Raw genomic sequence first — 70,599 nt, 5'->3', positions numbered from 1 at the left:
AAAATTACCATATATTATTTCAAACCATTAAAAGTTATCAAGTTTCATCATAAGTTAAGGTGATATGAAGAGTTTAGCTCATGATAATAATGAAATATACATCAAAGTCAAAGAACATAACATTCATAATTAACTTTATGATAATCTAACCCAAGAACCAAGCTAGATGATTATGTGAATGCTAAAACTCCTTCTTGATGTTGTATGGATCTTCAAGAGCTTCTTCTTGCCTTCAATCTTCTGGAATTATGGTGATAAGGGAGTGTATTTGTGTATGTAATTCGGTGTTTCTTGAAGAGAACACAAAAGGCCAATTTATAGGCAAACTGCTGCAGGAGGCACAGGGTATGCCAAATTCGGCACAGCCCATGCTGGTCCCCAAATCTCTGACAGAATATCTCTTGTACTTGAATCATGTGCACACATTTGACCATAGGGTGTGCCAATTCAAGCAAGGGCTGTGTGAACCCTCATTGGCCGACAACTGTCCTTTTTTGCTTCCATCATGTTAGGCATCGGGTTGTGCCAAAGTGGGCGCATGGCTGTGCTTGACCTTGCTAGATGACAAATTGTATTTTTCTATTTGTTATAGTAGACATCAGGTTGTGCTTGAATAAGCTCATGGTTGTGCCTGACTATGCATTGGGTCGTGTCTTCCTGGGCATGGGGCATGCTTAGCGCTGGAAGTGCATTTCATCGCCATTTCTTCTAGATAATTGCTCGTTTTTCTTTTATTAGCTCGTTTATCCATGGAAATTCAAATTAAACAAGTTAAGTGTCATTTCGTAACTAAAATTCCCAAGAAATACCATAGATTGGAGCGTATTTGATGTATAAAAGATGTATAATTTTATGTACATCAGGTGGCCACCTTAGCTTACGGTGGGCGCGACGCAGAAATTGTAACCGCCATTATAACTTATAATTTTGGACGGCTTTTGGGATGATTATCATTATCTTTCATCTAGAGACGAACCAACGGCGATTTTGGAGATTATTGATTAATTGTGAGTGTGGTAATCATTAGAAACTTGTTTTTAATTCGTACGACAATTATAATTAAAGGAATGACGAACCGAATCATGCTCGGCTAAACTCTTTCGTGTTTTCCCTCGGATTGTAAGGTTTACCATGTTTGTTTGGTTGAATGTTTAGACAATTTCTGAGATAATATTTGATCTTATTGATTTCGTTATTATGGTGTTTGTGTATTGGTTGATAGATTGTTAGTTTACCGATTTTGTGTTCTAAACCGTTAGTTCTTGGAGCTTTAGTAATCGAGATTAATCGGGAGGGAATTATGGTTGGATAAACTAATTCGTTTTTGAGTGATTACCTTGTGTTATATAATCCAAGTACTTGATCTTCAATTATCGCAATCGTTTACATAAACACGAACTCAGTTTAAACATTAAATGTAACATTCATTGAAACTTGAAACCGAGAGAAGACATATTTTCTCATATTGTTTAAAACTTGTTTATTTGCTTTAGTTTGTTATTGTTAATCAAATCAACCAACAAAATATTTGAGTTTATTTTCTGCATTTAGTTTAAATTTAGATAAATTTTATAGCTACTCAATAACGCATTTTCCACAAACTCCCTGTGTTCGATACCCGCTTACCGCTATCTAACTAGTTGTATTCGGTTTATTTTTGAGTGAGTCTTCGACCTCACGTCAAATTTTGGCGCCATTGTCGGGGAGTAGTGCGCAACGTGTGTTAGCTATAGTAGTTTTTGTTCGTTATTTTCAGGTTTACGCTAGTTGTGCTAGTGTGCAGGTACCTACAGGTGTATGCATACTAGAAGATCTAACAGGTCATCACCACTAGTAATCGATCCCGAGATTGACATAACGCTTCGAAGAAACCGAGTCTTACTCATGGAGAACAAGCTCCTTGGTTCTCCAACTACATCAAACAGCAACATGAATTCACCAGTTCCCACTTCGGGTCAAACAATCCCAACCACACCTCCACCAAATCCACCTCTACCAATCACTACTAATATACCCACAGCATCAAGTGAATTGCAATCACCACCCATAACCGAACCCATCCCTGCTCAATACACATACGCAACATCATCCATATTGCCATCTATTTCCAACCTTTTCCATACCTTTGGTGCATCATCATCTCAACAAAACCAACCACCAACCTTTCAACAATCACAATCAAGCTACCAATATCAATCCCAACCATTCATGCAACATTCAAGATCACAAGGTGATGGATACGGGTATGGGTTTGATAATGAATTTGAAGGGTATGAAGTGGAATGTTACTACATGGGAGGTGACGGAAGCAAAAGGGTAAATCCCGGAAATTTTGGTTATGGTCAATGGTAACAACCGGAACCGTTGCAAGAGTTTAATCGACAACAACCACCACCAGTTGTCCAACAAAACGTTCAATTACCACCGGTTCAACAACAAGCTCAACAACAACCACCGGTTGTTGTTCATCAACAAGTTCAACCGCCACCGATTGTTCAACAACCACAAGGGCAACCTCAAGATCAACAATTCCAACCACAAATGCCCCAACCACAGTTTCAACAACAATTCGCGCAGGCAAGGCCCGTTTATAGGAAAATGGGTCAACCAAGAGTACCAATGGGGGTACCAAGAAGGCATACAAGAGAGATGGTAAGGGGGATTGAAGCACATTTTTGACCGATAATTACCAATAACCCGTCTCCAGTGGTTATTCCTCACAATCAAGAAGGGAGGACATTTGAAGTGAGAACCAATGCACTACAAAGTATACCAAAGTATAAGGAGTTAGCAACAGAGGAACCGTATTTTCATTTGGAGGCATATGATTCTATGTGCAACACAATTGGGGGTCAAGGATTTTCGGCGGATGAGGTGAAATTGGTTCTTTTTCAATTTTCGTTGGAAGATAAAGCAAAGAGATGGTTCTACACATTGCCTTCCGCATCAATTTACACTTGGGCCGAGATGCAACAACGATTTTTGGAAGAACTTTAAACGGCTCAAAAGACTAATGATGCAAGAAGGAGTCTAAGATCTTTTCAACAACAATCGGGTGAAATGTTTCATGTAGCGTTTGAGCGGTTTAATATGATGATTAAGAATTGTCCTCATCATGGTATTGCTCTTTGGGAGTTATTGAATGTGTTTCATGAAGGGTTGAGTGCGGAAGATGAACAAAATTTAATGTCGATTACAAATGGTTCATTTGGTACCAACTATTAACAAGATGATTGGGCATATTTGGAACAAATGGCGGTCACTTCAAATAGAAAAGCCCAAACCGGACGAAGAGCAAGACCGGCGATTGGTAGACTACAAGTGCAAGCCGTGGAAGAAGGAAATGTACAAACCACTAATCAGGTAATTGATGTTTGTACAAACTGTAACGAGTTGGGTCATGCTTCGGAAGTATGTGGGGTAGGTCAAGCACCGATGGAAGAGGTGAGTGCACTTCAAGGGGGGAGGTGGTAGGAATTACAACATGAACTCCAATACTTACCACCCCGGGTTGAGAAATCATCCGAATTTTCGTTTTGGAAATCCGGCTACCCAATCTAACCCGAATTTTCAAGGAAATCAAGGCAATTATGTTCCTCGCCAACAATATAATAACCAAGGTAATTTTCATGGCGGGAATAATCAAGGGTTTCAAGGTCAAGCAGGTGGCGGTCAAAGCGGGTCAACGGGTCAAAGTTCATCGAGTGGAAATGAGGTTATGGACATGTTGAAGTTGATGCAACAAGACATGCAACGAAGAAATCAACTTGATGAGGTTAAAATGCAAAAGGATGATGTTAGAGATAAGGCCATACAATCTTTGACCACACAAATGGGTCAACTCGCAACTGAAGTGTCCGAGTTGAAGAAGAATAAAGGTCAATTGCCAAGCGACACAAAGGTAAATCCTTCTCATAACTCTTCTCGTAATGTTCCTATTAACCACGTTAGTGTATTAAGAAACGGTAAAGAATACAAAAAGGATTTATCACCGGTGTGGTTGATGGGGAAGTTGAGGATATTACGGGTACTGAAAGTGATGATGAAATTGTAACAAATAAACCCACTAAACATGTCACTTTTGAAAAACCGTTACAAAATCTGAGTAAAACTTTAAATTTAAACGCTAAAAATAAGGAAGTGGAACCAAATGCGGTTCCATTTCCCTCGGCTTTACTCAACCCGGGAAAGAAAAACATCATTTCAAGAAGGGGTCCTCAAAAAGAAGAGACATGGGAAGTTTTTAAACAATTAATAAATTTACATTTACTTGAGGCAATTAAACAAGTGCCCGGGTATGCTAAGTTTTTAAAAGAATAATGCACTCAAAAGAGGCAACAAAAAGTGCCTCTATGAGTGGATTTAACCGATCGGTAAGTGTGGTTTTAAAAGGAGATCTTCCTCATAAGCTTCAAGATCCGGGAACGCCCTTAATTAACAAGTAGGCGATTTTCAAATGTCTAAGGCATTATTAGATCTTGGGGCCGGAGTAAGTATTCTTCCGGGGGGTTTATACGACTGATATGATTTTAGTCCTTTAAAACGAGTTGAGACAACGATTGTGTTAGCCGATTTGTCCCATAAACTCCCCCGAGGAATTGTGCGGGATGTGATAGTAAAGGTTGAAGAATTTTACTATCCAGTGGACTTTTTGGTTTTAGACTACTCATCGGTTGATTCGACCCAACAACAAAATGTTATATTGGATCGGCCGTTTTTTTACACTGCTGATGCAATTATTGACTGTCGATTGGGCACGGTTGATATGGCGTTTAGAAATAGGAAAATGAGATTAAATGTGTTCATTAACGGATCTAATTCTTTATGTGGTGATGAGTGTTTCATGGCAGATACTGTTGACATGTGTGAACCGAATGATTATGAGGAAGATGCTTTGGAAGCATGTGTTTGTGATTTTTCTGAACAGGTACATCTTTGTGCATTGAGGATGGAAGAGAAAAATCAAGATGTGTTGGCAGTAAAAGAGGGAAGACCACCATGGACTCATCAAATTGAAAGTCTGCCAGCTGTGATCGATTCGGGTACAAAACCTTCATTGGAAAGCCCACCGAAATTGGAATTGAAGGATTTGCCTAGTCACTTGAAGTATGCGTTTTTGGGGGATAATGACACATTACCGGTTATTATTGCATTTAATTTGGAGGAGTCTCAAGAGCAAGAATTGTTGAAGGTGCTGAAGACGAACAAGGCGGCCATAGGTTGGACAATTGCCGACTTAAAAGGCATTAGTCCATCTATAGTTATGCACAAAATCATCACCAACGAGGATGCAAAACCAACCCGAGAGACTCAAAGAAGGTTAAATCCAAATTTGAGAGAAGTTGTGAAGAAAGAGGTAATCAAGTGGTTAGATGTGGGGATTATCTATCCCATCTCGGATAGCGCATGGGTAAGTCCTACACAGGTGGTACCGAAAAAAGCAGGTATACAGGTAATTAAAGATGAAAGTGGTTAACAAATCGCCACCCGATCGGTCACCGGGTGGCGAGTTTGCATTGATTATCGTAAATTAAATGCTGCTACATCTAAAGACTATTTTTCATTACCTTTTATTGACCAAATTATTGAAAAATTATCGGGTCAAAAGTATTACTGTTTTTTGGATGGGTACTCGGGTTATAACCAAATTGCTATCCACCCGGATGACCAACACAAGACCACCTTCACTTGTCCGTATGGCACTTTTGCTTTTCGATGAATGCCATTCGGATTGTGTAATGCCCCGACCACATTCCAACGTTGTATGATGAGTATTTTTCGGATATGGTTGGGATTCACTTGAGGTATTTATGGATGTATTTTCCATTTTTGGTCCAACTTATGCAACTTGTATCAATGAATTAGAAAAAGTTTTAAAAAGATGTGTTGAGACAAATTTAGTTTTAAGTTGGGAGAAAAGTCACTTCATGGTGCAAGAGGGTATCGTGTTGGGTCACGTTATTTCAGAAAGGGGAATAGAAGTGGATAAGGAAAAAGTCCGGGTAATATCATATTTACCTCCACCTAAAAACATTAAAGGGGTAAGGTCATTTTTGGGGCATGCGGGTTTTTATAGAAGATTTATTGAAGATTTTAGTGTGATCACAAAACCTTTATGTAATTTGTTGTTAAAAGATGCTCCTTTTGATTTTACTAATGAGTGTTTGCAAGCATTTAATGTTTTGAAGGAAAAATTGGTGAAAGCTCCCATTCTACAACCACCGGATTGGTCAAAGCCGTTTGAGATCATGTGTGATGCTAGTGATACTACTACCGGAGCGGTGTTGGGTCAACGAGTTGATAAAAAACCGGTGGTCATTTATTATGCGAGTAAAACATTATCCGAAGTGCAACTTAATTATACAACCACCGAAAAATAATTGCTTGCGGTGGTGTATGCTTTGGATAAGTTTCTCTTGTATATTTGGGGGAGTAAGGTGATCGTTTATTCGGACCATAGTGTGGTTCAATATTTGATGGATAAGAAGGATGCAAAAGCGCGGTTAATTGATGGGTATTGCTTTTGCAAGAGTTTGATTTAGAGGTTCGGCATAAAAAGGGGTGTGAAAATGTAGTGGCGGATCACTTATCCCGAATCCCATTGGAGGGTGTTGATGACCCGATGGAGATAAACGAACGGTTTCCCGATGAACAATTGTTAGCCGTGTCAACTACACCATGGTATACCCACTTTGTAAATTATTTAGCAACGGGGTCTATTCCAAGTCATTGGGTGAAGAAAAGAAGACAACGGTTCATGGCCCAAGTGAAACAATATATTTGGGATGAACTGGACTTGTTCAATATTGGTTCAGATAAGGTGATAAGGAGGTGTATTTCCGATTCTAAGGTATTAGAGGTTTTAACTCATGCACATGCATCAGCGTGCGGAGGTCATTTTAGCGGTCAAAAGACGGGCTACCGGGTGCTTCAATGTGGGTTTTATTGGCCCACCATTTTTAAAGATGCAAGTGAGTATGCTCGACATTGCTTGAATTGTCAAAAGTTGGGTAGTATATCGAAACAGGATGAAATGCCATTGCAACCGATTTTGGTGTTAGAGATTTTTGATGTATGGAGAATTGACTTTATGGGCCCGTTTCCAAACTCAAATGGATTTTTATATGTCTTGCTTGCGATCGATTATGTGTCCAAGTGGGTAGAAGCGGTAGCAACAAGAACCAATGACCATTCGGTAGTTTGCAAATTCGTTCAATCCAATATCTTTGCTCGATTTGGCATTCCGCGAGTTATTATTAGTGATGGTGGGTCGCATTTCAAAATTTTCAACTTTGGAAAGCTTTAAAAGAGATATAATGTGAATCACCGAATCGCTATTCCTTATCATTCGCAAACGAGTTGACAAGTTGTAGTGTCCAATCGCCAAATTAAAGAAATCTTGATGAAAACGGTGCGGGTCGATAGAAAGGATTGGTCTTCTAAGTTGAATGATGCATTGTGGGCGTATCAGACCGCCTACAAAACTCCTATTGGCACAACCCCTTATCGGTTAGTTTATGGTAAAGTGTGTCATTTACCAATGGAGTTGGCACATAGGGCGTTTTAGGCGATCAAGAACGTTAACGCGGATTATAAGGAAGCGGGTGAATTGAGAAAGTTGAAGTTGAATGAGATTGAGGAAATTCGGGACGAAGCGTATGAATGTGCTTCCGCATATAAAGACAAACTAAAAAAGGTTCATGATGCAAAGTTGAGAAAAAGGACTTTTGAAGTGGGTCAAAAGGTGTGGTTGTACAATTCAAGGTTGAAGTTGTTCCCGGGTAAGTTAAAGAGCAAGTGGATGGGCCCATATATCATCACAAAAGTGGGACGGTTTGGTGATGTGGAGATAGAATATGTTCAAGAGCAAACAAAATAAGTGGTGAACGGTCAAAGACTTAAACCTTACTTGGAAGGAAAGGACATCAATATGGTCGATGTGGACCGGGTGAGTTACTTGTTACGCTCACCGGATGAGAAAACAAATTAAGAGGCCAAGGTATGTTGTATATTTTAGTTTAGGTTAATTTAGTTTTTCTTAAGTTTGGTTTTAAAAATTACCTTTCTCGTCTTAAGTAAGTTCGACTCAAGTGCGGGAAATTTTAACGATTTTCTTTACCGTGTTAGGGACAAATCGGATTTTTCAAGGGGGGTGGGTAGTTTTTGAATTTTTGGTTTTTTTAGGTTTTCATTTTGTATTTCTATTTCGAAAAAAAAATTTGAGAACCTACAGGGGCCACCGTAACCTACGGTACCCACCGTAGGCTACGGTGGAGATTTAAAACCTTACGCTGGCCAGGAACTGTTGTACGATAGGATTTTGTGAACCGGTGTCCACCGTAGCTTACGATGGACCTGGAGCTGGGAGACGGAATTCGTAAAAATAAAAGAAAAGAAAATTTTTAATTTTTACAATTAATCCACACCACATACGGGATTCTTACCTCTTTCACCACATATTTCACCAACATCTTCCTCATCTTCTCCAAACATTAAAACCCTAACTCCGTACATCATACCATCATAACTTCATATTTCCTAACCAAATCGATCGATTTTTGTGTCTAAATTGGCTAGAATTTCACAAGGGTTTCAATTATACCATTGTATTTGAGAGAATCTTTTGTTTTGCTGGTCGATTATGGACAAATAGGTCCGAAAATTTTTGGGTTTTGGTTTATTTGAAGCTTTGTTCATCTTCATCTTCTACAACACCAAGGTATGTAATTTATTTTCATTCTTGATGATGTATTACAATGGAATTGTAAGTTGTTCATAATTGTTTCTAGATCCACACTTGCTTAAATTGTTGAAAAATATGAATAGTGAGTTTGAATGGGTTATGGTTGAAGATGATTAACATGATTTGAAACATAATTAGGCATATTGTTGGTCATATAGTGGACATAATGTTAACTTTTATTTTTTTGAAATTGTTTGAAAAATTGAATAATATGTCTAAGTAGCATCTTTAATCATAATGTTAAGCAAGTGTGGGGATGTTTAAGGTTGAAAAGTGAATAACTTGCTCTTTTGTTGTTGTTCGTGTGTTCCGAATGGGTCGAAAAGGGAAAGAACCGGTTGGGTCCTCAAGCAACCCTGCTGATCAACCAAAAAGAAGAAGGTTAGTTCTTCAAGCAGATATGGATGAAGAGGAAGAAGATCAAATTGGTGAAATGCCAATTTGGAAGTCAGGGTCTTTGGCAGATCAGCCTCAGGAATGGCAAGCAACGCTATTTAACGAGCAAATGAACTCGTTGAGGCAGCGAACTGATGCTTTTATTTACGAAAAAGAAGTTAGAGAAGAGGATTTTGGGCCATTTGGGGTTATCGATAAATTCAGAGCATTGGGTTCGATAAATTCAGAGCATTGGGTTGGGGAGCAGCCTTAAAGTGTTAGGACAAAGAATCAACTAACTTATTTGATGTAGAGATTCAAGAATGGATGGCTACCTTACGACGGGTTACAGATAACCATCCATCAAAGGACATGTTAATTGGTACTATGAATGGGGTTTAAGTGGAAATGTCGTTTGATAGTTTGAGACGGGTAGCAAAATTTGATAGTAAACCGCAGAACCAGTATATGTTTCCAAGTTTGGATGATTTGTATTTGGCCCCCGAGAAGCACCCGATGTGGAATACCATGTTAGATGATCTGTTTTTTCCCGGGACATACGCTGGGAAGTTGTACCGAAAAAATCTGAGAATGGAAGCAAAATTGATGTAAACGATAAGCATCAATAACATCATCCCGCGTCGGGGTGATAGGGTCGAGGTACGATATCCCGAAGTTCCAATATTATACACAATGTTACATGGATCACCGCTTATTTCATACCGTTTCTTAGTAATGAGTAACATATGGATAAGCCGAAACAGTGTGGATAGAAAAATCATACCTCACTGTCAATTGATCACTGCATTGTTAAAGAAGTACGGGGCAATTGGTGTAGGTGATAAAGGTTCTTACAAAAAGTTCAAACCTTTCGATATTGCACATTTGGGGTCCGGTTGGGTATATTCACAATCCGAACGGTACCATAAATTGAAGAGTGATGGGAAAAGATGGAGAGTTTTGAAGGAAGATGCAAGACCATTGAATGCGGGTGAAGCGGATGACCTGGAAAGTGAAGATGAGGTAAGTGGTGATGAGGCGTATCAAGATGATCCAAATGTAGCTCACATGGAAACGGATCAAGCGGGACCGAGATGGGATGGAAGGCAACCGGGTATGCAGTCGGGTTATGTGGGAAGTGCATTTGATTATGCACAAAGGCCATATGATTCGAATTGGGCTTATCAGGGAACGATGCAAGATGTGGTAGAAAGGCAAAGACCACCTACGTTTGGGAATTGGTCCGAATCTTCCCAAACCATTTTTGATCAACAAACTTTCATGGGGGCGAGTATGGAAAGGGCATTAAAGCAAAATTATGATCGACAAGAGCAGTGGAACCGAACCCATGCATATGCCTTTGAGAATGACATGAACAACCGATACCTTGATGATCGTCAGCGATGGATGCATGACGCGTGGCATGCGGGACAACCAGTTGTGGCCTACCCTCCAATTGTGGACTACACCACGTTGCCACCGTATGATGGTAGTGTGTCATACCCTACACCACCATTGCATCACTCTATGTGGGTGGATCCCAATCAAGGCTCAAGTCAAAGTGCCCCGCAACAACAACGAGGAGAGCAAGGTGGTGATGATCAAGGCACGTTTGGATTCGGTGAGTTCTCGGATGTGATGACATCCATCTTTGGGCCTGCCCGACCGCCCTACTTCTGATGGAATTTCATGTTATCAGGTGAACATCATTCTGTATATTATTGTATAAGTTGTAATCTTTTGTGTTCTATTTGTTTGGGTGGATGGGTGGTGGACAAAATACTTTTGATTAAGTATTATGAGTTGTGTTGAAAAGAATGTGGTGTTTATGAAGTAGTTTGTTTCATTTTTCTCAAAACCGTACACTAGGGACAATGTATCCCAAGTGTGGGGATGAGGAAATTTTCGTTTGTTTTGAAAAATTTCGTTTAAAAAAAATCAAAGAAAAAAATTTAAAAAATCAGAAAAACTTAAAAAAATTATAAAAAATTGTGTATTTAGTGAAACCGGAAAGTGGTAAGATGGCGGGGTAAAGTTTTGGTCCCTTTTAATGGTCACAATTCCCTAAATAACAAGTGCCTAGTTGTTTTTAAAAAGAGATTATGTAGTTTTCTAGTCAAGGTTAGCATGTTTTCGGTGTAATAACTTGCATAACACGTTCGTTACACTTGAAAATTGAGAAAGCAAGGAGTTGGTGAAATGGTTGATATTCTCGGATAGAACTTGTATAATTAGTGCATTTCGAGATCTTAGCGTGGCATGAGTGCAAAAGTGATAGAGGCACTTAGGTTAAGCCTCGTCTGGATGAGCGAGAGTGTGGGTTTTGGGGGGTTGGGGCTCAAACATTACATATTATGAGTGTGGATATGAGAGGGGCGGGGGGTTGGTTCCTTTAGAAAACTTTGTTGGGCCTATTCTTTTATTCGATAAAACCCGGTGTTATATTGCGAAACGATCTTACTTAATAGGTTTCTATGTAATTGTTTTAGTATTTGTCAATTAGTATAAGCATTATGTTTATTATGCTTACAAAAAAAAAGTTTGTATTAGAGTTGCAATGTTTATGTGTGCACTGTTCAAAGTATTATGTATTGAGTGAAAAAAAAAAGAGAAGTTAGTGATGTTTATAGTTGTTTACTTAGTTTGTTTGTAATAAGTCGGATTAGGTCGCTTGAGCTACTTTCAATATTCCCTTTCATACCCTTACACTTGGCCCCATTACAACCCGTTTTAAGACCTCTTGATTTGTATTCTTGTCAAATGCATTTACATAGGTGGAGATTTGATGATTGTACAAGCGTATGCGAGGAGAATTGATTAATATGAAATGTATGGATGATCACCAAGAAAAGGTTAATATGTAAATGTGTTATGTATAGGTAAAAACCAAAAGCATGTTAGGTTTGGTTAGAAATCTATGGTTTAAATGGAAAGTCAAGTGAACTAGTGCAAACGATAAAAACAGGGGAATAGGGTATGACTTGGGACCTTAACTGAAACGGATTTGTGGTAAGATTGGTGGATACAAGTTGAATGTAATAGAAAGTTGGTGTTGAGATGGTGCTTTGGGGCAAGCAACGAGTAAGTGTAGGAATGTGACGGGTGATCCATGGGACAACCCTTAAGTGGTTTAAGTTCGTTAATATTGATGCGTTTAATCGGTTGATCTTGTTGAATTAGATAACTACGTTTACTTGTATAATGACAGGTATGAGAAGATAGAATATGGAATTACGAGAACGTGGGCGAAAACGGTGAAGAAAACGGACTTGGAATGAAGAAGTTATGACGAAAAGAAGGAGGACATGTTAAAGGCCACCGTAGCTTACAGTAGCCACCGTAAGCTACGGTGGTATCTGAAGAAAAACTCCACCGTATGGCGGTTTAAACCTACCGTAGAACATTTGGAAACCACTGTAGCTTATGGTGGGCGTGACGCAGAAATTGTAACTGCCATTATAACTTATAATTTTGGGCGGCTTTTGGGATGATTATCATTATCTTTCATCTAGAGACGACCCAAGGGCGATTTTTGAAGATTATTGATCAATTGTGAGTGTGGTAATCATTAGACACTTGTTTTTAATTCGTACGACAATTATAATTGAAGGAATGACGAACCGAATCATGCTCGGCAAAACTCTTTCGTGTTTTCCCTCGGATTGTAAGGTTTACCATGTTTGTGGTTGAATGTTTAGACAATTTCTGAGATAATATTTGATCTTATTGATTTCGGTATTATGGTGTTTGTGTATTGGTTGATAGATTGTTAGTTTACCGATTTTGTGTTCTAAACCGTCAGTTCTTGGACATTTAGATAGTGGATTTCACTATTCGAATCCGAAATTTGGGATATCCGAAGGATAGTAAATCAAGTATCTGAAAACATAGAAAAAAATAATAATTGAAAAAAATTTAAAAAACTACTTTTAAAAATATTTCGTATAACTAAAATATTATCCGAAATATAAAAAAAATTATCCAAAGTATCCGAAAATAACCCAATTTTCTTATTGGCTCCTTTTATATGTCATAGAAACATATCCGAAAATTAGATGAAATATCCTTGAAACTATCCGAAATACCCGAAAGTTACCCAAAAATATCCAAAAACCATCCGAAATTTATAATATAATTCAACAATTAAAGAAAAATTTCGGATAGTTTGGATATCCAAAATATCCAAAAATTTTCATAACTACAATCCGAATCCGAAAATTCGGATATCCGAGATTTGTTATCAGAATTTTTGGATAACTCATATTCGAATTTCGGATATTTAGAATATGTTTTCGAATTCGAGTTTTTATAAACACCACTAACCCCTACGTGATACTACAGCTTATTAAGTTACTGTATTATGAGTTTGTGACTTTGTTGATACTTTTCATTTTCCAGGTCATGGGCCTGAAGCCCAGTTAGAAAAAAAAGCCTGGTATCTTTGAATATTAGGGTTTTATTACTACTATACATATGCATTCGCTCATTCCAGAAAACATAAGAGATTTGCACCGCTGTCTATATAAGGTCTCTTTAACCATAACCTTCTTCATCAACAACAGGTTACCTTCCAAACAATTCATAAGATCAAATGATCTTTTTACCTAAAATCATGCATTTTGATGTAAGCAGGTTTTTCTTTATTTACGTTTATTTTTTTTATATTGATTTGCCTGTGATGGTTATTAAATATACTTTGAGCTTTCATGCCATGAAACAAACATAAACTGAGGCACCAAAATCCTTAAAAGTCAGTTTTTATCTTGTTTCTGTTTTTCGAATTTATAAGTTGATTGCAAGTGACGATAAAAAGACAGGGACATCAGAACTCGATTTATCGAGCAGTGATTGACCAAGTCTATAATGGGAATCTCTCTGATGCATTTCTTAGATGTTAATTGTTTTTTAAATTTGGTTTTGCTTGGTGTTAGCATTGATGGTTATTAGATATACTTTTGAGTTGCCAATGATGCATTATTATTTGCACGTATTATCAGATAAAATCATGATGATACACAAATATTGTCACTACCTCTGAGGCAAAAGGGATTTAAAGAATTTCCTGTTCTAGTTTATTTACTTTTAGTTGCATAATTGTTTTTTTATTAAGCTTGATGATTGATTTAAGAACGGAGATTTGAATGATAAACTTTGTAGAAGCTAAACATTTTTTATTGTTGGGCTCCAAAGTGTTCAAAAGGTAAAAACAATTTGACATATTATTATGAAGGCTTTATGAAGACTTTATCTGTTACTCAAAACTATTTGTTGGCAATAGAACAACTCAACCGCAAATTGTCTTGTGTTCGTAGTTTCTCTTTTGTTCGGGTTTTTTTGAATATTTAATTGTATAAAACATACAATAAAACATTTGGATGTCTATTAACTCTTTTGTGCCAGTGCAATGTAGCGTCACTGTTTTTAAACAAACATCGTTTCCGACGTTATCTGAACCATCACCTTTTTGAACCGCAAATTTTACTAAACCAAACTGCCTACTAAGACTACTTCTAATGGCAATCTCATAATGAGATTGGTGTGTCTAAAGTTAAAAAAGAAATTGAAAAAAGAAAAAAATGCAAAACAAATCTAGATAAATCCAAACTAACCCCCGATAACTTAGTTATTTAATTAACTTTTAATATTTTAAGTAAAAATAATAATTAAATACACGATATTTTTTTTAAAAAAAACTTTATAAACATTCAGATATAAATTTTATTAAAAACGGACTTTGTTAAAAAACATTTTTTTAAAGTTGGGATGGGTTGTGAATGTGTATAAAAGATTGGGATGAGTTAAATTATGTAAATTAGAGAGAAGGAAATTAATTTTATAATATAAGATTGAGATTGTGAGATTGTCACGTGAGTAGTCAAAGCTATTTGACATTTTGACCTGTATTTAATCCAAATGAATGCCAAAAATTTTGTTTCACCAATTAATTTTTGGGAAATTTATTTCACCAATTAATTTTTTCTGACCTTATTGCTATACCAGCCAACCAGAATATTTGGTCGTACTAATTCTTTTTTTATGAAGGACGTTGGATGTGTTTATGGACATTAAACATGCTGTCTATAGTACATGCATAAAAGAGAAGATCTCTGCACTGTGCAGAACAGCAAAAACAAGTGTTAGGGCTATTAATAATCTTGTGTTTATGTTCTCTAAAAAAACGTGTTTTGTTTTGTTCATGTACACCCTAAAAAATCTGATCTACTTCAAAAAAATTCCCAATATTTGGTATGTCGGTAGCAAACTTATTTGTTAGTCATGATTAAGTATTTTCTTATATCTAAATATTAATTTATTTTATCGGTTGGCCAGATAAGTAGTGTAAGTGATTGTGGTATGGTGTAGTTGTAAAAGTAGGTCTATAAAGCCTCTCTACAATCACATTTAGTTATTCATTTAAGCTGATTTTGACTTTGAAATATAAAAACACAATTTTGTATGTCTGTAATAGAAAAATATCAGTTATAACTAATTAGCAACTCTTAGAAAAATCTATTATTTAATGTGGCGGTGTCGTCGATGGTTTGTCTAATTTGTGGGGAAATTGAAGAATCGACAGAGCAGTATTTAATATGTCGTTATCGTCGATAGCCGTATTTAATATGGCGCTACCGTTGAAAATTTTTTTGTTGTTTTTTCACACAAGCAACGTGGCAAGTAATCTATTAATGGTGCGTAGTCCTTTTTTTCTCTTTTAGCATTTAAGTTGTCTTGGATATGTAAGGCTGAGGGGTGTGGGGGGCTCCAACGGGGGCGCGAGTGGGGGCTCCAGCCAATAATATTGTGACGTGTGGCAGAGAGAGAAACTGGATAAGGTGGGTGTTGGAGCCCCCGCTGGAGCCCCTGGCCCTGGTGTGGAGGGGCTCCAGCGGATTTTTTTTTTTATTTTTTTATAAATATATTCAAAAAACGTATTCTTAAAAAAACTCATAAATTATTAAAAAAAACACACATTTTTTTTAAAATTCAAATTACAAAAAAAAACATACTAAAAATTAAACAAACAATAATACTTAATAATAACACTAATCTAATACAAGATCATCGGGTCGCCCCGCCCACAAATGTTCAACCAACTCATGTCGAAGATCCCCGTGTATCTCACGGCTCTTGATAAATATATTTATATGAAATTGGTTATATATAGGAAGAAAAAACTTTTTTTTTTATTAAATTATGAGCCCAACGGCTCAATTAAATGGTCCAACGGCTCTTTCACGTCTCCCAAAGACCCTTTACGCCATATGCCTCCCGCTAGCAGGCTTGCGCCCGCCTTGTTTTTCGCGCTCGCGCCCCTCTCGCGTCCCTCTCGCGCCTCGGTGGTGTGGTGCTCGCACCTGGGGGCGCGAGCGGAGGGGCTCTCGCGCCCCCGCTGAAGCCCCACACCCCTCAGCCTAATATGAGGCTCTGGAAGAATAAAGCAAAACGTTGTGGTTTATTTGGATAGCTTGGAATGAATGTTGTGGTGTTCAACTGAAATCTAAGTCAAACCTAGTAATGTGGTGGGATCTATTAAGCATTGTGTTGCTTGTGGGTGATGTCGAGATTGAACATGTTGGCGATAACATGGGATAAATGGTGTTTTCCCCAACTGCAGTTTTATTCGTGTTTTCCCCAACTGGGGTTCTACACGCATTAGCTGCTCAGCGTTTATTACGCCACGAGGTGCGTGAGCGTCTCTCCAACTGGGCATCGGGGAATCCCAGTGATAGATTGTTTACTGCACTTGCCCCGGCTTGGGTAACCGGGGTAGTGTTCGTAAAATTTGTGTAACCGGCTTGTCCCGGATTGTTTACTGCACTTGCCCCGGCTTGGGTAACCGGGGTAGTGTTCGTAAAATTTGTGTAACCGGCTTGTCCCGGATTGTTTACTGCACTTGCCCCGGCTTGGGTAACCGGGGTAGTGTTCGTAAAAATTGTATACTCGCCGGTGTTCCCCCCAGTAGCTGGGGTTGTGGTTATCGGAGTTTCTTGGTCACTCACTGACATTGGGACCGGAGTAACTTTAACCATCTTTCCAGAAGTTTTGAAAAAACTGAAAATTAGATCTAGCTTTTATGCACGGATGGCGCCAATGAAGAAACACTAAGTGACCCCGGGCAGATTACTGATAATCTGGGGGTTAAATAGATGTTTCCCATGAGGGTTAGGTCCGGCAAGATGGTTATTCTTCTGATGACCTGCAAAACAGACACCGTGAGCTCGTCACTGAGAAGGGGGGGTACCTCCTTGTGACCACCCTCCGGCGTGAGAATCAGACTAGATTGCTCTTGAATATAAGTGTATATTAAGAGAAATAGCTAGAGAGAAGATTATAAGATGATCATACCGTTCCAAGGTGTTGGAGTATTTATAGCCGAAGGTAGGTGTCCAAGAAGGTACAGCCGGCTGTATAATATTCCTGTTCTACCAACTGTGGGCTACGCACGTGCCGTGCTAGTGGTTGGTGGGTAGGCAGCGGCTGATAGTGACATGGCCGGCTGTGTACTGTTCCCTTTTCCACCAACTGCAGGCTACGCACGTGCCACGATGAGGGTTGGTGAGTAGGCAGCGGCTGATAGTGACTTTAAGTACTAGAGCGTGCTGCTCGTCGTACTGTTGTCAGTGAGCTGTCGCCGCTTTGGTCAGATCTTTTGTCCATACCTTGGCAGGTACAGTACAAAAGATCCTCCAGTTGCGTACGGACTGGCTCATTTGGGCGGGAGTATTCCCAGCTTTGGGCGGGAGTATTCCCGGCTTTGTGCGGGAGTATTCCCGGCTTGCTCATTCCTTCTTCAGGTGACTACTGAATTATTTGAGTTAGTGCCTTGTGCGTGTAGCCTTGCTGTGCGGGTAGCCTTCCCTGATGGCTAGTATCCGTAGCTGCGGGAACAGGCGGAGTACGTCACCATTGGGAGGCTTTTCCTGCGGGAACAGCTTGCGTACTGCGCGTAAGGACGTCACGTCTCTGAGCATGGTTGGTCCTGCGGATCCAGTTGGTCTTTGCGCAGACGTCCCTCAGGAGTCTTGCGACTTCAACTGCGCAGACGTCTCTGTTTAAGGTGAGTCTTGCGGGTCCAACCGCGCAGACGTCCCTGTTCAAGGTGAGTCTTGCGGGTCCAACCGCGCAGACGTCCCTGTTCAAGGTGAATCTTGCGGGTCCAACTGGGCTCTGCTGGGACCTACCTCTTCAAGGGCACTTTGGTAATTCTACTATTTTCTTTTCACCACCGTCATACCACCACCACCACCACCATGTCAACACGCACACTAAACCTTTTCTGGCGTACGAAATCCAAACGCATCATGAACGCACCTCTCTCTCACCCAATCCGACGTTGTTTCCACCCAGTTCTTGGCGTTATCCGTGGTCTTCCTCCACCTCTCTCTCACCCAATCCGACGTCATTTCCACCCAGTTCCTCATAACCCACCATCTGACGTCTTTTCCAGCAACACTTACCAACACTCAGTATACCCGGCTTCTACAGCACCTACAGCACCTACAGCACCTTCCACGGCATCTACAGTAGACCCGTCAAGTTCTTTCCAGCCCTCAAATCCTTGTTTTACTCGTTTTTAGCGCTTAATCGCGGCGATGCTTATTTTGTTTTTGGTTTGAATGTTGGATGGGATGATTATCGATTTTGAGGAATTAAGGTTTGCTGGGATTTTGGGGAATTAGGGAATTAGGGTTTATATGATTATTATTTGGGGGGAAGGGTTAATAAACGGTGAGAGAAAAGAAGAAAAGAAAAAGAAAAAGAATTATATAATACTAAAATTACCCAAATACCCCTCATTTAAATAATAAAATTACGCAAATACCCTGAACTTAACGGATGAAAGTTAACGGGGTTAACAAAGGTACTAAAAATGCAATATTTTTGAAACTGAGGTAGCCATTTACACAAAATAAAGAATAAGTACTAAAGTTGCGTAGTCGGACAAACCACAGGTACTAAAATGACACTTAACTCAATATTTACGTAGAAATTTTTGGATAGAGTAAAAGTTAACTATTTTATTATCAGTCTTATAGGGTAGTATAAAATTGCTTAGAATGAGATTTCCATATCTCATTATAGATTCACAGAATGTCGTAACATTTAAGATTGAAAAATATATTATATGAGAAAATTCTGACATTAAGTATTAGAAAATTTTGAGTAGACAAATTTTCATTCGTCACACTGAGATATGCTCTTAAAGTAGAATCATCTATAAAAGAGTAAAGGTTTTAAATGATTTTATATCCATATGTTCAACAAAATATAGATAAACTATATAAGTAGTTTGTTTCTACTCTTTTTCTTGAAGTGAATGTGATAATAAATTAATCATTGTGATCTTGGGCAATTATTATGACGATATCGTGTTAATAATAAGATCGACCACCATAAGTGGTGAGTTGCAATAAGAATGATCGCAGGATACGAAAATATGAAAGTGATACGACATTATCGTTTGGAACGATAATACATTATTCTGTATCATGTATTAAATATGCATAATACATATACGATCCAGAAGTTTATGGATCATAATTATCTAATGCCATGACCGGTTGGACAATACCAAGTCATTAATGATGTGAAATATATTGAATAACTAAAAGATTTTTCATGATAATTAAACATGCAATGCTTGCTCTCATAAAAAGTTAATTATTTACCAACTAAAGTAGTGTGCGAGTCCCGAAAAATTCTGGAAGTAACAAAGAATATATATCCTAAAATGATATTGTTTAGTGTATTAAAATCGATGCATCATCTAAACGCTTATCAAATTCACAACTTCAAGTTTGTGAGAATTTTGGCTTAGCTAATGAGATAGCAAGCACATTACTCTAGATTAGCGTATTTGATTTGGTGATAACGGCTAATTTAATTCATTAATCATCAAACTTATTATAGCTTATGTCTACACACAAATTGCTTTTGTTGAGATAAGTGATCATAAGAACAATAATTCATGTTCGTATTTGGTTACATGTATTTGCATCTAGTAATATTAATTCACATCAAGCCAAGAAGTTATAATACTTGCACCCTGTACATTTGGTTTCGGTCAGAACCAAGTAGTTCTTGTCAAGGATTTTTATTGTGCGGTATATATAGAAATTGATCCATCACAACGCACAAAGATTGGACCTCAAAAGAGGCTGGGAATGTATATATTCGATATGGATGTGTAATTAAGTACTTAGAATCATTAATGTGAGATAAATATACATCTTATTGGTTTTCACTTTCGTGAATCAACATTCCCAATATTAAAGGGGGATATAAAGCAGTTGGAATGAATTATCATTGATCATCAAACTAAATTATATGAAGCGAAAGTTTAAAGGACAATTCATTTACTAAAATTATTGAATTAGTTACCAGAAATGTTCACTGACCTAAATAGAGTGACTAATTAAGTCACATATACCAACTGCTAATGCTCTAGTTAATATTATTGTCCAAGATGGATAGTCACATATGGTGATGAGTCTATGGCACGCCTAAAGCGTGATAGACCAATTGATTCCAAAGGTAAAATTTCCTCAAAAAGGGGAGCAAGTAATGAAGATGGTCAAGTCGAGGTACAATAAAAAGGTCTATTAAAAGACATTATACATGATGGTACTCGAACAACCTCATGTACCTGAAAATAAAGAGCTCTTAGTAAACAATTTTGTATCATGTCTACAAAGATATATGGAATAGAAATAAAGTCGACATCGTTATACTCTTATATATATAATAGCGCTTGAAATGATGATGATGAGATCATGATTTAAGATATGCCTATGAATGAAAACATATAAATGATTGGAAGACACAAGTATGACAGAGTTAAAATTCTAAAAGAAATAGAAGTTGACCAGCAATCCATAAAATTAAAGTTGTAAAATTTGATGGATACAAGTGGGTCTTTTATGTGAATCATGTAAAAACAAATTAAATGATATAAGGCAAATTGGTGGCACAATGATTTTGCAAAGACCCATAATTGATTATAAGGATACACATTCTCCAATGGTGGAATCAATGACTTTCCGCTACCTAAATAGTCTGGTAATATAAAGAGAGAATTGATATGCATTTATCAAATATTGTTATTTAGTATCAACTGAAAGTTTACAAGAAAGTCTATGAAGGATTTGAATTATCAAATCATGTAAAGCAAGTTCTCAAGAACACAATGATTGTCGTGAATAGAGTCATATTTGAATACGTTACGATGATTGAATATGTTGAACATAAATGAAACTTCTAAAGAGTTTCCTAAATTAGTTGAATACTTGAAAGGTTAATTGATACATCTTAATGACGTAATTCATGTGCACCAATAAGTATACGAGAAAGGAATTGTACCTTATTAATATCATATCATAGTAAACAAATAATGGTACAATATGGATTTTCGATATATGATATAGTTATTGATGTGTTAAATGAGCAAGTTCATCTAGTTAAACTCATAAAAGAGTAAATGCACATCAATAATTGGTCAAGATGGAAAGAAATTTTTGATGAATTGTAAATGTTTAAGCATTAATATGAAAACATCAATAAATGTTCTATGAAGTTATCAAAATACGTATGAACTAATATATACGGTCAAACACAAATCAGAAGAGATTCTGATAATGAGGCATATGAGTTTGATAAAAGTTTGCCATATTTTTATCAAAATTTTACTCTTAAAAGTTCATATAATCACAGTTTACATTGATGACGTACACATCATTGAGAGAAACTGCCGAGCTTTTAGAGGGATAATTTTTGAAAGACCTTGACATGATATGATTATTGCTCGACATGTTGTTCAGGTGTACATGTAATTATATGTTTATCAATCCATCAAAGTAAAACTAAAAGATGTTGAGACATTTTTACCAAAGACACGATTCATTCTTTGAATACGTTAAAGGATGTCCAACAATCACTCTATATAATTTCCTTTCACAATATGATACATTATTGGTTCAGAAGTACCATAATTAAATAATTAAATGTATATACGCATTAATATGTCTTGCTAACTACACATGAGTTTTATCTCTTTTATTTATATTTATTATCATACTAGCTTTTGAACCCGTTTATTACACGTAATTTGTAAAATAATAAAGATAAAAAGATCCATTATCTAAAATAATGAACAAAATTATAGATAAAAAGAAGATAAAATATATAGTACAAACAATAAGAAGTATAGAATCTCAATTTACAAATTCGATTTTTTTATATACAACATTTGCAAAATTGTTTTGACCAGTTACCCGTGGAAAACTATGATAATGAGATGAGAGATTAAAGAATTAGAAGAGAAATTATAACTCATTTCTCAAAATTGTTTTGTCCCATGACCCATGGATAGGTAAGATAAATAAGATGAGAAATTAGAGAATTAGAATTAAATTATAACCCATTAGTCAAAATTATTTTAACCCATGACCAATGGATAGTTAGGATGAATGAGATGAAAGATTAGAGAATTAGAAAGGAAATTATAACCCATATGCCAATATGGTTTTGCTCCATAACCCATGGATCACGTAGGATGAATGAGAAGAGAGATTAGACCAACAATGAATATGAGATTGCCACATCATCCTCATTATTTTCTTTTATTAGTATAGTTAGATTAGATGTACAACTAGGAGACATCAGAATGAGTTAACACATATATTTTTCACATAACTCCTATCTTGGCTTCGAGGTCCAGTGTACTCTTTCTTTGGTTTGTCACACTCGTTAGAAAAGTGTCCAAACTCTTGACAGTTATAACATTTGACTTTTAGCTTATCAAGCCCAACTCTCTTGTTCAACGATGGTAGATCTTTCCCAGTTCTTTGCATGAACTTCTTCATTTTCCTCACTATCATTTCCATGTTCCACTTAAGGTTCATAATTTTCAATATATAAGGGTCGATTTGGTCATAATCTTCATCAGTTAACTCGCTCGTGGCAATTTTTCTACCAACCAAGTTCTCATATGAAGTCATGAAAGCACACAGAAAGGCAAAATTTTGTTCAGCCTCTTTCATGTTTACGTTAGGTGGTGCAGCAAATTGACTTGCTGTAGCAGAAGTTCCAGAACCACCATAGTTATCAGTGAATCCTGATGCCATAAAGCATACATTTAGATCACTATAAGTTGTTGATCCTTCATTTGCATTCTGGGTGGGAAATGCAGTGATTGGAGATGTTGTGATGCTTAAAGGCATACAACCACCATAAAAAGATGGATCTTGAACTTCTTTTGATGACTTTTGACATTTCAAATCATATTCCCTAGCTTCAATATTTTGCATAAACTCTGAAGCAGTCAAATCTTCGTTTTTGAAATAATTATTCTCCTTCAACACCATCAGGAATGTTGTGTAAGAACTTGGTAAAGCATTTTTAACCATATCCATCTTGTCAGATTCAGAAGGTTCCATTTTAACTTATTCATTTCAGTTATCAAGTGATTGAAACGAGTAAGCATTTCCTCAACAGTTTCTCCTTTTAGTAAGTTATAGTTTCGGAAATGGAACTTTAACATTACTTTCTTACTCTCTTCAGTATTACCCATGCTTCTAATTTTAATGTGCTGAAACAATGAGACACAGATCTTGATACTCCCAACTTGACGGAATATGTTGTCAGGTAAAGCCATAGTAAGAGTTGAATATGCTTGAGTCTCGATCTCTAAAGCTTTATTCTATTCTTTAGAATACTGTGAAAAAGCTTTAGGAGTAACGGATCAAGAAAGAATAAGTAACGAATCAAATACAAGAATCAAAGACACATCACTAACGAAGTACTGACGAATCAGTATAGCGACTTAATAACGAATGGTTGACGAATTGAGATGACGAATCAAGAACGAATCACCGAACGAATCAATAAGCGAATTGATAACGAATCAGTGATTAATTGTAACGAATCAGTGAGTACGAGCTTAGAACAGTAACCACGAATCAACTACAGTTGATAACAAATCAGCTACAGTTGATAACGAACAAGGTTGTTAGATGGTTGTAACAATCTCGCCACGTGGCACGAATCTGTTAAGAAATTATAACGAATTAAGACACGTGGGTGACGAATTAACTATAACGAATTATAGCCATTAACGAATTTTCAAGCAAATCAAGCAAATCTTCAAAGTAAATTCCAGAAATCTGGAAATTCCCAGATTCAAAATCAACCAAAAACCCAACTAAATATATGTAATACTACCTCAATACAACACCAAATCAGCCAAATCGTAGCTCAGTTTACTCGTAAACCACTCACGAACCCAAATATTTCAATCCCGTATACTTTAATCGAACAACCAAAACCAAATTCACGTATAATCAGTCCTTTGTTCCGTACAGAATCATATCCAAACCAAAACCAGTCCAATCAACCACCAATTCACAATTCAATCCACATACACTTACCTTAATCCTTACCAAACACAAACCGAATCAAATCAATTCATAATCGGTTAATTTAAATCAATATTCAAGCAGAATTTCAATAAAACTTAAACGAACCAAAACTCGATCAATAAGTTTCAAACACAAACAAATAACACATAATCAAGAGCATTGTAACACCTAAATGCTCTGATACCACTTGAGAATACTTTAGATCTGATCAATAAAGATGATCGAATTAGATCTAATACCTTATATGGATCTAGTTTATGATATGTTATTAATTAATTAATCATATATATGTATATTAGTGATTATATTATGTGTATTATTAATAGATTAACGAAGAATTGAGTTGGAGAGATTTGGGCAGAGGTTCGATACTATTAAACTCAAAACTTAAATTATCAGGGTATGAACACCCTATATATAGACGATGGATACCAATTCGTTACACATCCCGTCACGAATTGGATCTAGTTCACTAACTTACAAGACTAAAAAGGAAAGCATAACGAATCTTTGATTCGTTACAAAGACTCGAGACGACAAAACCGTGCACTAACAACTAGTACTTAGCTTAGTCCTTTATTCAGACAACAATCTTTCGAGTTTCATGTTTATTTCTAACATGCATTCAGATGTGAACATATTCAACATGCTTATCTTATTTAAACACTTAAACTAATTAAGACAAGATACCATTTCTTATCAACATCATTAGCACTTAATAAAACTCAAAAATTTCCCTTTGTCATACAATAAAGTTTCTATTATTAGCAAGTTCTTCACATATTAACTCATTTTAATTTTTAAGACCATCCGTAAGGGCTCGTTATCGCCGGCGTTTTGGAGCATAACGCCGGGGGCACACCGCCCCCCCCCCCCCGGCGTTTTGGGGTTTTTATTTTTTTGAGCGTTTTGTATATAACGCAAGGATATGGCTCAAAAATCAAAAAAAGTATCCGTTGGGAGGGAGGTTTACCGTTGGGAGCCGTTGACACCGGCGGTGAGTAACTCCGGCGGCGGCTGCGGCGGAGGTGGAAGGAGACCTTGTTTTCTGATTTGGCTTCGAGCTTGCGGCGGTGGAAGGAGACCTTGTTTTATGGTTTGGCTCGAGCTTGCGGTGGAAGGAGACCTTGTTTTCTGATTTGGCTTCGGGCTTGCGGCGGAGGAGGAGCGGCTGTGGCAGTAGAATTTTGGTGGGTGTTGGGTTGGTGTGTGTGTTCCCAGGAGGAGGATGCTTCATATAGTTAATATTTGGTGGGATGGGTGTTGGGTTGGTGTCTTGGTGGTTAACGAAAACCCGATTGAATGTCAATTTTGTTTTTGTTTCGATATCGTAACAAACGTGTCAGAGACCAATCAATGCCAATTTTGCTTCTGTTTTGTTTGTTTTAGTTTCGGTACCGCAATGAAACCGATTGAGTTGAATAGACTCACCGTCTTGACGCTCAGTTGAAACCGACTGTTTTTATTTGTGAGTTTAAAGTATTTTTTTTAATTTTATATTTAATTATGTAAATGAATTATTATTTAAAAAACAAATAAAATTAATAGTGACTGGGCGCCACATGGTGCATAATGCCTGGGGGTGGGGCTTTATGACTACACTCTGTTTTTGTAAAAAGCTATAACTCTGATTGGGCGCCACATGACGCATTATGCATGGTGCACGGGCTTTATGACTACTCATGGTCTAACATAACTATCATCCTTATAAACATGATTAATTAATCTAACATGAACCTATTCACATCAAACATCAAGTTTCAAGTTAAGCACAACAACACTTTGAAATCATCAGCAAGCAAACTATACCCATTTTAATATCACATAATAATCAATCAAGAATGCTCCCATAAACCTTTAAACATCTATATTTAACATCATATGAGTATGTGTATGTATGGATATGTATAATGTGATTTTATACACATGCATACATACTCACGGTTTTGATCACACACATACACATATTTATCAAACATCCCATTTTAATCATTTTGTGTGAGCTATTTTAATGTTGAATATCAAGCGTTTGACAAAAAGATAAGCATTCCTACTACTTGATTACCTTAGGTTTTAGTGGGTTTTGGGAAGATGATGTTCTTAAGGGTGGGTGCTTGTATGGTGCTCTTAATCTTTCTCTAGCTTAGCTTTAAAACTCCATGGATCCTAGATGGTTTGACAATAATGTAGTGTAGGTGAGAATGGTAGGTGGTGTTGGCCGTGGGCTATAAAGGAGGAGGGTAGGGTGGTGAGGTGGGTGGTAGGCTTGATGTGTAATACCCTAGGTGATGTGGTGGCATAGTATGGCTTCACCAACAAACAAGATATGTAATGATGGGGCTAGAATGGTTTTGGTAAACCATGGGATGGGGTGGTTGGTTTTGGGGTGAGGGGCATGTGATGGGTTGGTTAATTTGTGTGTTATCATGTGCACTCTCGTTCCGTTTATTTTACGTTTCGTGAATTCTAACTAATCAAACGACGTAATTATTTTATGGTACTTATATTTTAGGATCCGATATCAAATTCCTGACGACATGAGCAATAGAAACTAATTTTTGGAATTGGTTTGCGTCGGGTACTTACGGTGGTCCGCTACTGACTCTAATTCGTTTATTTTTCTAGTTTCGTGATTCGAACCTTCTAAAATTAAGTTTATATATTATCTCTAATATTCTAATATAAATTTTAATTTTTGAGGCCATTTAGACTCATTTAGGATTTTATCCGTTTCTAAGTCATCACCCGAGGTCATTTTGCGCAGTGTTCGCTACGCGACAAAATTAGAATTTTTCATACTTAATTAAATATAATATTCTATTTGTTATGATATTCTATTCACATTTTTTTTTATTTTTAAGTAAAAATAACTCTTTAAATTGGTATTGATTTGGACTAAAATAACAATATTTTATTTGTTATAATATTCTATTCACACAAACATAATTGTATTAGTCACGGTTTAGGCTAATTTTTAGCCGGGCGTCACATAAATCATAGTCATTGGATCATGTTAATTAATTGTTAAGATTTAAAATTACCAATAACCGACATAGTTTCCCAGAATTAATCTTTCATCATTATAACCGACATAGTTTCCTATAATTGTTCTTTCATCATAATTTGTAATGTCAGATGTCAAAACTTTGTGGGTTCTTACCATTTCTAGAAAACTCCTTATTCTTATTTGAACCATTTTGCTATATATATATATATATATATAGGATTGATTTCTTTTGAGAACCGCTTTGAGTTTTAAGAACTCGAAAGAACTCAACGTAATAATTTTTTTTTATTTTTTTACACATGTGTAATACGTAAGTGTAAGTAATTTACAAAAAATTACCGTAATTTTTTACATACCGAATCGACTTTTTACACATGTGTAACTAAAGTTTAAACTTGAGTAATTAACAAAAATACTTATTCTCTCTCCTGATTCATTTTTTAATCAAATTTGATCTCAGCCACATATTCTAACTCATTTAATTAAATGTGTGTTCCAAAATTGAGTTCTTAAAGTTCTTACAACTCATCAAGTTCTCAAAATATCCCTCCCCTATATATCTAATACTATATATAATAGATATAGGAGAGAGAAAAGTAAATGTTGAAATTTAAGAGTTGTACAAGTGTTTGTGTAACAATACAGAATTTTCAAAATTTATAAACCCAACCCATTTAGATGTTCGGGAAATTTGTCCGCATTTATCGAGTAAACTAACTATTATTAAAGTATTACTTAATTAATTATATATTACATAACTTTCACATTTTGACAATTTTGACCCAAACTTAAATTATTATCTTATTATGCTTCCATCCTCAAACCGTAGGGACCAAACGGCAATATGAATATTATTATATTATTATACCTTACCAGATCCAAATACCCGTTTACCCATCAATTGAATCCATATCCGTAACCCATTTAGCGAACCCGAATACCCAATCGTTAGCTTGCACCGCAATTCACGTCGTATACATGGAAATCAGATCAAAGGATTTGTTATTCTTGCCATATGTGACCTGCCGACAATCATAATCGTGCTCAATCAACCAATCTTGATTCGTATTTCCTAATATCCCAAGCCGAAACCCTAATTTAGGATTTCTATATAAACGAGCATGTTATATGCAATTGATGCATCCACTAGCACCCCCCAGCCGTCGCCAACCTTTACCCCACAATTAATTTGATTAACTCGATCTTTAAACTGCTCGTTCCCAACCTATTACGCCGACCCTAACCCAAACTCGTTATACATATAAACGTTCATATAAATTCAATTAAACCCGCAGTTAGCATGCTCACATCAGCGCCTAACATAGCCCCATGTTTGATTTGATTATCGAAAACTCGATATAGTTGTTCGTGTTCTTATTTTGGCCGTCGGGTTTGGTGCATTTTAAAACCTCAATTAATCAACGTTAAGGATTTGACCTTGCTTCATCTCGAGCGCGACGTTTATTCTCTTACCAATCTTACCGTATTTATTTAGCTTATCTGCTAAGGTGAGTAATCACTCCCCCTTTTTACTTATTTTAAATCTTTTGGGGACATATGTGTATCGTATCATATTTACGTATTATCTAGTACTCAAAACAGCAGCTGTTTAATCCTTGTGTGTATATCAGTTATTGCCTAACTTGCTATTTGCTTACTTGCTTTATTTGAATCGCATTCGGAGAGGTCCAACATATTCTCAGTCTAGTATGATCATACGACCGTCGTAGTGGCCGACATCCGACACATTTACATTGGTTTCACTGACACCTCACTTTTGGTAACCAATGCCCATTCGTATGGCAACGGTTTAGCCCTCTCTTTATGTTTTAATTGTTTGTGTATGTGCTATGGTTTAACTGTTTATCCCACGTCTTTCTTTAAACCCGGCACCTATTCGCGTCCTCTAAAAAATCACAGCCTATTTCTCCTTCTCTCTCTATTTTCCTCAGTTAACTCCTTTGATTCATTTCATCTAGGTTTGAAATCTCATAGCTAAAATCCCACTGTTACTTCTAACAACTCGATTTTAGGCTGAGTTCCCTGCTCCCAGATCATCACTCACAACTCTTTCATCCCAAATCTCGAAATCTTCTAATCTGAAATCCGTGGTACAATCGAACGTACAAGAGGCTGAGAGGTCTCGGTTTTCTAATCATTGAAACAAGGATGAATAGGTTCCGATTGGAGTTTCAAGGGTAAGTTTTTTAAGCGTATCTAGGTATACATCTCTAACGTATTCAATTAAATGTTACTTCTACTACTACTCTTGATTTATGTTAGTTTTGGGAACTAATATTGTGTCTAATAATGAATCAGCAATATATTGCACCACTAGAACGATGGTCATGCCGAAAGTGACGAATCTTGGCATCCGGTGAGTCTCTCACTTTTAATCTTGATTGTCATAACATTTATTTTAATATGCTTTTTAGTAGAAATATGTATATGAGAAGAGTTATTTACATAAGTTTAGATAAGGCTACAAGACCTTTAGGCGCCGATAGTAATTTGTGGTTGCAATTTCTTTTGTACATACTCATGGGTTGCAGCTATTGGTTCAGATAGAAATACTGCTTATCAAATTGGGTAGTGTTTTGAGTTTCTACTTGTTTGATATACTTATTGTTCTGTAACAATATAGAACTAGAAGTTCCTGATGTCTTTTAAACTCAAATTTGCACCAACCTGATACGTTTACCAGTTTGATGGATATTTTGTTTTTATTTGTAGATGGAGAGTAAGCTGGGTCGTAGTGCTGGCAGTCACGTTAAGTATTTTTTTACAGTATGTTTTGAGCTTCTAAGTTCATAGTCTGTTCTTCATTTACCTTTGAATCCCTAACAGGAAGGGCAACATAGTAATGCATATAGAAGTAATAACTTTTTATTTCAATAAATGTTTTCAGTTTTGCTTGTGAGGTTTATGATTGTTATTTGTTTGTGCAGAGTGAGTACCCTTTTGTTGAGGCTGAGTGAGATTACAAAGTTAAGTTGAGTCAGCAAAGCTTTACGAATCATATCAAGGTACAAAACTGTGAGGTTTACGATTGTTGTTTGTTTTTGTTCATATTCGACTAATAATTACTTTATATAACTCATGATAGATATAACTAAATGATAAACGAGCCGAATTCTAGATTTTGTAAGATAAACGAGCTTGTGCTCAACTCGAGCTTAAAATAAGCTTGTATAATAAACAAGTCAAAGATATTGACCTCCAGTAGGTTTGTGAGCCCAAGTGATCCAATATTTATGTAATTAATGTTAAATAATTTAAGTACATGTTTAGAGAATAATGATAATTATATATAAATTATGATAAATATTACCAAATGATAACAAGTTGAATAGGCTTTTGTAAGTTACACATCACTTACACGAGCTTGGGCTCAACTTGAGCCTAAAAATTAGCTTGTTCAGTAAATGAGTGAGCTTGAGTAAGCTCGTGTGCCTAAATGAATATGAGCTGGTACATTACATTGGTTCGTTTTGCAAACAAGTTAGAATCTGAGTTGGTACAGGACATTGGTTTCATAAATCATTTTTTATAATGATTCAGTATACAAACAAAGAGAGAAAGTTCATTGCATTGAGATTTTTTTTTTGATTTTCAAAACAATTAATATATGATGGGGAGGTATAAAATTAACCTCTTATTTTCTTTTCTTTAATTTCATAAATCATTTTTTATAATTTATCATTTACCATTATTATGACAACTCAGATTGTATAACATTATTATAACATATGAACGATGTAGATATAAACAAGTTATTGAAACCAAAGGACTTTTATATGGTCATTTTTATTAATATTATTTTTTGATTTTTATTGTAGTTTGAAAATGTGGTGTAGCTTTTACTGGAGCTGGAATCTAAGTCGGATTCAAAATTCATTATCTAAAGGTATCGGTGATAAACAAATACAAAAACTATTGTCTGAAATCAAACAATCATACGTTCATATACATCATAAACACATATACATATATATGCATGCACATATATGTAGTGCAGGTTAAAATGTCCGTGGCTCGCTTGAAGTTGGCTCATTTACAAACGAGCCGAGCCGGCTCAAGTTTTAAACACGCCGAGCTGGCTCAGGTTGTAAACGAGCTGAGCCTGTGCTAAGGAGAACAGCTTGGTTGGGACTCAAAATCCATTTACATGGTGTTGGTTTTATTTAAATATCTGGCTGAATCAGTTTTTGACGTTCATCTATTTTTTGTTATGTTTACTCCTTTACGTTCATGAACCGTTTGTTTATACTATACACATACGATCATAAACAAACGAACAAGTACATGTGTCGTTCGTGTTTATTCGCTTTGTTTTTTTATTGTTTGTTTTATTTTGTATATGTTGGTTTTAAAATACCCAAAAGGGTCAACGCATTTTGTTAAAAAAATGTCAAAATATTTTGGTGATAAATTATCAAACCACATTGGCCAACATTTTATTGAATAAGTATTGAAAAAATGTATGTATGTTTGTTTGACTTACATGACCTGGAAATGTTTGGCATGTTGCGCATTTTATCTTTAGTCCTTGTGTATTATGGTAAACAGACAACCATTTCACAAGGAGACCACAATTTCCGAATTGATTGACCTGCGACTTAACAATTACTTGGAGCGAGTGGTTATTAGTTTATAAGATCTTATTGATTACAGTCAATCACATTCATTGTAAGCATTACATAACTTGATCTTATATACATTATCTTTTGACTTATTTTAAAAAGTCATGCATTCTTAAATGAAACGTTATGATACTTTGGAGTCAGGCGTTCGTGATTTAGAGTAACTTTATGTGGAGATGAAGCCTGTTTCCTAACAGATGGATACTGAAGGAAACACAAGGAAGAAGGGGTTAGTTTGGTTTTTAAAAGTTCTAATATGCAGAGTTATTGTTATTTTCAAATTCAACTTTCTGATCCTTGAAGGTCATGTGGAAAATTATTTGGTTAAATATTAAGTTACATAATAGCCTTTAGACGTTGCAACTTATATAATTTATCTTAATATCATTTAAGTACTATACAGTATACACAATTGTGATAAATGATACTCTAATCGCAAAATCTCTTGGATAAGGACCAAAGTCACAAATCAAATATTAGAATTAAATTTCATAACTGGAACATGGTTACACTTTGGTCTAGGGATGAGCTCGGCACAGGTAGCGAAAATACTCGGTATGGTGTTGGTATCAAAGAAAAAAGTTCAAAAAATACAAGTACCGTACTAATCCCGAAACCTCAAAAGGTTGATACTGAAAGCATTGTATCTGCAACAAAGTGACTTTGTTTGTGATGTGGCCTTTTTAAAAAGGTTTTGGTTTCATTTGGTTTGTGTCAATTGCGAAAACGTTTTATTTTTTCTATTTTTAATCTCAAACGGGTCAATTGTGTTCCTCGTCTCCAGGCAATTGAATTGAAAGATAATTAAATTAACTTTTGTTGCACTAACCATTGGTCCTAAAATGTTATTTAGTACCCACTAATTATAATTTAGTTGACTTATATGGTGAAGTATGTATATGGTTTTGATAAATTATTTAAACTGAAGTAGATTGAATTGTATGAAACTTTTTTAGTTTGTGAAAGATTTGAAACTTACACATTTTAAATTCAAAATGAATTATAATTTTCATCAATGTATCGGAATGAAACTAGGTTAATTTGGGGATACGCAAATTGGGTTTGTATAAATGTGGAAAATAGGAAAATAGCATTTAGGTGTTGATTAGGTTTGTCCAAATCTTTTTGCTCATAGCTCTTATGACACTTTTATTTATTTGTTTTTACTATTGGTTGTACTAGATTGTAAAAGACGAGTGCTTTCAAAAGTTATTCTTTAATGAAAGATTTGGCAAGCTATATTTCGGGTCCAAAAAAATCTAAAGAGCCAAGAGAGCTTTTACCAACATCATACATGTAATTTCTTTTTCCACAAGCGGCGTTTAAGATCAGCTTGAAAGATATTGATTTAGTTGTATGATTTAGATTTTAAAAAAATGTTGTACAGTGATAAGTCGTATGTATTTTTATATAGAACGTTAATTTGGCGTTATTAAACTTGCATTTTGCTTTCTATACATCATATGAATGTCATATTACATGTCGTATTCAGATTCCGCCGCATCGCGCGGGTCTCCTGCTAGTGTGTGTATATATATATATATATATATGCTAAAGAGAACTTAAAACCTCTTAAAGAGTTATTTTTAATTAAAAATAAAAAAATATTAATAATTAAAATTTAAAAAAATATTTTCAAATTTCCGTTTATTCCATTTTTCTTATATTTTGTTACTCTTCATCGGAAAAAAAATAAGAATAAGAAAAAATATGTTGTTGTACACATACGTGTTACTGTTCGATATTATTGTATTACACATATGTAATGCTATGTATTTTTATGTTCAATAGTGTTTAATTGCATATATTCAATATTTATGTATCGTATATGTGTAGTAGTATTGTATTATATGCAAAAAACATACAAAAAAAAGTTGATGTAGTGCACATGCGCACTGGTGTTATATTAAACATGCGTACTAATTTGTATTCGATGTGTGCATTTGTCTTATATTCCATATATAGAATAGTGTATATCAAATATAAGCAATAGTGTTGTATTCTATATAGTACAACACTCTTGTGTATATACAATGCACATTATTATACATATACACTACACATATGAGGGTTTTTTTATTAGGAACAATATGAAAAAAACTCATAATTTTGTTTTTTTATTAAAATTAAAAAAAGTTTTTAGTGTTTTTTTTTCTCTTTACGATGATTTTCATTTTATCCCACTCCTACACACACATTTACATATATATATATATATATATATATATATATATATATAAAGGTGACTTGATTAAAATAAACTTAAAGCTTGGCTATTATTCTTTAATTTTTTTGAATTATATTTTTATAATATTAACTATCAACTTATCTTTTAAGAATTCATGTCATTGTAGCATAATTTAGAGATTTTGAACCTTTTATAGTGTTGATGATATGGATGTAACATTTATAGTCGTTGTAACCGTAACATTTATAAAAGTATTAATATGGTTAGAGAAAAAATGTTTGGATATTTCTATGATATAATATGGGAATATTGGATTTTAATAATCCCTATTAGATGATATTGGCCGATAATAATCCTTATTCGTTTTATCGTCACTGGCGGTCCCAAATTCAAAAAAGTTGGCCCCTAATGGGCCCCCATTAAAAATGACTTAACGGCGTTATAGTTTTTTTTCTGAATTTCAAACCAATGTTTTAGGGCTTTTGATCGTTAGGAGTATACGAGTCGATTGGTGTAAAACTTAGTTAGTAATAGTGCTTCAAAATGACGAAACAATGCTTCAATTCGGGTGTTTGAACTTACAGTTAACACAAATCGAGTCGTTTTGATCATTGTTTCGAGCTAAGTTTTACACCAATCAACTCGTATCTCCTAACGATTAAAAGCCCTAAAACATTGGTTTGAAATTCAGAAAAAACTATAACGCCGTTAAGTCATTTTTAACTGGGGACCATTGTGGGCCAACTTTTTTTAATTTATGACCGCCAGTGACGATAAAACGAATAGGGATTATTATCAGCTAATACCATTTAATAAAGATTATTAAAATCCAATATTCCTATAATATGACATGAGAAAAATTATTTAGGAATTGCAACGGTATACCCGATTTCCACATGAATGCTGAAACGTGAGAATATTGAGATAAGTATGAACTATGAAGCACTATTTTAGAAACAGTTATAACTTCAGTATCAGTGCGTGTTCTAAAGACATTCCTTTGTGAGCCCTACATGTGGCCTAATAATCCCAAAATAGTCTATGATAAAATCTAGCCATCTATATAATTATCTATCATGAGATCTTACATGTCGTTCTTAGGTTGTTCCCTTCATTTTCTAGAGTCACCAGATTGCTTAATTTCTAAATGAAGGTCTCTCATGCATTTAACCTGAATTGACGTGTATAAGTCTCACCAAACCTGGATAGTCTTTAAATGAGTTATAACATCTAATTTATTTGTGAAACTCTTTCATAATCAAAAATAATTTTTACAGGTCATGGGTCTCACCAAACCAAGATAACCCTTAAACGGGTTAAAATACCTTCTCATCTATTTATGAAATAACCTCTTAATTATTAATTATTAAAGAATAATTTCCACGGGTTATGGGTCTTACCATCCCTAATAGCCCTCAAATGGGTTATAAGATCTCATTTATTGGTAAACACTTTCATTAAAAAACTCTAATTTAATTTCTCTTTTACATGTTCTCTGTTGCTAGTCTATCATCTCCATCTCCATCGTCGGTTAACTTCCGATACTACCCATCATCGTCAACTACATCAACGTCTCAGTTAAAAAAAATCAACATGCTCGTGTTCGTTTATGTTTGTTTGTTAAAAATCTAAAAAACCACACATCTCATTGCAAAAACTCAAACATTAAAAAATATAATAACAAACTAATATATATGTATTAAATTAAAACAAAACTACGTTAGAAAATAAAATAAATCATAACGATTGAAATCAAAAACTTGAATAAACTATTAAACTAGTTAATAATAATATATGAAAATGCTTATGGTTCAACGAATCAAAGTTACAAAATTTAATAATTCAGATACAAGGTTTATAAAAAATTAATAAAATAAATAACAATACACGGATGCTTGTGATTCAAGCCACCACATTTACAAAATTCAATATTTCACATACAAAATCTGCAAAAAGTATAAATACAAAATCTGCAAAAGGTATAAAATATGAACACACGAAAGCCCATGATTCAACGTTGTTGAATACTCTTTAATCTTTTTCCATATCTATATCTGGATAATATAATAAATTCAAAACTTCAAACGATCATACATAAACCGAAACACCAAAATCTACACCCTAGCTAGTACCGAAGAATAAGTCGTCGGGAGCAAAGCGAACAATAATACTTGCGTTTGGTCTTGTAACACAACGGAAGGAAACACAATCTCCATTGGCTTTCAACGTCCATCGCCTTTATCAGCCCGCCGCAGTACGGACAACATCCTGGTGCCTGTTGTTGTCCGACAATCCTCTCATCCTCATCGCACACAAATACTAAACACATGTTGCTTTGTTTTGTCTGTCTAGAAGTTGACAACAATATTAAACGCCTAGGTAGTTAATTGTCTTCGCAAAACAAGTAACGATCAATGTGCAACTAGTATTTATATATAGGATGGAGATGTTTGATTGAGAGAGATGAATAGACGAGAATGTTCTACACTGTTGGGTGGGTCCACAAGCGAATTTTGGTTGTGATTTACAATATTCCACGTGTCATGTGGATTGTACATCAAAAGTTGTATGATGATTTGGATAGGTGGGTACGTGTCGGTAACGTGTTAATTTGTGAATATGTGTGTCGACTGGTAGGGTGTCACATTGTTTGATTTCGGTGTTTTTCCTTATCTATTTAATTAATGGGTCCTACTAGAGACACCACCTAAAATTAAAAACATCCACCCACTAAGCTGCAGATCGGTCAATCCGTCACACATTGGTGGGGTTTTTTAGAAAAATGTATTTTTTTTTGTCTTTTTGTTGTTTTTTTCATTATTTTAATTTTTTTTTCTTTTTGTTGTCTTTTCTTTTATTTCTTTTCTTTTGTTTGTTTATGATTTTGTATTAGTAATCTTTAAAAAATACTTTTAAATATTTTTCATTTTAAACCAAGTTTCGGATAAAAACGAGTAAACGTCAAACTTCTCATTTTAACGAGCTAGTCACTGTTCAAATCAACAAAAATATTTCCTAACATTTTTAATTTATGTTTCATTTTATATTATTTAAATTTTAAGTTTGTGATGTGTTGGAACCAAACTTGGTTTAATACCAAGATCGAGTGGATTTACATCCTCTTAAACCCGAGTTTGGGACTTTCATTAATAAAAATTCTCAAACTTGTTTAAGCTACTGGTTTTATTGAAGTAATTCATATATTTAAATAGTATTGTTTGACGAGTTTAAATAATACGAGGATATAAAATGAATTAAAAAAAATTAAATACTCATAAATACAAGTTTTTATTAATAAGAAAGTTCCGAATTACAGTCTCGAGTCGGGTAAACATAAACGAATACAAATACAAAAATCCGAGATGTCACGACGGTATAACGACGATGACGATGATGTTGGGGATAAGCCCACCACACGCAGATGAGACGACGGCGCGGGTGGTGCTGTAGTTTAGATTTGTTTTTGTGTTTTGTTTCTTTTTTTCGAACTCGTTATTTATTTAATATTATTATATAATTTTTGTTTTGTTTATTTTGTTTCGTTTCAATTTTAAAATTGTTGTTTCGCTGTAATTTTAAAACCGATAAATTGAAAACAAAAAAATATTGAAAATAAAAATTGGTTACACCGCACTAAGGAGTGGCTACAAATTAGGCAAATTGCAACACGTGTCACAGTTAGTATAAATTTTTAATAAACACTATATAAAATTATATAAATAGTTAATATTAAAAAACTTACCAACGTCGGGATCCTCTGAAATGACGAACCAAGCCCTTGCGAGGGCTATTTCCTCCTCTTCGGTCCATTGCTTGTATGGATCATGTTGAGCCATCGGCTCCCCCGGTTGGGTAGACCCGAACGCCGACATGAGGTTTTGGGGCATGAGGTAGTTGGCATACATGTTTAGGTTCGGGTCGGGAAAAGAAAACTGATAGTTTTGGTTCGGTTGGTTTTGGGTGTTCGGGTTCCATTACATGTTTACGTTCAGTTGGTTTTGCGAACCATGGAATTGACCGAAAGGAGGGAATGGGTGGTTCAGGTGGTTTCTAGGATTCATTTTTGTTGTATTTATGAAGAATTTGGTTGTGTGTAGTGTATGAAATGGATATGAGTTTGGAGAAGAAGAGGTATAGTATATGCATATATGTATATATTGTTTTAATTAATTTTGTTTTTTTTATAAATGATCGTTTGGGGCCCAACGGTCATATTTTAATATAATAATATTTAACGGCGACAAAAACCCCGCCCCCTATCGCCCCTAAAATCGCCAGGGGGGTGTTTGCGCTCCCTATCGCTTCTTTTCGCCCTATTTCTCCGCCCACTACATACGTCATAACACAAAAACAAAACTAACAAAATCAAGAAATAAAAATACAAAAAAGAGAACAAAAACAAAAACAAAAAACAATAAAATAATAAACGAAAGACAAAAAAAAGACAAAAAAACACATTTTTTCTAACGAAAAGTTCTACTTTTACTCGGTTTTACCTGAAACTTGGTTTAGAATGAAAAAATATTAAAAAATTATTTTTTATAAGATTAATAATATAAAAAGAAAAGAAATAAAAGAAAAGAAAAGACAACAAAAAGACAACAAATAATAAAATAATAAAAAAAGACAGCAAAATGACAAAAAGAAAAAACAAGTTTCCAAAACACCCAAACAATATGCGGCGGATTGGACGATCCGCGGCTTAGTGGGTGGGTGTTTAGGAAACACCCCATGATGTATCTAAAAAACCCCTTAATTAAATAATATAGATGTAAGTCATGTAACTGAAACTTAAACTACAGTAATAAATTATCAAGAGGTGACACCTCATACAAATCAAATGAATGTAGTCAGTTTTAGATTTTTGAGATCGATATTTTGGCATATTTAGATATTTGTATGTATTATAATAATTAATATTAATTAGTTTGTATGTATTACAATAGTTGATCATCTTTATCATTCTATAACTTTCTAAAACTTATATAACAACTAATGACAACAAGATATAACAAACCGTCAAGACAAATTATTAAACCCGGCCTACACGACCAACCCACTCAGCCAGGTTGGTTGGGTTTGTCATTGTTATAGGCTGATCGAATATGACTTCAAATTCGAAATTATCATACTAAAAACAAGGTTACTATTGTTATTCATTTAATGACTAACTCACAAACTCTATAATTACGTGTAAATCTAAACCTTCAATGTCCACTATGTGGGCGTATATGTACATATACGCCGTGTAAGTACGGGCGTATATGTACTTATACGCTCATATACATATACGAGATGTGTTAGTGTGTGTTTATATAGAGTTTGTTTATTTTGTTCATTTGTAACTTTGATTCTGATAATAAAATTTCTCTCTTCTTGTCATTGCTTTCTTCACATGTTATCGTTCTTTGAACGTTTACATGGTATCAGAGCATGGTTTCTAGTCCTGCTCTTTTTTTTTTCTCATCGATTTTATTCAGTTTTTCTCATATTCTTTGATCTTTTATGATCAATTCCTTTTGTTTCCATCCTAATTCTTTAGGATTTCATCATTTTTTCTTCTCTTTTCATTCTTTCTCAGTTTCAGTTTCACATACACCTAGTGATCATTTCTGCAAGGGTCAATACATTAAATTCAATCAAATTGGTCAAGATTCTAATCATGTCTATTCACAGATTCTGTCAACGTATAAGTGTTCCTGATAAACGTACTTGTTGCTTGATCAGCGTATAAGTTCTTCTAAGCCGTAAGTTCATCTTTGCAGCATAAGTTCTCCCGTGTAAGTCATTTTGACTTATACGTTGTTCTTGTTTGATTGTTTCTACGTATATGTCTTGTTTGACTTACACATCTGTATAAGTTTTTTTTGACTTATACGCCGTATATCTTTCTTATCCGCCGTATAAGTCTTTGTCCTTATAGACTTATATGCTCTTTGTGATCTATCGCTGATACAAACACTTTAGCTCTTCCAAACATGACCATTGATCCTTCAAACCCTCTTTATCTCCATCCATCAGATCATCCTGGTATGATTCTGGTCTCTATATTTTTCATGGAAACAGGTTTGGAGCTTGGAAGAGAGCTATGACCATTGCTCTCTCAGCTAATGTAACATTCGTTACTTTTCAAACCCGAAAACCCGACCCATTTTAAATTTTTTGTTTTGTTTCTATTTAAATATATATATATTTATAATATTATTAATTAATCTCAATTTTCGTTAATGTATTTTATGTGATCATTTCTATGCAATTATACATTTCACCACCCTTGTAGTATCACATACTCATTTAAAACATTCATAATCAAGATCAAATATTTATGTACATGTCCCATGCAATTTACTATAATTATTATTTAACTACAACTACTACTTTTATTATTTATAATTATTATTATTAATTTTATTATTATCATCATCTTTTCATATGTTACTTAACTAATAAAAACTAATGAATGTTTTAATTCAATAAAATTTATTAAAATAGTTAAACCTTTTGAATACCCTATTAAACAATTTTTAATTTGTGTTTTAATTATATTAAATATGATTAATTTTCATAATTTCTTTAACATAACAACTCTATATTTTCAATATAAAAGGAGGACAAATCCTCCATTATTTTCACACCTCAATCCATTCTTTTCTTAAGTTTAAAAGCACTAACAAGTAAGTTGTTACCATTTCAAGCATTTTATAGCTTTCGTTTTGATTTTATCTTGAATGTTCATACTTGTTCATAAGTTGTTCTTCATGATCATGTTACTTTTATCATAAAAATATTATATCTTGGTTTTAAGAATCATTATGATCATGGATATCCAAGATGAACACTTTGATTTTTTCTAAATCTTGGATCAAGCCTAGTTATTTTGCAAGAACAAACATGAATATATATTTATCTAAATCTTATGATTCGTTGATCGTCATAACTTATAAACTTTCTTTTAAATAAGATTATTTATAAAAATTTCTTTTATTTAAAATATTTTACAATAGATATAACATACTTCATATCTTTGAATTAATAATTGAGTAAATTAATTATTGTTTATTTTATTTCAACATAACTACTATTTATAATTTTCTTTAAAAGAATTCATGCAAAACATTTAAGTTAATTAATTAATTATGTTACTTGGAAACAAATGTTTAATCATAAATTGTTATTAATATTATTATTTAATCTTATATTAATAAGTTATAATTATTTGTCTACAACACATTCTTCAACTAATAAACATCAAATGATTTATATAAACTTTATTCATTTTTGTTAAACTCATTAAAAATCCCCAAGTCCCAATTTACCATAAGTTAATTAACTTTATAATTCCGGTAGCTAGTCCTTGATTTTTTCATCTTCGTTATTATTTATAGTTTCATGAGATTCAATTGCTTCATTTGTTAACTCGCTTTCGGTTATTATTTCAAGTTGTCTCCAATATCAAAGGTGAGTTTCTCACACCCTCTTTTTACCCTTTTACTATTTTGGGGGTAACATAAATATCCTTTCAAAATTCAATTTCGTTTATTTATTATTTACAAACTACAATTCGCATCATGGACTTGAGTATTTACTTGTTACTTGCTCAAATATTACGTGCATGGATTCTTCAATAAGTATGATCATACGCCCCCTTTGCACTCAGGACCATTGTTTCTAGTGGAAAAGGGAATCCGATCTGAGTACGTTGGTGCACAATCTCAACTGGAAAAGACCTTCATTTATTCTTTACACTCATGGACCATTGTTTCTAGTGTAAAGAACCCTTATGTGTTTTTCACAAGTTTTCATGGAATTGTATGGTTTTTATGTAGTATTTAAACTGTGTGAACTCACCAACTATTCAATTAGTTGACTTTATTTTATATATATGCTACAGGTACTTTCATTAGAGGATGAAATTAAGAGGATACTAGAAGTTAGGTTATCTAGATAATAAACAAGAAGATGTTTGTTTTGTTCATTTTCCCTTGTGTTTGTTCATTTGAAATAACTTGTGTACTTGATGCTTTGGAATGAATTAATGATAATATTGTCACTTAATAGTGTCACATGTGTTTTGGGAATCTGTACGTCACACTCAGGCGTTTCCGCTTTAGCCAGTGTGTTACAGCTAAGAATAAGCTTTGCTTCATTAATAATAATACTTTGGTCATGCCAAGTGATGAGCAACATATGGCTGTTTGAAAAAGATGAAACGATATGGTTATCTCGTGGATTCTCAATACTCTTACCTGAGATATAAGCAACAATGTGTTGTATGCTGAGACTGCCCAAGTTTTATGGAATGAGATTAATGCTTGTTATGGTTAAGCAAACGGGGCAAAATTTTATCAATTGCAAAATAATCTTTGTCAAATCACCTAAGAAAACAATGACATCCCTACTTATTTTGCAAAGATGAAGTCTAATTGGGATGAGTTAAATGCAACCAACACTCTATCTTCATGCACTTGTGGGGCAGCTCATGCGTTTGCTAAAAGAGACGGGGATCAAAGACTGATTCAATTTCTTGTTGGTTTTAATCCATCTTATGATACAATTAGAAGTAACATTCTTATGATGGAACCTTTGTCCTCCATCTACCGAGCCTATGGAATCTTAATACAAGATGACAAACAGAAAGAGATTCACACCACCACCACTGATTTCATTGCATCTTCTGCATCAATGAATGCACACAGTGGGGTTCCTTCTGTTGGAGGAACCGGAAAGAATCGTCGATCGTTGGCGTGTACACACTGCAAAAGGAATGGGCATTCGGTTAACAAGCGTTATAAGTTGATTGGTTTTCCCAAGAAATTTAAATTTACCAAAGGGAAAAGATCTGCTAACCTTGCTGAAGAACAAGGAGACAATATACAACAACAAGGGATTTCTCAGCAGTAGTATCATGATTTGATGATTATGTTGCAACAAACTAAAGTTCAACCTGTTGCTAATAATGCTTCTACCATCAATCAACAAAATTTTAAAGGTATAATGTCTTGCAATTTTGCAAAATCTAAATGGATCATTGACACTAGAGCCAATGATCATATGTGTCATGATCAAACTTTGTTCACACATATCTTTTCTCAAAACTCCTATTTTTATTAATCTTCCCTATGGGATATCTGTCTCAGTTCATCAATCTGGAATTGTTCCTTTAACAGAGAAAATTTCTTTGTCAAAAGTTCTTTTCGTTCCACATTTCAAAAATAATTTTCTTTTGGTATCTCGTTTATGTTCGGATAATGATGGTGTTATTCTTTTATCTAAACATATCTGTGTCTTGCAGGCCCCTTCTTTGAAGACGCCTCAGGTTCTTGACGATTTACTAAATGGTCTTTATCTTTTAGAGGCCACCAAGAAGTTATCTGTCAATTCCTTTCGTTCTAATAAATTTTGTAATCTTGTTATTACTGGTGATACTTGGCACAATCGCCTTGGTCATTTTCCAAGTTACAAGTTAAAGAAATTACATTTCATGGTTAGTATTTCTTTAACTAATCTTGATCAGTGTTCTATATGTCCAAAGGCAAGACAACACAAATTGCCTTTTCCAACAAGTGTTTATTCGACTACTAATATTTTTTGATTTAGTCCATATAGATGTTTGGGGACCATATCATACATCTACTTACAATGGTTTTTGATAGTTTTTAACCATTGTGGACGACTATAGTAGAACCTCTTGGACACATTTTCTTTCTACTAAAAGCAATGCTTTTCCAATTCTTCAATCCTTTATTGAAATAGTTCATACTCAATTTGGCACTGCTGTAAAATGTATTCGTTCTGATAATACTTTTGAACTAGGATATGGTAATACTCAGCGTGCTTATATTTTAAATAAAGGCATTATACATCAAACTACTTGTCGAGCTGTGCCTTAACAAAATGGTGTTGTTGAGAGGAAACATAAACATTTACTTAAGACTTCAAGGGCTCTTATGTTTCAGTCTAAGCTCCCAGTTGAATTTTGGGGTGATTGTGTTTTTACAGCAACTCATTTAATCGATCGCTTCCCTACTGAAATTTTGAATAATAAAACTCCTTATGAAGTTTTAACAGGGAAGTCTCCATCCTATGAGCACATGAAATCTTTTGGTTGCCTTGCCTATGCTTCAACTTTGTTTCATGGGTGGGATAAATTTTCACCTCGTGCCGTGCCTTGTGTTTTTCAGGGATATCCTTTCGGTAAAAAGGCTTATCGTTTATTCGATCTTGATGCCAACAAGGTTATCATCTCAAGAGATGTTGTTTTCTTTGAGGTTTTGTTTCCTTCAATCACCAAATCCAAAGACAATTTCTTATTTCCTTCTATTGACCTCATTAATCAAAATTTTGAGGAACCTACTCCTTCCGTTGTTCCTTCTCTTTCGGCTGTTCATATTTTTTCGGAAACTCTTCGAAGATCTTTAAGATCTTCGATTCAACCTTCATATCTGAATGATTATGTTTGCGATCATTATGATTCTTCAAGTTTACACAAAGTCACTAATTCTTGTTCTCCTTCTACCTTATTTTTTGATTCTAATATTCTTCCGTCTAGCAAATCTTTCACTACGGTGATATCCGGTTTATGAGAGCCTACTTCTTACAAAGAGGCTGCTATTATTCTTGAATGGCAGGATGCCATGAAAACTGAATTTTAGGCTCTTGAGAACACTAATATCTGGTCTGTGGTTGACCTTCCTCCTGGCAAAATGACCATAAAATGTAAATAGGTTTTAAACTCAAACACAAAGCTGATGGCTCTGTTGAACGGTGTAAAGCACGGTTGGTTGTCCGGGGTGATACTCAAACTGAAGGCATTGATTGTAACGAGACATTTTCTCCTGTCGTCAAGATGTATCACACGCTAACCTACGATGGAAATGCCGGGACGTGTGCTGATTGCTCACAGCTCTCCAGGTACTATCTCCTGTCGTCAAGATGTATCACACACCAACCCTATCATGCAAATTGATAAATGACTATATCTATTTAATTTATTTAAATAGAACAATCAGTGTTAAGTACATCAAGTATAAAGAAATTACAACAATGATCAATTAAGTTTTTATCCTAAATGGGCATCTCTACGTGATCTTCATCTTGCTAAACAACTAACCTGATAACCTGCAAATGCGTATAAAATATATTTTTGTCAACACCACATGTTGAGTGAGTAAAACACCAGTTTAAGACACAACAGTAATAATTTATAATAAATAAAGAAAGATGCAAACTGGTCATGTGAGAATAATCAGTTAAACCATAGCATATAAACAATCAACCAAACCATAAAGAAATGGCTAAACCTTTGTCATGCCAATGGGCATTGGTTACCAAGAATGAGATGTCAATGAAACCATTGTCAGTGCGTCGGACGACGGCTACTACGACGGTCGTATGATCATACTATAATGTGAATATGTTGGACCTCTCCGAAATGTATTCAAATAAAGCAAGTAAGCAAATAGTAAGTTAGACATAAACTGATATACACACAAGGATTTAACAGTTGCGGTTTTGAATACAACATAATAGATAAATACTGTAAATACGCATATGTACCCAAAATGATTTAAAATAAGTAAAAAAGGGGAGTAATTACTCACCTGATCGGACGAACGAAATATAAGTGATGATGTCAGAGAGATGAACTCTTCGGGATATACCGTCAAGGATAACTAATTAAATAATATAATAATAAATTAATTACAAATGATATAACATACTTTAATGAATTAAGAATTTGATGGGGTTGAGTTAGGTTTGTGATTAGAATTGTTATTGTTTGAACGGTGTGTTTCTATTATTATTATTTATCAAAATCACCTTTTACACTAAATAAAATACACATACAACTAGAACATGTATTATATATATATATTATAGAATCTTTAACGAAAATTGATTTATTACAAATGGAAAATATATAACATGTTTATTAATAATTTATTACTCTTTTTATTTAATAACAAATACATAAATATTATATATATATATATATATATATATAAGGGTTAAAATAAAAATACATAGTTTTGTAGGAAGAGTAGGAAGAACATAAAATTTAGAGTTGGAAAACAATGTAGCCTAAATCCTTGATCCTAGGAAACTATTTGCTATTTTGAAAACTACCAATATCAACCACTAGATCCTATATCTAAGGGCCTAAATTTATTCTTACTCTTCATAGAAAATTATTTATTTTTATTATAAACATTGATTCAATTGGCATTGACATAATAGGAATATTTCTTCTATTAGGGAGGATTCCCCGAATACCTGAAATAGAGATGATAATAGAAAATGTGAAATATTTGACAGGATCCGTTTCGGGAACGTAGAATGTAAGAGAAATTCAAATGTTAGAACTCCAGAACCTACATTAGAAAACATAGTTGATTAAATCGAGGATATTTACAATCTCCTCCCATAACCAACAAAGAGTTCCTTTGCCTTGTAAGTCATAAACCTGCTAGGGTCACTCGAAGCTCCTCTGTCGCGCCCTAGCCGAGCGGTCATCGCCTGCACAAGCAAGCAAGTTAGCTCCATCATTCCATTATTGTGCCGGCAGGCCTGGGCGAGTGGGGTAGGCTTAGATTAGAGGGAGGGGGGACTGCGAACGTCCGCCCCATGAAGCGCCGGGGAACCGTGCATTCCTCTCGGGCTAGGCTCTCGCGTGTCCAGGGTCCGATCATATGGTTTGTATTATTTAAGAACTCAAAAAAGGTTAAGAATTCTTAGAAACTCTAAACTACCAAACATTTTTTTAACTTTTTTTTATACATTAACATTATTTAAGAGTAGCTTTATCATATTTTATATAAATTTTTTTATTACATATATTAATCACAAGTTTACATATGTTTAAAGTTTAAGTACTAACAAATTAACATCGGTGTAAAACAAAACATATATATGTATAAAAACTTATTTTCAAAATTAGAATCGTAAATATAGATATAAAAAACTAATAAAGCTACACTCAAATAACATTAACATATAAAATTTTTTATAAAAAATATTAGTTTTCAAGGGTTCCTTCAAGTTTTTAAATAATTTAACAGTTTTGAAATGATACTTATCCTATATATGTATATATATATATGAAAAGTTTATTATTGTGTTTTACTAAGATATAATTATAATACATACGTACATATATATACCTAAACAAAAACTTCTATTGAGATTTATGGACAAGAAAACGTAACATAGTGATACCGGTTTAACAAAATAATATTTGCTTTTATTTTATATTTAACTAGTTTTTATACCCATGTATTACACGGGATTTATCAAATGATAAAAATAAATAAGTTCCTTATTTCAGTTGAAATATTTATGAATTAATTTTATGTACAAAGTAAAACTTATGAATTGTATATTTTCTTTTCAGTTCACGACTTATGAAATGTATATTTTTCATATTTCACGTGTACTACACATGATAGAAAATATGAACTTAATTAATTTCTCGTGTAATAATATTTAAAAGATAATAATTAATGTGTATAGACAATAATCTAGATCATAATGTTATTAAACAATATAAATGCATACATAAAAACATATATTTTCTACAATGCTGAAAAACAACCACCAACCTAAAGGGTTAAGTAAATGAGAGGAAAAAAAACTATTTTATCCCTAATGGAAAAAAACAAAAAAAAGTTTAGAAAAAGTACTAAAATAGCATGATTTTGGAAACGTTAAATGTTTATTTGCATGAAATTTATAAAAGGTACTAAAGTTGCATAGTTGGTCAAACCCCGGGTATGAAAAGGCACTTAACTAAATGATGAATAAAATTCACACTATGTTATAACCCAATTGACAAAATGATTTTGACCAATGACCCATGGATATCTAGAATGAATGAGATGAGAGATTAGGAATTAAGAGAAATGTAGGCTTGACACCTAGGATTCAACATTTTCTTTTATTAGTATTTTAAGATATGAATTTATAAACCATTTAAATCCTTAAAACCATTAACAAAAATTAAATAACTCAACTGCTGCTCCAGAGATTGGAACCCGCGCAAAAGCCAGTTCCCAAGTTCTAACCAAGGTTGCCACTGCCATTAGGGCAGGGGTCTCACATATAAGTTAATTGAAAATGCTAACTTATATTTTGGTTATGATGTTCATCCCAATTCAAACCAAAACCCTAAATTTATCAATTGATCAATTCGTTGTTTGTTTGGTTAATTAACCGTAGGGCTTTGATAATACGAATTAAAATGACCACAATGGTATATTTTATTACAGAGACTGATATGCAGTTAATTTGATCTAGTTCAGGCCGGTATAAACACGAACAGGAACAGACAGTTGCAAGCTTCGTTGATGTAATTATTGTTAGGGCTTCAGTAGGCGATGTGGTGAAGGTCGTGCACGAAAGATTAATTGTATTATGAATCACGTTATGATATAGATTGAAGAACAAGGTATGTCGGCTAGTATATTAAGCATTACAGATCCGTTTGATCGTTGTTTCCTAATTAACTTCGTCGGTGATTTCGTTTTATACATATAATTGATTTTGTACAATCAATTTCAGTTATAACGAGAAGATTAAGGATCAAGAAAACCATCGGGTTACGGATATAGGCATAAAACGGGTATGGATCTTGGATATTGGGTTGGGTTAAAGGGTTATAATATATTATATACATACTTTGCACTTTCAATCCCTAAAGAAAGTTATATGGAACATATTTGAATAAAATCCAAGTTTATGGTTAAGTTTGTCATAAGTTGAAAGTAATATATACATACTAATTAAATATAATTACAAAAATAAATAAAATAATATTATCTCGAATAACGTGGAGTTTTATTGATTAAAATTTCCAAAAAAATGGAAACGGGTCGGGTAAACGGATAAAAATACTAAACGGAAAAACCGAGTTGTTACAAGATGACTACCATTCTTGGTCTGATTATAGTTGCTACTAAAAGAGATTGCCCTCTTGTTCAACTTGCGTCAACAATGCTTTTCTTCATGGTGATTTGGATGTGGAGATTTATATGTCCCCACCACCTGGAAGCAGCTTCCACATAAACAGGTTCTTAAACTTCAAAAGTCCTTTTATGGTTTGAAACAAGCTTCTCGTCGGTGGTAAGGGAAGTTATCTTCTGTGACACTCGTCAATTTCAAGTTAACTCCGTTAATCCGAACTCCGTAAATTCAAACTTAAGATCACACGAACTGTAATGCATATTTCATTATATTTAAACTAGGGTTTAAATGACGCATGACAATCATTAAACAAGTAGTCTTTCGGAATTTCACCGAAACACACACGAGTCGACTCAAACCGTTGGTGAACAAACAATAAATATTATAAACAAGTAATTGATAATTATGTGTTACGTTTATGTGTTATTTGGTTCTTACATGTATAACATTAATTCATGGAGAAAATAAGCTAGTTATGCTAGAACTATACAAAATAGAAGTTGAGGGTGCTAGTTGTAACTTGTAATTTATTTAATCACTATATAAACAACTTTAAAAATAAACCCTAACCCTTTCCCTCCCTCCCTCTCCCCCTTGCGACGGAGCCACCCACACACCCCTCTTCTCTCCTTGTTCGACCAAAACACACAACACACACATATACAATCATCTTTGCAAGCTTATTGAAGAATCTAAGGTGCTAACTAGGTAATAAACACCCTCTCTAGCCTATTCTATTGATTTAATTGCATCCTTGAACAAGTTAATCAAAACCCTAGATCTAAAAATTGATGATTATTGATATGCTAGGGTTGTATGCATGATTTCTAGTTCATAGGTTATTTGTTAGTTGAGTTTTTGATGAAAACTTATGCTGGATAGATTCTTAATTTCATATTGAAACGACTGTAACTCGATGTTAATATTGTGTTTGGAAGTGATTATTGACTCTATGATGTGGTAGGTCGAGTCTAGTTTCTAAAAAGTCTGAATTTGTAATTTTTGGACGTGTAAAAGTTAATTTAAATTATTTTACAAATCTATTGTGCAAGTCTTATTCGGGAAGCCTACTGGTAGGCTGTTTTGCGATTAAGATATCTCATAAACGACAAGACCCATGGGGTTGATTCCACTTCTGGCAGTTAATATTCTGAATTAGAAATCTAACCCAACTGGTTTTGCATTAATTAGATTTTCCATGTAACGGGAATAACAAATAAAATTCTGTTGCGCATGATAATGACTTCTGTGTGTTTACTGAGTTGTTTTGATCATTGTGAGAAAACCGTATGTGATAAAATTATAATAAAAATATTTTTAGAAACCTAACTCACGTTTTCCTCTGTTATGATTTTTGGTGAATTATTTGATATGTTATGATTTATTAAATAGAGTAATCTTGTCGAGTAAAAATCTGCCTCGATAAATTAGCTGCTGAACTATTTGAATTAACATGAAAAGTGTATTGTTGATCGATGTTTGCTATGTGTATGACTTAATTGTCCTTGTGGGAGTTAGTTTACTAGTAATTTACAATTTTAACACTTGACACAATATTTGTTCACGCATGTAGCTTATCACCAACGTTTTTGTTGAGTCGCACTTATTTCTCAAACGAAACACGAAACGTATCTCATGCATAAGTTTTATGTGTCGAGTCTAGGGACTCACTCGTAGTATAAATACTTAGAAAATCTCAATTTTGTTTTAGAGCACCAGTGAGGATTTTCTGTGACGCACACCTCTCTCGGATCCTTTTTGTTATCTTCGCAAACAGTGAGTTTCATGGCCCCTTATTCTCTTTTAAACGCTTTTATTTGGGGGAGATAACATACTCCAACAACGTAGATTTTGTTAGTTACTATATATCACTTGTAAGGCTAAGTGGCAAACAAACCAACCAAAGTCCTTCATAACATCGAACCGGTTAATATTTGGATAATAGCGAGTCACTGTTGAGTAGTACTACTGGGTTTGACAAACCCCACCCAACTCTAAACTCGACTGTAGGTCGAGTGGGTGTAATCTTGGCTAACACATTACCATGGTCGTGGTTGACATGGTGGCAAGGCAATTGATAAACAGTCATTCTCTGAACACCATTGTTTTAAAAACTTCTTTTAATTTATATCTTGATGACTTGGGTTTTTAAGTCGTCCTGTGTGGCGCAACTTTTTGGTTTACAATTTACGCTTCCTCATTCCATTTAAGACTTGATGTCTTGTTGGTTTTGAAAACTTTATTCATGGTGTTTGATTATAACTAATGATTCCGATCTTGTTATTCACACCCTCTGACAGTAAAACTCCGTTAGTGGATTTTGAGGGTGTGACAGATTGGTATCAGAGCCATTGGTTATAGCGAACTAGAATTGCATTCATACTAGACTATAACCGCAACGACCCATTAGTTATGATCTTACGCACTGCATATAAGTATATATATATATATGATATATATTTAGTTATTCATTTCCTTTATCTCTTTACCTCATTCACTCATAAGCGCGTAACCCATACACGACTTATCCTGTAAGGATGTCAACGCCATCATCATCATCATCCGACCCGGTGTTCCACGCCCCAGGAAAGGAACCGCAGCTACCCAACTCATCACCACCCCGAGTAGTCCCAGCACTAGCAGCCCCCGCACCGAAAAGGCATCGCCCATCTGGAGACATGTACGACGACAACGGTAACTGGAGTTGGTACCCAAGTTTGATCGAGCTGTTGGTTTACCGTGAACAAGTTCCACCACCTCTCCCGGGCTGTCCTACATCCTTCAACACGCTACCACCTATAACCCTTCCAATGGAGCGCGCTTTCGCAACTCTCGCTTCCTGTTTAGAGCGTGAAGTTGACATTATGCGCTCAACGAGAGCGAAGGTTACTGAATTGAAAGGGGATGGAGCTGATGCTTGGAAGAGAATTTCCTACCTGTTTGAAGCCATGAAAGAAGTTCAGAATGCTCATGTTCAGTTAATGAAGCTAGTGACCAAGATGCAATCAGAGATGATAGACTTGCAGGAAGACGTTTGGAATGCAAGAGGCCATGCAGCAGTAGCTCTAGCTCGTTGCGTGACACTAGAGGCATAAATTGCTCCAAACGCAGAAGAGCCGGAGGCCAAGCCGGAGCCTGTACTTTCAAGAGTTACCTGGACTGTAAGCCCAATTCGTTTAAGGGCACTGAGGGAGCCATAGGTTTCCTGCGTTGGGCCGAGAAAGCGGAGTCAGCCTTTGAGATGTGCAACTGTCCACCAGCCAGCAGGGTCAAGTTTGCTGCTGGAACATTGCAAGATTCAGCCCTTACTTGGTGGAATTCCAATGTGCAAATACTTGGATTGGAGTTGGCGAATGCTATGAATTGGGAGGAATTCAAGAACATGATGCGAAAAGAGTATTGTCCTCGAGAGGAAATCTCAAAGTTGGAGTCAGAATTTTGGGCGTTGAAGACGGTGGGCACTGAGATTGAAGCCTACACCACCCATTCCCACGAGTTGGCAGTGATGTGCCGGCGGATGGTAGATCCACCAAGTAAGAGAATCGAGATGTATATTGATGGTTTGGTACCCCAGATTCAGGGTATGGTGACGTCTTCGAAACCAACCACTATTCAGCAAGCGATCCAAATAGCCCACAAGCTGACAGATCAAGCAGTGGCACAAGGTGCGTTACAACCTAGAAGTTCCTTCTCTAAAACCCGTGATAACTCAATCAACGACAACAACAACAACAACAACTCTGGGAATGGAAAGGGGAAGTTTGACAACACCAGGTCCTCATCATTGAACCCTCCACAGCAACAACACCACCGTAAACCCGAACTCGCTCGGAACTTCAAAAATCAGGGTTCCAACAACAACAACGGTGGCGGACAGGGTTCGAGTGGCTATGCTGGAAAGTACCCAAAGTGCAACAATTGCAACTATCACCATGCTGGCCCATGAGACCGTATCAAGTGTTTACGATGCGGTAAATTGGGTCATCAGGCTAAGGACTGTAGGGGCGAACTCGCGGTAAAGGGTGCTCCTAAACAGCCTACGACAACGAAAGGGTGCTTTGAGTGTGGCCAGGAGGGTCACTTCAGGAAGGACTATCATAAACTGAAGCAGAACGAGGGAAATGGAGGCAATAACAATAACGGAAGCGGTAGTAAGGGTAGAGCTTTCGTCATTGGATCAGGCCGGACCCGCAGCAATCCGAATGTGGGTACTGGTAAGTTCTCTGTGAATGACTGTTTTGCTTCTTTTTTGTTTGACACTGGAGCTGATAGGAGTTTTGTATCGAAAGCCTTTAGTAAACTCTTAGACTTAACTCCAACCCCGTTAGATGCTAAGTTTCCTGTTGAATTAGCTGACGGTAAGTCTATAGAAACAACTCATGTACTAGCGGGATGTAAGTTGAAACTGTCGGGTCATACTTTTGATATCGACCTCATACCCTTTACGCTTGGTAGTTTCGACGTTGTTGTCGGCATGAACTGGCTATCCGAAAATAGAGCTGAGATTATATGCCATGACAAGATTGTTCATATCACTACTCCTTCCGGCGAAATCATATCGATGCAGGCGGCATGACCACCAGCATCCTCACCCTCATGAAGGCACAAAATTATTTACGAAAGAGTCATCCGGCGATCTTAGCTCAGGTAATTGAGAAACCCACAGAAAAGAAGCGGATCGAGGATATTCCGATTGTGCGAGATTTTCCCGAAGTCTTCCCGGAAGATTTTCCAGGACTCCCACCCATACGATAAGTCGAGTTCCAAATCGACTTAGCCCCCGGTGCGGCACCCATAGCACGAGCCCCGTATCGGCTCGCACCGGCGGAGCCTCAGGAGTTGTCCACTCAACTACAAGACTTGTAGGATAAAGGTTTCATCCGACCTAGCTCATCACCATGGGGAGCCCCCGTCCTATTTGTCCGAAAGAAAGACGGAACTTTCCGCATGTGCATCGACTACCGAGAGCTGAACAAGGTGACGGTCAAGAACCGTTATCCCCTACCCAGAATTGATGATCTCTTCAACCAGCTTCAAGGATCGAGTTACTACTCGAAGATCGATCTGAGATCTGGTTACCATCAATTAAGAGTGCGCGAAGAAGACATTTCAAAAACGACATTCATAACTCGGTACGGTCACTATGAGTTTTCAGTTATGCCATTCGGCTTAACAAACGCACCAGCCGTATTCATGGACCTCATGAACCGAGTATGCAAGGCGTACCCCGACAAGTTTGTTATCGTTTTCATAGATGATACCCTCGTCTGCTCCAAGAACAAGACCGACCATGAAGAACACCTGAGGTTAATTCTGGAATTGCTAAAGAAGGAAAAATTGTATGCAAAGCTTTCGAAATGCGAATTTTGACTTCGCGAGGTTCACGTCTTAGGACATGTGATCAATAAAAGTGGTATCCATGTCGATCCAGGCAAGGTAGAGGACATCAAAAATTGGGAAGCACCTAAGACTCCGACTGAGGTGCGACAATTCCTAGGATTGGCTAGCTACTACCAACGTTTCATCGAGGGATTTTCAAAGATTGCTCAACCCCTCACCGCACTGACACACAAGGGTACTAGGTACAATTGGGGTGACGTGCAGAAGTCTGCCTTCCAACTGTTTAAAACCAAAATCTGTAGCGCCCCTATCCTAGCCCTTCCTGAGGGAACAGAAAATTTTGAGGTGCATTGTGACGCATCGATACAGGGTCTCGGTTACGTGTTAATGTAACTCGAGAAGGTTATAACCTATGCCTCTCGATAGCTACGGATCCACGAGAAAAACTATACGATCCATGACTTGGAACTCGAAGTTGTGGTGTTTACTCTTAAGATATGGAGACATTACTTGTACGGTACCAGATTCACCATTTACGCTGACCACAAGAGTCTCCAACATATCTACGATCAAAAGGAGTTGAACATGTGACAGCATCGTTGGGTCGAGCTACTTAAAGATTATGACTGTGCCATCAAGTACCACCCTGGCAAAGCCAATGTAGTGGCCGATGCTCTCAGCAGAAAAGAAACCGATAAGCCTAGACGAGTGCGAGCATTACAACTCACGATTCATGCCAACTTACCTGATCAGATTCGTGATGCTCAACTTGAAGCTTTGAAAGATGATAACCTCCCATCAGAACTCATGCGGGGCATGGATAAGCAGCTTGAAACCAAATCGGACGGGGTCCGATATTTCGAAAACCATATTTGGGTCCCTCGATATGGAGACTTGAGAAATCTGGTGATGGACGAGGCACACAAGTCTCGGTATTCCATTCACCCTGGTTAAGACAAAATGTACCATGACCTGAAGGTACTTTACTGGTGGCCAAACATAAAAGCCGACATTGTCACCTACGTGAGCAAATGTTTGACTTGTGCTAGAGTCAAGGTGGGGTATCAGAAACCATCCGGACTATTACAGCAATCGGAAATCCCAAAGTGGAAATGGGAACACATTTCCATGGATTTCATCACGGAATTACCCAAAAAACCGACGGGATGCGATACCATCTGGGTGATCGTTGACCGGTTGACGAAGTCTGCGCATTTCTTAGCGATCAAGTAATCAGACAAAATGGAAAGACTGAATCGCATCTACATGAAAGAAGTAGTGTCTAGACACAGATTGCCTGTCTCAATCATATCTGATCGAGATTCCCGTTTCACTTCGCACTTTTAGAAGTCACTACAGAGCGCACTAGGCACCCGCCTTGATATGAGCACAGCATACCATTCTCAAATGGATGGGCAAAGTGAACGCACCATTCAGACCTTGGAAGACATGTTGCGTGTATGCGTGTTGGATTTCGGAAAAAGTTGGGAACCCCACTTGCCTCTGGTAGAATTTTCGTATAATAACTGCTACCATGCCAGCATTAAAGTAGCGCCGTTTGAGGCGTTGTACGGACGAAAGTGTCAATCACCTCTTTGCTGGGCAGAAGTAGGTGATATCTAAATCACTGGTCCCGAACTAGTGCTCGAAACCTCAGAAAAGATTGTCCAAATCCGAAATCGCATGGCAGCAGCACGAGATCGTCAAAAGAGTTACGCCGACAAGCGCTGAAAACCTCTTTAATTCCAAGTGGACGACAAGGTTTTGCAGAAAGTCTCACCTTGAAAAGGTGTTGTTCGCTTTGGAAAGCGAAACAAACTCAACCCAAACGTTGGCCCATACCGGATAACTGAACGTATTGGTCCGGTAGCGTACCGATTGGACTTACCAACGGAATTCAGTGGCGTACATAACGTTTTCCATGTATCCAACTTGAAGAAATGTCTTTTTGACGAAACACAAGTAGTTCCTTTGGGCGAGTTGCAAGTTGATGAACAGTTACGCTTCATCGAAGAACCAGTCGAAGTTTTGGATTGGAAAACCAAAACACTCAAACATAGCAAGATTCTCATCGTTAAAGTTCATTGGAACTCGAGACGTGGACCAGAGTTCACGTGGGAGATCAAATGATGAAAAAGTATCCTCACCTTTTTGAAGGGCTAACCAAACACCGAAAACCGCGGAAGCCGACAAACCGTTAGAATACACCAGAGGTATGAATTAAATTCCGGGACGAAATTTCTTTCTATAGGGGGATGATGTGACAAACTGAAAATTTTTTCCTTTTTCAGACACCCATCATAGCGTGACACAAATTTTCGGGACGAAAATTCTTTCAACATGGGAATGATGTGACACTCGTCAATTTCAGGTTAACTCCGTTAATTCAAACTTAAGATCACACGAACTGTAACGCATATCTCATTACATTTAATCTAGGGTTTTAATGACGCATGGCAATCAATACACAAGTAGTCTTTCGGAATTTCACCGAAACACTCACGAGTCGACACAAACCGTTGGTGAACAAACAATAAATATTATAAACAAGTAATTGATAATTATGTGTTACGTTTATGTATTATTTGATGCTTACATGTATAACATTAATTCATGGAGAAAATAAGCTAGTTATGCTAGAACTATACAAAATAGAAGTTGAGGGTGCTAGTTGTAACTTGCAATTTATTTAATCACTATATAAACAACCTTAACAATAAACCCTAACCCTTTCCCTCCATCCCTCTCCCCCTTGCGACGGCAGCCACCCACACACCCCTCTCCTCTCCTTATTCGACCCAAACACACAACACACACATATACAATCATCTTCGCAAGCTTATTGAAGAATCTAAGGTACTAACTAGGTAATTAACACCCTCTCTAGACTATTCTATTGATTTAATTTCATCCTTGAACATGTTAATCAAAACCCTAGATCTTAAAATTGATTATTATTGATATGCTAGGGTTATATGCATGATTTCTAGTTCATAGGTTATTTGTTAGTTGAGTTTTTGATGAAAACTGATGTTGGATAGATTCTTAATTTCATATTGAAACGACTGTAACTTGATGTTAATGTTGTGTTTGGAAGTGATTATTGACTCTATGATGTAGTAGGTCGAGTCTAGTTTCTAAAACGTCTGAATTTGTAATTTTTGGACGTGTAAAAGTTAATTTTTATTATTTTACAAATCTGTTGTGCAAGTCTGATTCGTGAAGCCTGCTGGTAGGCTGTTTTGAGATTAAGATATCTCATAAACAACAAGACCCATGGGGTTGATTCCACTTCTGGCAGTTAATATATTGATTAGAAATCTAAACCAATTGGTTTTGCATTAATTAGATTTTCCATGTAATGGGAATAACAAATAACATTCTGTTGCGCATGATAATGACTGTTGTGTGTTTATTGAGTTGTTTTGATCACTGTGAGAAAACCGTATGTGATAAAAATATAATAAAAATATTTTTAGAAAATTAACTCACGTTTTCTTCTGTGATGATATTTGGTGAATTATTTGATAAGTTATGATTTATTAAATATAGTAATCTTGTCGAGTAAAAATCTGCCTCGATAAATTAGCTGCTGAACTATTTGAATTAACATGAAATTTGTATTGTTGATCGATGTTTGCTATGTGTATGACTTAATTGCCCTTGTGGGAGTTAGTTTACTAGTAATGTACAATTGTAACACTTGACACAATATTTGTTCACGCATGTAGCTTATCACCAACGTGTTTGTTGAGTCGCACTTATTTCACAAACGAAACACGAAACGTATCTCATGCATAAGTTTTATGTGTCGAGTCTAGGGACTCACTCGTAGTATAAATACTTAGAAAATCTCATTTTTGTTTTAGAGCACCAGTGAGGATTTTCTGACGCACACCTCTCTCGGATCCTTTTTGTTATCTTCCCAAACAGTGAGTTTCACGGCCCCTTATACTCTTTTAAACGCTTTTAATTGGGGGAGATAACATACTCCAACAACGTAGATTTTGTTAGTTACTATATATCACCTGTAAGGCTAAGTGGCAAACAAACCAACCAAAGTCCTTCATAACATCGAACCGGTTAATATTTGGATAATAGCGAGTCACTGTTGAGTAGTACTACTGGGTTTGACAAACCCCACCCAACTCTAAATTCGACTGTAGGTCGAGTGGGTGTAATCTTGGCTAACATATTACCATGGTCGTGGTTGACATGGTGGCAAGGCAATTGATAAACAGTCAGCTTCGGTGTCGAACACTTAGTAATACATGCTTGATGGGTTAGCTATCTATTGATATATAAATGATTTAACACTATCTGGTAACGCAAACGGAAACGCAAACGCTTTAATTTTTAAACCTGTGAACTCTTCAACCTTTGTGTTGATACTTTTAGTATGTTTATCTCAGGTAGCCGAGTCGGGCGCGCGTTATAGGACATGCATTCGCTAAACACCATTGTTTTAAAACTTCTTTTAATTTTTATCTTGATAACTTGGGTTTTTAAGTCGTCGTGTGTGGCGTAACTTTTTGGTTTACAATTTACGCTTCCGCATATTTAAGACTTGATGTCTTGTTGGTTTTGAAAACTTTATTTATGATGTTTAATTATAACTAATGATTCTGATCCTGTTAGTTCACACCCTATGACGGTAAAACTCCGTTAGTGGATTTTGTGGGTGTGACATCTTTTGCCTTGAAATCCCGGGGTTACGTTGGTTCCTAAAATGATCATTCTTTGTTCTCAAAGTCTATGGGATTTTCGGTGGTATACGTTGCCGTATATGTTAATGATATTTTGGTCACTGGTAACAATATGAAAGAGATCAAGAGTTTTAAAAGTTTTCTAGATACATCTTTCAAAATCAAGGATTTAGGATCTCTTAACTATTTTCTGGGATTGGAAGTTGTTTACACTACTGAAGGTTTTATCACGTGTCAACGAAAGTTTGTTACGGATATGCTTTCAGAATTTGACACTTCAGCTAGTCCCGTAACCAACTCTCCTTACCTCATCACTTATAACTCAAAATTCATGAAGTAATTCCTATTACAGATCCTTTGCTTTACTGAAAGCTTGTTGGTAAACTCAATTATCTTACCCACACAAGACCAAATATTGCTTTTTCAATTCAGTTTCTGAGTCAATTCATGCAAGATCCACGATTACCTCATTGGAATGCTGCCATGCATACACTTTCTTATGTCAAAGGCACCTTGTCTCAAGGATTATTTTTTAACAATAAATCCTCTTTTGAATTACAAGCCTTCTGCGATTTTGATTGGGCAGCTTGTCCCAATACACGACGATTAGTCAATGGGTTTTATATTTCACTCGGTGGATCTCCGATTTCTTGGAAATCCAAGAAAACAACCAACTGTTTCTTTGGGTTCCGAAGAGGCTGAGTATCAATCGCTTCATCGTGTGACTGTCGAACTTACTTGGCTAACGCGACTTCTCACATACTTTATGTTCCGGATCTTGTTCATGTCACTCTCAAATGTGATAGTCAGGCTGCAATTAATATTGCTAAGAATCCTGGTTTTCATGAGCGAACGAAACATATCGAGATTGATTGTCATTTTGTTCGCGAAAAACTCCAAGAAGGTCTCATAACTTTGGTGCATATAAACTCGAAGGATCAGCTTGCAGATATTTTTACGAAGAGTCTCCCGGGGCCTCAGTTTCACGAGCTATTATGCAAGTTGGGGTTTTCTCAACCTCCAACTTGAGGGGGGGGGGGGCGTATATGTACATATACGGGCTGTGTTGGTGTGTGTGTATATATAGTTTGTTTGTTTTGTTCATTTGTAACTTCGATTCTGATAATAAAATTTCTCTCTTCTTGTTATTTATTTCTTCACATGTTTATCGTTCTTTGAACGTTTACACACTATTAGATTATAATATTCAACCATTAGACTAAAAAATTACTTGTAAATCTACAGCTTAAATGTCCACCATTAATAGACCGCCTGTAGCCGTAGAGTTATGGTGGTGTTTTGGAGCTAAAACGCCAGGGAACACCGCCACCATCGACGTTTTGGGGTGACTTTTTAGTACTGGAGTTTTGTACATAACGTTGGTGTGGCACGAGTTTTGAGAGTCTTGTGAGAGAAAGGTAGAGAGGGGGGAGGCATTTTGGTGGCATTTTCCACTAGACCCACTTTTTACAAAATGTCCGGATGTGTCTAGTTTTGAATTTTGACTACTCATGGTATTTGATTCTCAAATAATATGCCTATTCAATATTTGGCGATTGTTAAATTATAGAAACAAGATAATTAAGATTGTGAAGGATAAGTTTTTAAAATTTTCAAAGCGTATAAATCACTTACTTTTCACTAAGTTTTTAAGCTTTGTCTTTTGTCAAGAAATTTCGATCAACTTTTCGGCTTTTATGCAAACTGATTTAATTTATTTGAGAATCATACAAATGTTGCTTAACCAATACCTATTTAAAATAATAATATAATTTCCTAAAGAAGATCTAATAATGGGTATCGGATAAAGTTGAAAAAAATTATGACTAGCGATTAAACAAGTTTTTGTAAGAAAATTTGTTATACCCCATGCATTGTTTATCCAAATTTGGCTGGATCAGTTTGTTAAATTGAACTAATTTCTTACACTGATATACCTAAATGATTATTGATTATATTTGAAAAGAATGAACATAAAATTTTTTAGGATACTTTCAAAGTAAAAAACTATTTCAAAATCGATATAAATAATCAATTTTCACCCGAAACAAATCAAAGTGATGAAACATTGTTGATATCTAAATTACAAAACTTATAATCACATGTGAAGTACCTTAAAGAGAGCATGCAATATAGTGTTATCTTTATCTTATAACAATACCATGAGCTGTGTAACCATGAAGAATTAGTAAAATGTCGGTTCTAAATGTCACACCCCGAAAACCTTAACTAAGGCAGCGGAAGACTTTAACTTAAGTCATTCGGGTCGTGACAGATATCGATAGCCAATCATAATAAAACAAAATAATTTATAATAAAAGTTTAACTTTTATTTAATAAAAAGTATTTTTATTACATGATCATAGTTTTACACGTGCTACCCGCACGGTTTATTACATTCCCAGTATCCACGTTATTCAAACACACTTCCAACTCTCTCTTTTCCATATCTCCTCGAAACCATCACTTACCTAAAATGCATATTAAAATAACGTCAACACGATTGTTGGTGAGTTCTCTTTATTGAAAATATATATATATATATATATATATATATATATATATATATATATAGGATTTGGTTCATTTCAGAAGTGTTTTTAGAGAGAGAAGTGCGAGAAATAAATCTAACCAATCAGATTTTTTTCTTTAATTTTATTGTTTATTTAATATTAAGGGTATAATAGTAAATGGAGTATTTGTTTTATATATGGTAAAACCAAATTTTCAGGAAAAGTTATAAGTAATTGATTTTTAATTAACTTACGTTTTTTTTTTTTTTTTTTTTTTTTTTGCAAATCGTATATTTGCTACACAATTCATCTTTTCCATTTTTTTTTGCTTTGGATCAAGAATTCGTTATATATAACTAAATCAAAAGATAGTGAAATCTTTTTCTTCCGTATGGGTTTTAAAATTAACCAAATCAGCCATAACTTCAACTAATTCCCTAGCCTACACTATTCACTTTTTATTTGTAGTGTAGAAGTTAATGTGTAATTTAGGAATGTTATTTTTCATAAAAACTGCTTAGTTAATATAATACAAAACCTATAAAATGAATTATATTGTACGATTGGGTACAATATACCTTCCTTCAAACTAATTACAAATATTACAAATCCATAAGTTACACCCAAAAACTTTCAACACCATAAATCAATTACATTACACCAAAAATTAAAAGTTTAAACTTTTCTGAATTCGATAAATAGGTCGTAGACACTCAACCAATTACTTTAGCATGAGCAAACATTATGGTTCAAAACATGTGAAAAAACCACCAAACAAGTAGGCCATATTATGGTTGTATCTTGATCAACCTAACATCCATTGTGCATCAAGAACCTCGGTGATATTGGACCTTTTTCGTGTTTATGTCTGACAACTGAATCTTGGCCGTGAACCTCCATGACAATGGATCTTTTTTGTGTTCTACCTACATATGGAAAAACATATGTTCTATATACATAAAGAAAAACATATTATTTAAAAACAAACAAATTACACGCAACAATCAGATTATATGTAAAGGTAATAGGCTTACAATTTTAGAAACTATGACCTTGCTTTCTAGGATATAACAATCCTCCACTTCCTTCCCATATTTTAACTGAATCTACGAAACATACACCTAGTAAAAGTGGTTATACCACTCATTTTATGAGCTTAAACAAGCCAACACTTCAACATTTCATATAAATTTCAACACTTTAATATTTCATATAAATTGCACCAATTACACTATGAACTCACACAAGCTAACACATAAGACATCATAATATTTTATAATTGTCTATACAATTTTAATGTTGGACCTACACAGTCCAACATATCCGTGCACATGTGATGCTACCCCTACACATGAAAAGATAGCCCTACGCTAAAGTCAACACACTTTTTAATATCACATCCCGCTAAAATACAAATTCTTGCACACATATACAACACCTACACATACCATAAAACTAAACAAACTAACCAACAGATCATCATAATACACATACACAACTAACAAATCCCTACACATTTGGCATACCCCTACACATACAAAAATACCCCTACACATAATATTTTTTAATGTTGGACCTACACAATCCAATATATATAACAATGCTATACTTATACATGCATACACCTACACAAAGGTCAAAAAACTTTTTAATATCACATCCACCAAAATACAAATTCCTACGCACATACATACGAAACCTACACAGACCATCATACTTAGCAAACTAATCAACATACTAAACAAACAAAACATCATAATATGCCTACATAACTAACATATCCTCACACATATTATATACTGCCTACACGATAGGCATAAATCTACACATATATTGACAAACAAAACATCATAATAGACCTGCATTGTATATTACATGTAAAGTTGGCATACGCCTACACATATATACTACCTACGCAGTTGGCACACCCCTACACATATAGAAAAAAAAACATCATATCATACATGCAGTGTATATTAAAACATAACATTATAATAACTATGTTCATAATAGGAAATATTGTACATTGCAGAATAATTTAACACGTCGTGCTTAACAATATCGTACCCAAAAATGTATAGATAAATACAAAGAATGTATTTTAGTAGCATATATTAAAAAGGCCAACATTTGTATAAATAAATACAAAGAAAAAAAAGATGCAATTACATCTACAAATAAAAAAAGCCATACCTACATAAAAAACATGATAAACATCCGGTTATAATACAAACATAAAAGATAGCAAATACGCCAAAAATGAAGATATCTTCACAAGGTAAAAAAATATTGTGTAGCATAGGAAGTATTGAACAACTGAGAGCAAAATGTGCAAAGTAAGAAGTTATGCTAGGTGCAATGTAGGTATAACAAAATTATACCTAGTAGTAAAATAAATTGTAATATGATAGGTTGTTGTATAAGATATAATTATATCCAGTATTAGTAGTAACTAGATAAACCCCGCCGCGCTGCGGCGGAACAACGAAACAAATTTGGTCGGTATCGTTTAAGTTCGTTACAGCATCAACACTAAATTAAAATCGATTACGCTTGTTTTGGTACCGGAAAAAAATGGTTACATATTTTCATAAAAAACATTAAATAAAACGAACAGTTAAACCCGGGCGTTGTGTTGGGGAGTTGACTCCTTGATTGGTTTCACTATGTTGAGATTTAAATTCTAGCATAACTGGAAAAAAATACATGAATAAAATGTTTTCATGCATTAAACAAATGCTTGCAAAAAATAGAACATGTGCAACCAGATGGAAAATGCTTGCAAAAACATTATTTAGCAAATGGGGATAGAACCTGTGCAAGAAGATGGAAAGTGTTTAGTGAGTTGCATCAAAACCACCGAACCAAAATTCCACAACTCTTAATCTTTTGGAATTATTTTATTTAACCAATGAGTCCAGTCTAAAAAGCAATCTAAAAAGGAAAACCGTGGCACCGACATTTTGTTTTTAATCTTATGTATAATTTAACTCCTACAGATGCCAACACCATCAAGTGTGTATCAAGATTATATCAATCACATGCACAATTGAATAGTCAACAATTGTGAATAACTACACAAGCTTATCAATAACACACATCCTTGTATAAACCTATAACTTTGCACCACACTAACAAATAAACATGAGCCACGCACCCTACACAATATCCATTTTTTAAAGATGCACCAGCAACATAGAAATACTATCACACAAATTAAGCCCTAAATCAGAATCATGCACAGTTTGGTTCAATCACTGTAGCAAATAAAGAAAAACCCGAATTAACTGACATACCTTGATTCATTGTGTTTGATTCAGTCACTGTAGCAAAATAAAAAACCCAATTATACTTGAGAAGAACACATGCACTATCAAAGACAAAACAATTGATTATGATACACTACCAAATAGAAACAATCTCGTTCAAGCCAGTGGTTGTGTGTATCAAATTCTTCTGCTAAGATAGAATTCGATAGATGTATAGGAATGATGGAGAGCAGTTTTGGGCGTAAAACTAGGGTTTCCAGAATATTAGTACGCTACCTTTTTTTTTAATCTGCATATGTTAGACAATTTTGCCCTTTGTTATCATAAAACAGGAGATTAAAATATCTAAATAATTACAAAAATACCATGTGTATTTTAAACCATTGATGTGTGTAATCAAGGGCTGAGATCCACTTCTCGCATTTTTCGCTGTAATATCACTTCTCGCATGAACCGTCCCCTATATATATATATACGTATTATAATAAAAGTATGACAAACGAAACTTCAATACAAGTCATCATAAAAATCATAATAAACAATATTGTATAAGTTTATCAGAAAATATAGTAAACGAGTACTTATAATTCTAACCATACAATGGTTCAACGACCATTCTTTCATAATCTATTACCATAAGCAACGACAGTAATCTTTTCTTACCGTCTTTTAACATGGTAATTATATCTTTAAGCTTCATAATAATCGAGTTTACCATAAAAACGAAGTATTTTATTTTTTAAACAAATCATACTATTGTAGACGAGCAAAGAATACAACAAGTGTATGACTATCAAAATTGATAACTCGAAACATACCCTACTCAAAATATTCTCACTTTTAACCCAACGCGATTGGAAATGAGGGGCGCCACCCTGATAGATCTACCAACAGTTATTTAACCAATTGTTGACCCATCCCACTTTTTACATGGTTTGTAAAATAAAATGTTTTTTTAAAACGTCAATAAAAATTGATAAAAGAATATGTTTTTCCCTCAATACACAATAAAATCATTTCAAAAACGAGGGGCCATTAAAGAAACTCACAGTCGAAGCTTTTCGTCCCAAAAATTGTGTGTCTTATATTTGTATGCATTTTGTTAATAAAACATGGTTTGTATTTTAATTTGTTAAAATCTTTTATTCATTAATTTTAGTAAAATGATCACACAGACATACAAGCAAATAATTTCGTATCTAACAAGTTAACAAGTAAGTATATTTCGGGTTTTGTTAACTATTGTCTTAATAACTAAATTAATTAATAACTAAGGTAAATATATAAATATGATAAAACTAAAGTTTCAGTTGCTAGAAAGTTTTAAGAAAATATTAATTTATTATTTTTAATGGATTTGGTCGGTTTCACGTTTAAAAGCAATCCGGTCGATTTTTCGTATAAAACATTACTTTTAAATCTTTGAAAACACTTGTTACATATATATTAGTTAAGTTTTAGGAGTCATTTTACAAAGATACGTTATTTTTCATTTTAGTTAATAGTTTCTTAAAACAGCAACTTTTAATGTTTTCGTGTCGGTTTTCGCAACACGAACCGTTTAAGGCCAAGTTTTGTTATCTTGTCATTTTCTCATATATTAAATTATGTTATATATAAGTATTTTACAACTTTATGGACTGTTCTAAAACAGTCCCTAATCGTTGTGTCGGTTTACGTTTAAAAGTCGATTTTCGACCGTTAAAGTTACCGAAATGTAAAATAAACCAAATAAGTGCACACCAATTATCTTATGAACTAAATATACACATTATAACATATAACTTACTATTATTTCTAGATTTGAACACCTAATTTCATATAACACATTTCAATCAATTTAGACTCCTAATTCATAACTTATGTTTACTAATAATGGTAATAATCACCATAACAAAATATAATATATCAAACACCATCATAACATCAAAAGTACAGATTTTTATCATTGTCATGGTCTCCATAGTAAGCCAAAATATACTTTTCAACTATTTTTCTTATTCCTTTTTAGAATGTTCTAACATGCATGCTTAATCATGTTTGTTCATTATAAATCAATTCAACAAGTATATGATCCTTTCTATCATCATCACATCATCAAATCATCTCATCATGTATGCACAAGTTCAAGTGTTTCATCATTAGTTAATCTAACTTATGAATTTCCTAAGTGTTCAATCAACAAAGTTTCCTATTATAGTAACTTTTAGTTTTTAATAGTTTTTTCTAATCCAATCTTTTAATTATGATCAAGTATGATTTTTGTTTATCCCATTCAACTAGTTTGACAAGGTTTCATGCATTCTATTGTTCTATTTAAATTTTGATTTTTCTATTATTCAAGTTACTAAGTTTTATTTCTAGCAAGTATGTGACAATTGATCCATACAATAATCCAGTGTATACTTTGATGATTTATTTTATCCTAATTCAAGTAAGTAACTTGCCATCTATCAAAATCACATATGTTAACTTTTCATATCACAATTAAAGATTCAACTATGCATTCAACAAATTTTACTTATTTAGTAATTTAACAATTTCAACAATCATCTTCAAGTATTGTTCTTCAGATTAGTAGATTATGAATCTTCTAACATAAGACATATCCTCAATATCAATCAACATCAATCAATATCACTTTCTAACTTCATCAATTTCAAAGTCATCAATTTATCCAAGTAATCCAAAAATCCCTAAATTGTAAAATTATGAACAAGTTCTTGCTACATTCAATTTCAATACTAGCAATTCAATAGTTTATGTTCATATCATTAATCATATTGATCATTAACTACCCAAAATTTATTCTAACATCAAACTCAAACACCAAATTCATTCATAATTTCACATAAATATCCAATATCCTAACAACACTTCTATTCAATCCCATCCATCCATATATGATCTTCAAGATAAATGTATGCATGTATGGGTGGGTTCAACACTTCCCTTCACACATGCGTACATACACACGGCTCATATACACACATACATGCATCCATAATTTCCAATCTTTAAGATCAATCTCAACCTAAGAACATATAATCTAATAAGAAAAAAATTTGGATAATCAATTTGGTAAATCGGTTTAACGTATCGCGAGTTTTATATCTAATTTGGTAAATCGGGGGGGGGGGGGGGTTAGGAGGTGAAGGGTTGGGTTATTATATCTAATTTGGTAAATCGGTTTAACGTATTGCGATTTTTGGATAATCAATCGGAACCCATTTTTAGTAATTTTTGTCAGACTTTGAACGGACTCAAATTCTTGACAATATAGACAATAGAAACTATTTTTCTGAAAATAGTTTGTGTCGGGTCCTTTCGGTGTCCTGTACCGGCTTTCGTTTACTTATTTCTTAGTTTTTGCGATTTGAGCCTTCTAAATTTATGTATATACATTATCTCCAATGTTTTAACATATATTTTAAATTTTTGGGGCGATAGTCATAATAATGATTTATTTATTTTCTGGCCCGCTGCCCGATGTTATTTCACATAATGCTCGTTACGTGGCGAAAATTGGACTTTTTGTTGACTTTGCAAGATTTTGAATCTTAATAAGAAAAAAATTTAGTCATAAAATGATATTTTATTGCTAATCATGATTACATTAGTGATAAATTTTGCCAAATGTTACACTTAATCTCCCTTTTTAATTGTTGCACAAGGAAAATTCATGTAGGCTCATTTGAGAGTGGGGTTCGACTTCGAGGAGACATTATTCATTGTTTTGATTTAGTAAGTATGATAGTATTAGGAGTGAGCACACAAATGATAGGAAATTTTCGTAACTATTCTGTTGGTATTCATAGTAGGATGTGTTTTAGACTCTTTTGTTGATGTGACATGAGGTTACACAAATTACAATCTATATTAGTATACTACACATTTATCTATCTGGGTAATATCGTTTGGTAAAGTTACTTGTTTTAGTGATTATTAGTATACTACAAGTTACTTGTTTTAGTGATTATCTGTCTGGGTAATATCGTTTTGTAAAGTTACTTGTTTTAGTGATGTCTATACTGTCCATATCAACCACACGTCACTTGTCAACCAGTGTGACACCATTTGTTAGGTTGTGGTGGCGTCAAGTGTGGATATTCAAAGCTCATGATTCATACATGTTTCATACGATACGAACATCCTGATTTGAGGCTCGACGCCGTGGTTATTAATCCTAAACTTAGTTTTGCCGGTCTACCAATTTAGTGGTTACCCTTTCGTATACAATTGGAATTTGGTAACATCATCACATTTGTAATTCCTATAATATTAATAATATTTACACAATAAACGTATTTATAAAGAAATAAAATCAGATGAATAAATACACTAATAGAAGTCATGTGGGCTCAATTCCGAGTTTGTTAAAGAGTTTTGGGCTGATTTTGCTCCGTTTTTTTTCTGCACTCTTTCGGCATTTCTTCATTCATAGGACTCTGAATAAAAAATGTGGATCTTCATTCATTGCTCTTTTGCCTAAAAAAAGAGACCCCGCTGGTTTGATTGACTTCAGACCTATCTCCTAATTGGGATTATTCATAAGTAGTGTCGAAGGTTCTTTTGTCTAGATTAAAAACGATGGTGGTTGGGGGGGGGGGGTGATTTCACAGTCTCAAACAGCCTTTATGGAAGGGAGAAATATTTTAGATGGCCCTCTCATTCTTAATGAGATTATTGCCTGGGAAAAAATCTAAGAAAAAAATATCGGTGTTTAAAATCGACTTTGAGAAAGCGTATGACTCAATAAGTTGGAAATGTCTCCTCGCTGTTATGACTCACATGCGTTTTCCTCCTAGATGGAAGAATTGGATCCTTGGCATTCTTTTTTCGTGCCGGTCATCAGTTTTGGTGAATGGCTCGCTAACCACTGAGTTTTATTTGGGGAGAGGTCTTAGGCAAGGTGATCCCATCTCACCGCTTCTTTTTCTGTTGGGAATGGAGATCCTTAATAAAATGATGGATAAGGCGGTGTCTATTGGATTGTTCGAAGGGATCAAACTCCCTAATGGTGGACCTACGATTTCGCATTTATTCTTCGCTGATGATGCTACTTTTATTGGAGAATGGAAATTTTCTTAATCTTTGTAGAATTCTACGGATTTTCTCTCTAATCTCAGGGCTTCCGGTTAACTTGTCAGAGAGTAGTGTGTTTGGGATTGAGGTGGAAGATCAGGAAGTGGCTCGTATGGCGGCACTTTTCAATTGTAAACATGGTTCCTTACCCTTCACGTACTTGGGGCTACCGGTAGGGGCTAATATGAAAAGAATTGTAAGTTGGAAGCCGGTTATCGTTTTGTAAAGTTACTTGTTTTAGTGATGTCTATACTATCCATATCAACCACACGTCACTTGTCAACCAGTGTGACACCATTTGTTAGGTTGTGGTGGCGTCAAGTGTGGATATTCAAAGCTCATGATTCATACATGTT

The 70,599-nt window shown here is 35.0% G+C and overlaps 1 protein-coding gene and 3 non-coding genes across 4 annotated transcripts; 3 read left to right on the top strand and 1 right to left on the bottom strand.

Moving 5' to 3' along the window:
• Window positions 1–13,786: 13,786 nt before the first annotated feature.
• LOC143635175 (small nucleolar RNA Z267) lies at window positions 13,787–13,853 on the top strand. The gene has a single exon (XR_013154008.1). It is a non-coding gene; the product is annotated as a small nucleolar RNA Z267 (small nucleolar RNA).
• Window positions 13,854–13,910: 57 nt separating this feature from the next.
• LOC143635177 (small nucleolar RNA R44/J54/Z268 family) lies at window positions 13,911–14,003 on the top strand. Its single transcript, XR_013154009.1, has one exon. It is a non-coding gene; the product is annotated as a small nucleolar RNA R44/J54/Z268 family (small nucleolar RNA).
• A 76-nt stretch (window positions 14,004–14,079) lies between these two features.
• On the top strand, window positions 14,080–14,160 carry LOC143635178 (small nucleolar RNA snoR122). Its single transcript, XR_013154010.1, has one exon. It is a non-coding gene; the product is annotated as a small nucleolar RNA snoR122 (small nucleolar RNA).
• Window positions 14,161–36,497: 22,337 nt separating this feature from the next.
• On the bottom strand, window positions 36,498–36,793 carry LOC143635144 (uncharacterized). The gene has a single exon (XM_077103030.1). The coding sequence runs from the start codon at window positions 36,699–36,701 to the stop codon at window positions 36,498–36,500; it is 204 nt and encodes a 67-aa protein (XP_076959145.1). The 5' UTR covers window positions 36,702–36,793.
• Between the last annotated feature and the right edge of the window lie 33,806 nt (window positions 36,794–70,599).

Source organism: Bidens hawaiensis, unplaced genomic scaffold, assembly GCF_021521415.1.
Source record: "Bidens hawaiensis isolate Kalapana, Puna unplaced genomic scaffold, B.hawaiensis_p1.1 tig00007412_1, whole genome shotgun sequence".
Classification (NCBI taxonomy): domain Eukaryota; kingdom Viridiplantae; phylum Streptophyta; class Magnoliopsida; order Asterales; family Asteraceae; genus Bidens; species Bidens hawaiensis.
This window is presented reverse-complemented; position numbering and strand designations above follow the sequence as displayed.

What these genes read in the sequence shown, in the direction of transcription:
- LOC143635144 (XM_077103030.1), bottom strand. Translation starts at nt 36,701, where the DNA reads ATGTGTTTAGTATTTGTGTGCGATGAGGATGAGAGGATTGTCGGACAA.